Below are 60,948 nucleotides of genomic sequence, written 5' to 3' on the forward strand. Positions count from 1 at the left end.
GGGCCGTGTCGGGTTCCAGAAGAAGAGAGTAGTTCAACAGTAAACACAAAAGGAGGTGTATGCCAGGGCCTCGGCTTGGGGGCGGGGGTTATAAAACACATGCTGGCCAAACATGAGGACTTGAGTTTGGAACCGCCCCACCCCACCCCGATATCCCGGCCTTAAAAGTAAGCCAGAGCCAGGTGCGATGGTGTACACCTCTAATCCTTTGAACACTCAGGAGTCAGTGGTAGGAGCATCTCAAGTGGGTTCAAGTCCAGTCTGGTCCTCATAGAGGGTTCTAAACCAGCCAGGGGTATACAGGGAGAGTCTGTCTCAAAAACAAACACAGGTCATGGCAAGCTTAAAAGTAAGCCCATAGTTCCTGCACCAGAAGACTAAGACAGGACGTTCCTTGGAGCTCACTAGCCAGGTAGTTTAGACCTTGTCTCAAAAAATAATGTAGAGAGGTTGGTGAGATGACTCCTCAGGTAAGAGGACCTGCCACCAACCCCGATGGCTCAATTACATCCTTAGAATCTCTATGGTGAGCTGAGTGAGGTGGAACATGCCTTTAATCCCAGCACTTGGGAGGACGCAGAAGCAGGAGGTGGATTTGAATTCGAGGCCAGCCTGGTCTACAAAGTGAGTCTAGGACAGCCAAGGCTACACAGAGAAAGCCTGACTCGAAAAGGATCTTTATGGTGGGGTGAGAACTGATCCCTGGAGGCGGTCCCCTGATCTCCACTGCTGTACCTTTGCACCATTGCATCCCCCCAACACATGCAATAAATAAATTACTTGAATTCAAATGTCTTAAAATTTTGTGTGCGTGCATATGCATGGCTGCTTATTTATGTGTGTTGCAGAAGACGGCAAAAGCCAGAAGAAAGGGTTTGAATTCCTGGGACTGGAGCTGTGAGCCCTGTGTGGTGCTGGGAACTGAACCTTGGTCCTCAGCAAGAGCAGTCCTGTTCTTAACCTCTAAGCATCTCTCCAGCCTTAGTAAATGTAGTTCTAAGAAATAAGCCAGGTGTAGTGGTGCACACCTTTAATCCTAGCACTCTGGAGGCAGAGGCAGGTGGATTGCTGTGAGTTCGAGGCCAACCAGAACTACAAAGCGAGCCCAGGACAGCCAAGGATAACACAAAGAGACCCTGTCTCAAAAAACAAAAAACAACAACAACAACAAAAAAAGAAAAGAAAAGAAAGAAAAAGAGAAAAGACTATGGTGGATTGAATAACGCTCCTCATGGGCCCTTGCATTTGAATGCTTAGTCCCTAGTTGTTGGAACTGTTTGGGAAATACTCAGAAGTATGGGTCACTGGGGATGGGCTTGGAGATTTCAGAAGCCCATGTCTGACCCAGTTAGCACTCTCTGCTGCCTCATGCCTGTGGATCAGGATGTGAACTCCCAGCTACTGCTCCGGCTTCATGTCTCCTGCCTGCTGCCATGTTCCCCACCACGATGCCCATGGGCTCTAACCCTCTGGAACCGTGAGCCTCAGTAAATGCTCTCTTTTATTAGTTGCCTTGGTCATGGCATCTCCTTACAGCAGTAGAAAAGTAACTAAGACACTGGGCTTGGTGGCGCACACTTTTGACACTAGCACTTGGGAGGCAGAGGCAGGCAAGCAGGCAGACAGATCTTTGTGAGTTTTGAGGCCAGCCTGGTCTACAGAGAAAAGTTCCAGGACAGCCAGAGCTACACAGTGAGACTTTGTCTCAAGATAAATAAATAAATGGATAAAATAACTTTGGTGATATGACTCGGCTGGTACATGCACTTGCTGTCCAGGCTGATCATTGGAGTTCATTCCTAGGATAGTCGCTGTAGAAAAAAAGAGAACGGACTCCTGGAAGTTGCCCTCTGACCTCCACGTATGTATCTCAATGGCTGGGGAGGCATGGTAGCAAGTGGGCAGAGCAGGAAGCTGCCAGATCACAAAGGAAGGAAAGAGAGTGAATCTGAAATAAGGCAAGGCTATAAACTCCCAGAGCCCGACCCCATTGGCGCACTTCCTCTAGCCAAACTCCATATCCTAAAGGTTTCGTAATCCGGCCTGGAGAGATGGCTCAGCAGTTAAGAGCACTTGTTGCTCTTTCGGGGACCAACATTCAGTTGCCAACAACCACATGGTGCCTCAGAACCATCCATAACTTCAGTTTCAGATCATCTGGTGCCCTCTTCTGACCTCCTCGGGTACCAGGCCTGAAGACAGTACACACACTATGCAAAACCCTCAAGTTCATAAAATAAAATGAATTTTTAAAAAGTTTTTAAAATTCCATAACCTCCCCATTGAGGATCACCAGTAGGAGACATGAGCCTATGGGGGCATTTCTCACTCAAATCGCCAAGCACAGGCTCCAGGGTTGGATTCAGGCTGCCAGGCTTGCCCAGCAAGCACTTTTACCAGTTGAGCCATCCTGCGAGCCCCATGCTGTTGGGACTTATCAGGCCACACCCACTTGCAGCAGCCTCTTTCTTGTAGCTCCTGTAAAGGAAACAGTAAGGACCATACTGAGATCCTGTCTAGGAGTCTGTAAACAGACTCCTCTGCTTCCCAGATTCCAGGAGAATGACAGGTACCCTCTGCACTTCCTCAAGGAAGTGTACATTGCCGACCTCAGGTTGCCAGACTCCGAGGTATCAGGGCTACCGCACACCCGTGACCCGGCACATCACCATGTCTTTCCCCACATCCTCCAAGTAGCACTTTCCTTCCTTCCCTGGCTGCTTGGGAATCAGGGAGAGCCTGTGAAATCTGGCTGTAGGCATGAGGTTATTGTGTAACTCAAATGCTGCTGGTGGCACAGGCCTTTAATCCTAGTACTCTGGGAGGCAGATCGCTGTGAGTTCAAGGCCAGCCTGCTCTACAAAGTGAGTCGAGGACAAGACAAGGCTACACAGAGAAACCTTGTCTCAGAAAGAAAACAACAACAACAAAAAACAAAAAACAAAAACAAAAGCAAAAAAGCATGTGCCACCGACACCTGGCTGAAAGTCTAAATTGTGTAACACTTAGATAAAATTAATAGATTTTACTGCTGGACACACCTTTAATCCCAGCACTCAGGAGGCAGAGGCAGGCAGATCTCTGTGAGTTCCATTCCAGCTTGGTCTACAGAGTGAGTTCTAGGACAGCTAGGGCTACACAGAGAAACCCTATCTTGAGAAATGAAAGAAAGAAAGAGAAAGAAAATCCCAATTTTGTTTCTTAAAACAAGGCTGAGGTGGAAGGCTCAATGGTTCAGAGCATTTGTTATTCTTGCAGAAAACCTGGGTTCACTTCTCAGCACCCACATGGTGGTTCACAACCATCTGTAACTGCAGTTCCAGGGCATCTGGCACCCCCTTCTGGCCTCTTTGGGTGTGGGGCCAGGGAGGAACTGGTCTGGAGTGGGAGTGAGGACAAGTCTGTCCAGCCCCGGAAATCTCATCTGGAGAGCTGTAGGAAGTGGGACCACTCCCTCGCCTGCCTTGGGCCTGCATGCCCCAGCACTCGAGGTCCTGCGCCCATCCCCTCACCTTTACCCACATCAGAGGAGGTCCAGTAGTCATAGGCAGGTTAAATTTCCCCTCTTCTTATATGGTCATGTCCAGCAAGGGCCTGGAATTCCTCCCTATACAAACGAGACACCCCCAGCACCCTGGCACCCAACCAAAGCTGCACACCCATCCCGATAGCCCCTATTCACCCCCAAAGGTTTAAAAAGCCTTTGTCCCTCCTGTCCCCCTGCCCCCAGTTAAATGAGCTGTTCCCTGAAGCCTGCCACCCCTCCCCCCAGAAGTCTGTTTCTCATTGCACCCACTTGCTACCTGAGGGCTCCATCTCTCTCAGGTTCTCACCTCCCTTCCCTTCTCTGGATCCTCTGGTTGTGGTTGTGGGTGATTCACGCCACTAAGGGAGGGAGAAAAGAGTGGGAGCGACACTTGGGTACTGCTCGAGCATGGTGCACAGACAGACATGCAAGCGAAACATTCATATACATAAAAACAAATCTTTAAATTCTTTTTAAAAGCTTTCTAGAAATTCAAAAAGATGATGCACCTCATAGTTAGAAAATGCACACTTTTGTCCAACACTTGCAGGCTACCAGAGTCTCAGCAAGGTGCTCAAGAGGTAGGAAGCCCTGAATTGTAACCAGGGTTTCCCAGAGGAGTGAAGTACCAATCTTTGCCTGAATCAGTCTAAGGCTGTAAAAAATAGAAAAGAGAGCTGGAGAGATGGGTCAGGAGTTTAAAAAAAAAAAAAAAAAATTTACTGCTCTTGCACAGGTCCTGGGTTCCGTTCTAGGCCAGAGTAAGACAACTCATGACAGGTGGTAACTCCAGTTCCTTGAGTGCTATCGCCCTCTTGTGTCCTCCATGGGTACTGCACACATATGAGATACATGTATATGCCCACAGGCTAAACACTTGTACACATAAAATACAAATAAATAATAACAACAAGATTAGGAAAGAAAAAAATCCAATTTTTTCTCCACTGTCATTTACTGAGTAATTGCCCAAGGTGTTAGGAGATTGATATATCCCTCCCCAGGAATAGTCATGGTCCCGTGAAGGAAGGGCTATTTCGCCCTCCCAGTCACAAAACGTGATGGCCACATCGGTGTGACTGAGACAGAAGCAGAGAGATTAGGAGAAATGCAGAGTTCCCTGAACCTTGGTGGCTTGGGGACTTTGTAGCTGCTGTTCAGTCTCTTAGAGGAAGAGAGGTTGTGATAGGGGCAGGAAATCAAAAGCATAGTAGATGTCATAAAAATCCTTTTCTTAGCCAGGCACCATGCTGCAAACAAGTAATCCCAGCACTCAGAAGGTAAGGGCAGGAAGGGATCTATGTGAATTCGAGGCCAGCCTGGTTTATAAGGCGAGTCCAGGATAGCCAGGGCTACACTGAGAAACTCTGTCTCCAAAAACAAAACAAAATCCCAACAAGAAAGTCCTTTTCTTAGCTGGGCGTGGTGGTGCACACACTTGTAATCCCAGTGCTTAGGAGGCAGAGGTAGGTGGATCTCTGTGAGTTCAAGGCCAGCCTGGTCTACAAAGTCCAGCACCCTGTCTAAAAAAAATATATATATATATATTTTTTTTTCTTTTTCTTTTCTTTTTCTTTTTTTTTAAAGACAAAATCTATGTGGCCAAGCTTGAACTTTTGATCCCCCTGTCTTACTGACTTCACCTGTCAATTTCAGGAATTACAGGCATGAGGCATCCCAACACCTCCTCTTTTACCAAGCTGGGTGTGTGGCTCAGTGGTAGAGCAGTAACAGAAATTTTTTGTTTTTGTTTTTTTGTTTTTCGAGACATGGTTTCTCTGTGTAGCCCTGGCTGTCCTGGACTTACTCCAGCCTCCTGCGTGCTGGGATTAAAGGTATGTGCTACCACACCCAATTCCAAAACAAAAATCTTAATACATTTAATTTTAAAGTTTCTTTTCTTTCTTTCTTTTATTTATTTACTTGTTTGTTTGTTTTTTGTTTTTCAAGACAGGGTCTCTCTGTGTTAGACTTGGCTGTCCTGGACTCGCTGTGTAGACCAGGCTGGCCTCAGACTCACAGCAATCCACCTGCCTCTGCCTCCCAGGTGCTGGGATTAAAGGCATGCACCACCACACCCGCATTAATAAGTTAAAAGTTTCTTACCCAGGTGTGGTAGCACATGCCTTTAAACTTGGAGGCAGAGGCAGGCAAATCTCTGAGTTTGGGGGTCAACTTGGTCTGCAAAGTGAGTTTCAGGACAGCAAGTGCTATGCTGAGAATCCCTGTCTCAACAAAACAAAACAAAACAAAACAAAATAGATGGAAGTTTTTATCCGTTTGAGTAACTAAAAATAGCCAAAAGAGGTTGTGTGATTCTCCCAAGGCCAACAAGCCAGCGAGAGGCCAGCAGAGATTTGAAGTCAGGCTTCCTGTCCAGTTTAAAACATATGTACACACACACACACACACACACACACACACACACACACACACACACACACACACTCCTAACTGGGGAAAACTGTGATCAACTCCAGGGAAAGGCTATTGCCCAAGGCTATAGGAACCTGAAGTCAAACCTAACCCCATTGCTGGTTTGTTGGCCATGTGCCCCTGCCAAGTCCGTTTTGTCCCCAGGACACAATTGTAAAATGAAAACACTCATTCTAACTGTGCGCCCTCCACGCGTGTGTCTGGCTCTCCACAGGGTACCATGGGGACTCAGAGGTCCAGTGAGGGGACCTTAGACTTACTTGACTAGCTTTGCCTTACAGCTCCTGTTTCCTGTATGTTTGTAGAAAATTGAGGCTCGGAGAAGGGAAGCCTGGTAGAACCTGGAACTGCCATCTCATGTCCAAGCATGCTTGAGTGACAGGGAGCAAGGCCAAGGAGTCCACAGGGTAAAACCAGGAGAAGGTGTGCTCAGTGCTCCCTGTCTCTGGAGTGTGCTAGCCCACGCTGCACACACTTCTTTAGGAGAAGGGGACGCCGGGTCCTGTACTCCAACCATTCCCGGGACAGGAGGGGTGATGGAGACCGAGGGGGCGTGACCGAGAGGGAGGGGGCGTGGTTTAGGGGAGGGGGAGACTGCGCCGCCATATTCGCTCCCTCCCGCAGCCCGCGGAGCAGCCAGCATGAGTGCCGCCGCCTTCTACATCTCCAGCCTGCTGGAGAAGATGACGTCCAGCGACAAGGACTTCAGGTGTGCCCTGTGGCGGCCCGGGGTTCGTTTTCAGGGACCTCATCCTGTCCCGGCCGCCCCCCAGCTCCCCTGCCCCTCTCGGGCGCCCTTGGCCTCTTTGCCTGGGTCTGGCTGAGCCTGCTGCCCTGTTGCAACAGCCCCGCCCCCAGCCTCTTCCCGCCTTTGCTGTTCTAGACCCTTAAGTCCCCCTCACTGGGCGCCCCCACCCCCTCTTGCTCAGGCCCTCTTGTGGGAAGCCAGTGCAGTTCTCCTCAGACTCTCATTGAAACAGGCCCCGTAACGTACGCAACCTCCATCCTAGGGCTATCCCTTTCCGAGACCCACACTTCTGCCGGGTCTCTAACTGCCGGACTCTAACCCTAACTTTCCTTTCTTTCATCTCTTTCCCTTCATCTCCTTCCTCTTCTCCATCCCGTCTTCCTCATTCTCCCTCCTCTCCCAAGATGTTAGGTTAAATATGCTTTAGAGCAGGAAGCAAATGTTGAGGTGAGAGCCACCTGGTTCCCCCATTCTCTTTCTCCTGCCTTTCTCTCCAGGTATCCCAGAAACACAGAAACAGCTGCTAAGAAGGATAGGACTGTCTGGTGCAGCCCTACTGAGGCTTAGTGACCAAAGGGGTTTGGCGTATGGTTCTATAGCCAGTTCTGTACCCTCCAGTTGACAGGCCCCTGCACCCTCTCTGAGTCTTCTGTCGCATTTGTTATCCCTCCTTTTACAAACAGGGAAACTGAGGTTCAGGGACACAAAGGGCCTGGGTACGATGCCAAAGGAAGGGCCAAGCAAAGTGGAGGTGTTGGTGAGGTTCTCAATGTAGCCAGGCAGGAGGGGTCTGAAGCTGTTTGTGTGTAAGGCTTACGGTGTCCTATAAATCCACTCCTCAAAATCTCTTGCGGACCCAAGCCCCATGCGGGTAGTAGGGCTTTGTACCCTTTGCCCTGGCTTCAGATCTTGGCAGCCATCACTTACTGACTCTGTAGGTGATGGGCAAATTCCTCCACCCATCCTGAACCCTAGTTACTGTTTGCGGTTTAGGGACCAGGTAAGTGCTTTGTGAATGGCTTGCCCCTGACTCCGTGCAGGGAAACCAGGTAGGCCCTGGGAGAGTTCTTCTTCGAGCCCAGGCTCTTCCTGTTCTCCAGAGGCCTGGGGCGGAGGTGAGAGGGGTGGGGGCTTTGGCTTACTCAAAGTCACATGGCCTGCCAGAGCTGAGGGAATGTCTCCTGGGCCTATCAGGGAGTGAGCCCTATCAGCCAGGGCCTGAGAAGCCCTTTAAACCTGTCCCTGCCAGCTGCCTTGAGGACACTTAAAACCACCCTGAGCCTATGAGGATAGTGTCTATTTTTAAAAGTCTGAACACCAGGAGGCTGAGTCCCCGTCCCCACCCCCATTCCCCACCCGCAGCTGTCCAGGCGCCATGTGGCCCAGTGTCCCATGGTGCTGCCTCTCAGATGACAGGAGCCCATGGCTTATGGTTCCCAGAGGGGGATGACTGACTGGGGTTCCAGGCAAGGGACAGCAGGCCTTGATTCCCAGTTTTGCTTGGGGCTCAGGCTCTGACAGGGAAAACCAGAGTCTTGAGAGATCTGGCAGGAATTTCCAAATCCTTCCGTGGCCACACAGTGCTGTTTGAGGAAGCAGGAGGCACACCTCACGCTGGCCCTCTCTGGTGCTGTGTAACTTCTCTGAGCCTCCTTGGCTCAGATTGACCTATTAAAACCCCCAGGGATGCTGTGGGAAAGGGGCAAAGAAAATTTCCATTTTATTCATGGAAAAACTGAGACTCAGGGTTAAGGAGGCAGCTGGCCAAAACTTCCCCACTGGTAAGGCAGGTGTGTCACATTATAGTGCTACTCCCAGCACCATGGCGTTTCCTCTGAGAGTGGTGTCTGCAGAACTGAGGTGTTTGAAGTGCTGAGGTTTATTTGCCACTGTTGATTTCTGGGTCTGGGTTTCCACAAGGCCATTTGCCTCTAAGTCAGTAGCTTCTTAAGGCTGCGACCCTTTTGATACAGTTCCTTATGTTGTGGTGACCCCAGCCATAAAATTATTTCATTGCTACCTCATAGCTATAGTGTGGCTACTGTTACAAATCACGATGTAAATATCTGATATGCGGGCAGGAGAGATGGCTCAGAAGCTAAGAGCACTGGTTGCTCTTCCAAAGGTCCTGAGTTCAATTCCCAGCAACCACGTGGTGGCTCACAACCATCTATAATGTGATCGATGCCCTCTTCTGGCCTGCGGTGTTCATGCAGGTAGAACACTGTATACATAATGAATAAATCTTTTTAAAAAATATATCTGATATGCAGGATATCTGATATGTGACCCACCCCAAAGGGGTCAAGATCCACATCACTGCTCTTGGGTCTGTTGAGCGCTAACTCTCTGGCCCTCACTCCATTCCCTTATAAAACTTGTTCTTTGCTGAGCTTGGAGTGTCAGGTTAACACACAAGCTAAAGTGATCTGAGAAGAGGGAACCATAATAGAGAAAAAGCCTCCACAAGACTGGCCTATAGATAAGACTGTGGTACATTTTCTTTATTAGTGATTGGCTGGGGAGGGCGAAGCCCCTTGTGAGTGGTGCCAGCCCTGGATGGGTGGTCCTGGAGTGTATAGGAAAGCAGGCTGAAAGAGCCACAGGTCACAAGCCAGTAAGCAGCATTCCTCTGTAGCCTCTCTGGGCCTGGTGGCACTTGCCTTTAAACCTCCCATGGCCTCTGCTCCAGTTCCTGCCTCCAGCTTCCTGCCGTGAGTCCCTGCCCTGGCGTCCCTCCGTGATGGGCTGTGATGCAGAAGTATAAGCTGAAGTGAGCCCTTTTCTCCCTAAGTTGCTTTTGGTCATGGTCTTTATCACAGAAATAGAAACCCTACCTGAGGCGGTGAGTGAAAAGGAGTTTGATAGGCACATTCCCTGCTTGTCATCTGGGCCCTGTGCAGCAGACGGTCAGAAAGGCCCCCAAAGCAAACATCCTTTACCTTAAAGTACCTGGGTAGCAAATGGGACGGCAGCAACACCCTTCTCCCCCTCAGCTCAGCTTCCTGCCTTCTCTCAGCAGCTTCAAGCTGGTCCAGCTGCTAAAATAAAGGGTGGCATGGACAGGGTCCCTCCAGGCTCTGTGGGCTGCCATGACACCAACCAGCAGGTCTGGGCTGCCAATGTGAGGGTTGGGACCCCACTCTGATGGTGACAGCTTTTACCCCAGGGGGCTGGGACAGGAAGCAGGCTTTCTCTGGGCTCCTCTTTATAGCATGTCTCCCGCTCTTGCTCGTTTTCCATTCAAGTCTCTCTATTCAGGTGCCAGCAAGAGCTAGTGAGCATGGCAGCCTGTGGGAATAGGAGCACTGTCTTGCTGCACTAGGTAGAGACCCAGTTGTAGTTAGATCTTCTGTTTCCAGGGCTTAGAAGTCACTTTAATGGTGCTCATATGTTGATGAGTAATTCGCCCTGGGGAAAAACGTTTGCAAGCTGCACACAACTGAGGGCAGCCGGCTACGTCCTCTGTTCTCTTCCTTCAGCAGGAATGATGTCGCCGAGTCTCCTTTGGCCCCGTTCTCTGTTGCCTTCTGACTTGAACTCCCATTGCAAGCCAAGCGCTCAGGATAGAGCAGCAGACCTTTTTTAGAAGTCTTCAAGGACCCATTTGCCTTGGGGTGGGTGAAGGTCTTGGCTCTGGTCGGCTATTGGCTCTGGTCTTCAGAATATGCCAGTTGCCCATCATGATGAGCCAGGCAGAGTGGCCTGTGACTTTAATTTTAGCACTTGGGAGGCAGAGGCAGGGGGATGTCTATGAGTTTGAGTTTAGCCTGGCTTACAGAGTAAGTTCCAGCCCAGCCAGGGATATATAGTGAAACCTGTCTAAAACCAAAAACAAACAAACAAACAAAAAAACTAAGCAGAAACCCAAACAAGCAAATAAGCAGGTCTGTGACCCTGAACATCACCTAGGAACTTGGAAATACAATGCTCTTAGACCAGAGCCTCTACCTGTGCACTGAGAGTGGGTGTTGGGGAGGGGCGTTGCTGTGATGAGCAAGTCCCGTGAATGAGGGGCACAGACAGCGTACATCTATGCATCTAGAGATGCTTCTTTTCCACACCTGGCTCTGCCATGAAGTTGCCTATCTCACACTCAGGTGTTCAGTAGCCACCTGTTACCATGAAACGGGAGCAACATAGGACATTGACTGGGCGTGGACCGGACCGTGGACCCCGCAACTCTATCATCAGAACCCAAGTCTAATTCACAACTTTCCCCCCCTCAATTAAAAAGGATATTTAAAAAGATGTATTTATTTTTATTTTCTGTGTATGGGTGTTTATACTATGCATGCAGTGCTCGTGGAGGCCAGAAGAGAAGGTCGGGACTTAGAACTAGAGTTACAGATGGGTGTGAGCCATCGGGTGTGAGTGCTAGGAGCCAAACCCGGGTCCTCTGCAAGAGCAGCAAGTGTTTTATTGTTGGGTTTTTGTTGTTGTTTGTTTGTTTTTGTTTTTCGAGACAAGGTTTCTTTGTATAACAGCCCTGGCTGTCCTGTTCTCACTTTGTAGCCCTGGCTGTTCTGGAACTCACTATGTAGATCTGCCTGCCTCTCTGCCTCCCAAAGTAGTGGGATTAAAAGTGTGCACCACCACTGCCTGTCCAGCAAGTGCTCTTAAACACTGAGCCTCCACCAGCCTCCTCACCCCCATTTTCCAAACAGGTAAACTAAGGATTAGGGAGGGCGAGTGACTTGCACAAATTCCCGTTCTCACAGTGGCAGTGGCAGGACCCCCCACCCTTCCCAGGCCATGAGCATTCTCAGCCAGTGGGCCGTGACCCCTTTATCTGATGGCCTGCATATTAGATATTTACATGACAATTCATAACAGTAGCAGCATTACAGTATAAAGTAGCAGTGAAATAATTTTATGATTGGGGTCACCACAGCATGAGGAGCCATAGTAATAGTTTGTAGCACTAGGAAGGTTGAGAACCACTGCTCTAGAATCACCTAGGAGGTCTGCAGTACTAGAAGGGTAAGAGACACTGATTTAACCAGTCTTCTCATTTGTTTGTGTTTGTTTGTTTGTTCTTCGAGATAGGGTTTCTCTGTGTATCCTTGACTGTTCTGGACTCCCTTTGTAGACCAGGCTGGCCTCGAACTTACAGAGATTCACCTGCCTCTGCCTCCCAAGTGCTGGGATTAAAGGCGTGTGCCACCATCGCCTGGCTTAACAGTCCTCTTGTTTCAGTCTCCTGCCCTTTAGCAGTTGGTGTAGTGGAGGAGCCTCAGCTCTCCCCACAGCCCTGGTTACCTTTGAACCCTTGCACTGAAGTTTACTTCTGGGGAACGCTGAAATAGCACCCCAATCTATCAGGGCCTAGAAGCAGCTGACTGGACAGCGCTCTTTCTCACCCACGCCAACACCAGGTTCATGGCTACCAGTGACCTGATGTCAGACTTGCAGAATGATGCCATCCAGCTGGACGAGGACAGTGAGCGCAAGGTGGTGAGGACGCTATTACGCCTCCTGGAGGACAGGAGTGGAGAGGTGCAGAACCTGGCTGTCAAGTGGTGAGTCGGGTGGGGCTGACTAGGCGGAGGGTCGATGCCCCCAGGACGCAGCCTGTGAGAATCCTCAGGCAGTTCTTGGGCCCACAGTGGGGCCAGATGGTGGCTTAGCTTGCGTTTCTCGGAGGTAGACCATGCGCCAAGAGTTCAAATCTAAGTTTTGTAGGACACGGTCAGGGAAGAGGAGGTGGGAGGGAAAGGTAGCCTGCAAAGGGGGCTCTGTCGCCTTGACAAGTCCCCAGGTGACGGTCTGCTACCAGGCTTTGACAAATGAGGCTCCCGATCGCTGTTTAGTAATCCTCTGGGGGATGACACCAGCTCACATGTGGGAACCCTTGCTTTGGGGTACTGTGGGGCCTCAGGGTGATATGCAGATCACAGGTTTGGGGATATACCCCATTCCTAGCAAGAAAGGCTTCCCTGTTGAAGGGTCTTTTCCTCAGCATGTGTGTCCCCACAAGCTTGAGAGGACCAAAGCAGGCAGGCTGACTTAAGACGTGCCTGGGCCTTCCGGACCCTTCTCCCTTTCCTTCTCCCTTCTCCACCTCAGCCTGGGTCCCCTGGTGGGCAGGGTGAAGGAGTACCAAGTGGAGACCATTGTGGACACCCTCTGTGCCAACATGCGGTCGGACAAGGAGCAGCTCCGGGACATTGCTGGCATTGGCCTGAAGACCATCCTCTCAGAGCTGCCTCCCGCTTCCACAGGTACCCAGGCCCTGGGGTTGCTACTCAACCCAATTATGTCTCAGATACTGTGGCTAGGTGATTTCTCTCTAGGAATCCCACTGTTCACAGTATGCCTTCTGCCTGCTTCTATTTCACCTCATGCTGTGCTTACACAGTATCTTTATTAAGTAGTGGCACACACCTTTAACCCCTGCACTCTTGGAGGCAGAGGCAGTGTGGATCAGTGTGAGCTTGAGGCCAGCCTGGTCTGCATAGTTCCAGGACAGCCAGGGCTAAGTAGTGAGACCTTGTCTCAGAAATAAAAAAAGAGGACTCAGAGCAGTAAAAGGACCTACTTGGGGCCCCTCAGTGGTAGAGAATCCAGTCCCAGGTCAGTTGAAATTCTTGGCTGCCTGTTTGTTAGGAATGCTTCCAGCCACAAGAGTGGGAACTCAAGGCAGCTTAAAGACCTGTAGTGGTCTCTCTGTGGGGGTGATTGCTGTTGCTGCTGCTGTTACTCTCCTCCTCCCTCTCCCCCACTCCTCTTCCTCTTCTTCCTCCTCTTCCTCTTCCTGCTTTTTTTCTGGTGGTAGTACTGGAGATCAGGTGCAGGGGCTTATATGGGCTAGGCCCAGCCACCTCCATTCCTGTAGCAGTTCTATAACTCAGTCTGACAGGGTCACTTTTTTTTTATGTTTCTTTTTTTAACATATACATTTATATTATTACACGTGTCTCAGGGTCACATTCTTCGCCCATGTTCTCTCCCCTTTGTAAGAAAAGACACATTTTCCCCAATGGAGTCCATCTCACTGGCCACAGCTGAGTCACCTGGCCACTGCTAGCAGCGAGGGCCTGGGGAAAGAACTGTTTAACTCGTCCGTCTGCCTGGTGTAAGTGTGTGAGCCAGCCAGCAGCTCGGTGTCAGTTTGTCGGGTCCTCTAGCTGATACCTGTAGTTGTTCCTTAAGACTCAGGTCAACCTTGGACCACTGATGCCCAGGCTTTCCTGGCCCAAGGACTTCTGGAGGATGTAGGCTCAGAAACACAACCAACCCAAGCAGGCCGGAGTTGGGAGCTGCCTTCCAGCCCAGGGCCTTACCCTGCCCTCTTGTGCCCTGCACAGGCTCAGGGCTGGCTATCAATGTATGCCGAAAGATCACAGGCCAGCTCACCAGTGCCATCGCCCAGCAGGAGGATGTGGGTGTGCAGCTGGAAGCCCTGGACATCCTCTCTGACATGCTGAGCAGGTGAGCGAGGCCACTTTGGGCAAGAAAGTGGGGACAGGCAGGATTGAGAGGAGTGGCCTGCCTGCCACACCCTGTGCTTAGGACCCCTTAGTCACTCAGCAGCCTTGTCACACTATGGAACAGGCTCTAGGAGGTCATTAGCTCCAAGGTCACACAGTCAGTAAACCTCCCATGGCTTGTATGTTTGTTCTAGGGACAAGAAAAGTCAGGTGTTAGCCTACTGGTGGGCCTGCATTGCTTCCGAGGCAGACTTCACAGGCAGGTGGCCAGCTAAATATAATATTACAGTGATTAGATCAAGTGCAGGGCCCAAGCTCAGAGGACCCAGCTTAGCTGCCAGACAAGGGCCTCTCATGAGCTGCAGCTTCAGGGGGCCTGAGCTGATTGAAGGGCATCACAGAGGGCAGAGGCATAAGAGATGGTGAAAAGTTGTGGGTTTGGGGCTCAAGGGGGCACTGATGTAGATTGTCCTTTTGATTAAAAGATTAGGAGGGCCAGGTGTAGTGGCACACATCTTTAGTCCCAATTTCCTGGAGGCAGAGCAGGCAGATCTCTGTGATTTCGAGGCCAGCCTGGTCTACAAGTAGAGTTCCAGGACAGTCAGCACTACACAGAGAAACCCTGTCTCAAGAAACAAAACAAACGATTAGAAGAGTTTTCATGGTATATAAAGGCAGCATGGTGGGCCCTGAGCAGAATTCAGGCCCCTGTGGCAGTGAAACCCTTAAAGATTTCAGAGGAGCCTGGTCTATAAAGTGAGTCCAGGACAGCCAAGGCTACACTGAGAAAGTCTGTCTCGAAGAAACAAAAACAAAAACAAACAAACAAAAAGATTTCAGAGGAATCTAGAGGCTCCACACTGTGTAGGTGACAATAGTCCGGAGTTGATGCTTGTAATGATGCCATCCCCGATCCAGCACTTCAGGGGTAAGGGAGGGAGAGCCACCTTCAGGGAGTAGGGAAGATGGGCCCACTGACTAATGCGTGTGCATTGTACAGGGTTAGCCTGGGGCCTGCACAGCATCCGCTTCATATGACCTTAGCAGTCTCTGCTCTGGCGTCTAGCAGACTTGGGCCCAGGGCTTGTGCATGGTGAGCTGATTGTGAAGCTGGTGCACAGGGCTGAGGCTGGCGGTCTGGGCAGAAGTCCCAGGGACACATCTCTGGCTTCCCTCGCTCCTTTCTTTAGTCTGGACCAGCAGGGCTGGATAGGAGTGTCTTTGTTTTTATATTTGTGCTGGGATTGAATCCAGGGCTTCGCTCATGCTAGGGAAGAACTCACTGAGCTAGCCCCTGGTACTTTTTATTTTTGAGATTCCGTCTCTCAGTTGCTCAGGCGGGCCTTGAACTCACTCTGAAGCTAGACTGGCCTTAAACCTGTAGTCCTTCTGCCTCAGCCTTCCTACCAGGCGAGATTCTAGGCCTGGCTGTCTGAAGTGGTGGACTCCACAGGATCTAGAGCAGGCAGACTAGAGGACAGCCCTCCAATTCTGTATTAGAGGAGATAGAGGATTGGGGTGGGTGGGGGTGCTCTGGGAGTAGACGGGTGCAGTAGGAGGTAATGTTGAGTTTGTAGTACTTGGAAGGCACCCCTCGGTCATGAGCTTCAAGGGCCAGAGTCTGTGCCTGTGGCCTTCCAGCATAGACCCTGTCACAGTCGATGAATAACTAGGTAAAGGTTGCAGTAGAGTGACCTGGGCTGGACACAGGAGAGTGACCTGGGCTGGACACAGGAGAGTGAGGTCATGGAACGCAGCAGAGTAGGAAAGAAAGGCCTCCAGACACTGGGATCAAACTCACCCAGAGCTGATTGGCTGTGGGGAAGGAACTGGCCACAGAGAGCCAGGTTCTGTCTGTGGAGAAACTATCTGATGGCTGCCTCACTCAGCTTATCCAGAGGACACTAGGGAGCCGTGGCAGGATTAAGAGGCGAGTGATCAAGACCACTCCAGTCTCAGCAAGGAGGATAGACTCTTGGGGATGGGTGTTGAGGCAAGCCTCAGGCTCCCGAGAATTTGGAACATCCTCTCTGGAGCACCCATACGCATACCACGCCTCCTTGAGCTGAGAGACTGGACACTGGAGCTCAGGTATTGGACTTACACTGTTGACTGAGGAGACTTCAGAAGGTAGTCTCTTCCCACTTGCTGTCCTATAGTGAGCCTAAGTCACTCCTCATGGTTGGAGAGGGGGTACCTTGCCATTTTCCAGAGGTTTTTTGAATATTGTAAGTAGGAGGTAGAGAGAGGATGGGGCTGCAGATTCAAGCTGCCTCTTTGAGATGCGTGGCCTGACATTTCCTCTTACCCTGTCCTTAGGCTCGGTGCCCCACTGGGCACCTTCCATGCAAGTCTGCTGCACTGCCTACTGCCCCAGCTGAGCAGCCCACGCCTGGCTGTACGCAAGCGAGCTGTTGGGGCGCTCGGTCACCTGGCAGCTGCCTGCAGCACCGACCTCTTCATGGAGCTCGCTGACCACCTGGTGGACCGGCTGCCCGGCCCACGTGCTCCTGCCAGCCCCGCAGCCATTCGTACCCTGATCCAGTGTTTGGGCAGCGTGGGCCGCCAGGCAGGCCATCGACTGGGTGAGGGGATGGAGCTAAGGTCTGGGTAGGGCCTGGTGGATGAGGGCGGGGGTATACCCAGTAGGAGCATAAACTGGCTTTCCTTTTCCTGGTCTTAGGCCTCTTGTGTGGTCTTCTGGGAGTCACTTCTGTGGCCTGGAGGCTCAGGGATAGTCCTTGCAAGTTACGACATCAAACGCTTATATAGAATGTGTTCCCGACTTCTGCTTTGACAGGCACATCTTAACCTGTGAGCTAGGTTTGGACCCTTTCAACTTTTATTGAGAATAATAGGTCTACAGTTAGCCACACTGTTTAAAAGTGCACACCAGTACACACTTGTGAGCTCACATCACAGTCAGAACACTGAGTGTTCCCACCATCCCCTCATTTCCATCTCTGCCTCTGCCTTGCCTCAGATAGCCACCTCAGGTGGCATCAGATATGTTAGCTACAGACATCTTATTTTATGTATATGAGGGCTCTATCAGCTTGTATACCTGTACACCAGAAGAGGACATTAGAGAGTACAGATGGTTGTGAGCCACCATGTGGTTGGTAGAAATTAAAATCAGGACCTCTGGAAGAGGAGACAGTGAGTGCTCTTATCCACTGAGCCATCTCTCCTGTCCAGCCACAGACATCTTAGGCAGGTGTTGCAAATTCGAACAAGACAGTTGGGGATAAATAGCATAAATCAGCCCTCCTAACTCCTGGCTCCCACCACAGTGACTCCAGCAGCTGCTCCTTGGCTCCCCTCAGGAGCGTGGATCTGGGAAATGGGCTGACTGGTCTTAGACTTGGGCTCATATTTGGTTGGGCAGGAAACTGAGGTCCCAAGGACCCAAAAAAGTTTATATTAAGGACTGTCTAGGGAGCTGGAGAGGTGGCTCAGCAGTTAAGTGTTTGCTGCCCAGTCCTGAGGATTGTGAGTTCAGGTTCCAGCAACGGCATCAGGCTGCCAACAGATGCCTAGAAGTCCAGCTTCAACAGATCCAATGCCCTGTTTTGGCCTCTGCAGGCAACACATGTGTACATACACACATGGATAATAAAATACATTTAGAAGGGATATTTGGGAGTCTCCTGCTTAAGGTGTTCCTTCTTGCACAGTAGGAAGGGTGTAGCTGGAAGAGGGCTAAGCTAGTGGATCCTTTAAGGCAATGGTTCTCAGCCTGTTGTTGAGACCCCTTTGGGGGTAGAATGACCTTTTCACAGGGGTCTTCTAAGACCATTGGAAAACACATTTGTATCATGACTCATAACAGTAGCAAGATTACAGTTACGAAGTAGCAGTGAAACTACTTTTATGGCTGGGGTCACCACAAGGTCACACATTAGGAAGGTTGAGAACCATTGCTCTAAAGCCTGGGGACCAGGCAGAGACCCCCCGACCCCCGGCCCCCGCTGTCCCGTCTGCAGCTCACACCCTGGTAGGAATAAAGCACAGTTCTGACAGTGACTCAACCACACGTGCCCGCTCTGTCCAGGGACCAGAGCTAAGCTTTGCCTGCATCATTGTTCCTTGGTTTCTGTAAAATATAGTTTTCTATGCGCGCCCTAGCTCCCGAATAATGACACAGAGACCAATTATATTATTAAAAGCTTCAGGTGCTCTAGCTGGGCAGATACTGAGCTATTCTAACCTGACTATGTTGGCCTGGCTTCCCAGCCACATGGCCCGGTACCTGCCATGTTAGCCTCATCCTGGCTATTCCTTCTCCATCCTCCTGGTGACTCCTCAGGTCCCTCTCTCTCTCTTCCCCTTCTCCCCCCTCCTCCCCCACTTCCTCTCTCTTCTTATCCTCTCCTGCCCAGCTATTGGCTTTTTTTTTTTTTTTAAAAACCAATCAGAAGGTAATGGAGAACAGTGCTTACAATATACCAAGACAAGAGATGCTTCACAATAATGACAGTGCCAAAGTCTGGACTGTAACCAGATCTCTGGATACAGGCGTCAGCATTTGAATACACGGCGTACAAAAACATAACTCCAACAGGTTTCCATGCCTTGGCCATCAGTAGCCTGAGTCAGGAAGTCTTTACCAGCAGCCCACAGCCCCATGACACATAGGCTAGACCCCGGTCGGCTTGCCTTGAATCCTCTAAGTTGAATTTGCCCTGCTAAGGGCTGAGTCTGGCTGAGGTTGAGGGAAGGTCTGGCTACTTGGGTGACCTTTGGCTCTGCAGGGGCCCACGTGGACCGCCTGGTGCCCTTGGTGCAGGAGTTCTGCAACCTGGATGATGATGAGCTGAGGGAGTCCTGCCTCCAGGCCTTCGACGCCTTCCTGAGGAAGTAAGTGCACAGCTGCACTAGGAGACAGGTGTGTGTTGGGTGGGGTGGTGATGTGGGGAACTGGCAGGGATGGGGAGACAGGATGCCAGCCTCAAAACAGTCAGCTCTTGGAACCTGTCTTTGGGCCCCACCCTTGCTCTGCCTTGCTGAGTTCCAGTGAGGCCTCCCCTCCTTGTCCCTCAGGTGTCCCAAGGAGATGGACCCTCATGTCCCCAATGTTACCAACCTCTGCCTCCAGTACATGAAGCATGACCCCAACTACAACTATGACAGTGACGAGGACGAAGAGCAGATGGAGACTGATGACAGTGAATTCAGTGAGCAAGGTAGGTGGACAGCCTGTTGATAGGGAAAGCGGGCCACAGTGGCCAAAGCAGGACCTTTATCAGGCCTGTCTGGCTGGATGCTGCTCTTCTCTAGCTATAAGGAAAGCAGTGTAGTCATCTTCCTCCTGCCTGCCCAGTTAAACAGCTGGGACCAAAAATATCTGGGGGGAAAATGGTCTGTACCCAACACACAGGCAGTGATGTGATGCTTATGTTGTCTCAGGTGTTATAAGTATTAAGGTGACTTAAGGCTGGGATTGGGATGTGTAGGGTATGTGTGACTACCTTGAGATGCTGGTGTCCAGGCTCCCATAGGTCCCAAAGGACAACTCTTAATTGTTGCTTCCTGAGCATCCACTGGTATTCTAAGCTTTTCCTTCATAGTCCTCATAGCAACCGTAAAACCTAAGGGGAAGTCGTACTCACACTTGAGACAGGGAAACGGGGGAAACACCCAGTTAGTGACCACCACAGGACTTGGGCCTGCTCGGACAGACCTTCTGCCTTCAAGCTACCATTTGTATAAATGGTTTTAGGATAATGCTTTTAGCCCAGCACCAAAGCTGGACAAGTCCAGATGGGGGCTCCGTGGCTTCTTCCCTTGTGGCCGAGGTCCTCTCCATAACTGAGATTTTTCTAAAGGCAGGGTGCACATGTTGACCAGGGACTTAGGGCCTCATGGGGACTAGAAACAAAATCCGATAGGAGCCTTGAATGATTAGCCAGGACTTGGGCATTTTCTTGCCAGTAATAGAGGGCTAGGGGTATTTCTTGCTGTAAGGAGCTGCCCAGTGGGTACTGCCCATGGTAGCTCATTCGGATTTCTTTGCTATTTGAATCTTAGTTGTCACAGTAGGAACACAGAATGGCACAGTAGGAACACCTGGTCTCAAATTCAGGATAAAGAGGTGTTCCTGTCACCTCTGATTCTTACATCCTCCCCTAGTGAGATGGATGGGATTGAATCTTTGCTCCGCAGTTTCCTAACTATGTTCCCTGAGGAGGTCTCTCACCCTCTCTGAGCCTTGGTCTTGACATCTTTAAAATGGGGCCAGTAGCCCCTTTGTTCTAGTCGAGTTGTGATCTGCTAACTCTCAGACCTTACATACTCATTCTTTCTTTGGTGTTTGTCTCTCTGAACACCTTTGAGATCAGGGTCTTTGACCTGAACTGGGTTAGCACCAAGGCCACAGGAAGGCTCCCCTTTCTCTTTGGAAATTCCAGTAAGTGAAAGGATGGACCTGAGCCCCCAAAAGCTTCTCTGTGTCTCCACTGCAAACTTGGGGGCCATGTCATTCTTTTTTGCAAGAGGCCAGTGTCTCACTAGCCTTGAGCTTAAGCTCCTCCCACCCCACCTTTCCAGTGCTAGATTACAGGCCTGCGTCAGCAGACCAGTCCATTTTCTTCTTGCTAGTCAGACAAGGATCTGGAGGCAGGAAGGCCTGAGGCTGAAGTGCAGATGTTTATCCAGTGGGTCAAGCCACCTCTAGTCTCTTGGTCCCAGTTCTGTTCTCTGCGCCACAGCGCCATCCTGAGCACACCACAGGTGTTCACTCAGGCTGGTGGTGGTCCCAGGAGGCTGGGAATACGGATCAGAAGAAGCAGCCCAGGGCAGGCTGAGTCACGGCTCCGTGTGTCTTACTGCTGCCCTAGAGAGTGAGGACGAGTACAGTGACGATGACGACATGAGCTGGAAGGTGCGCCGAGCAGCGGCCAAGTGCATGGCAGCCCTGATCAGCTCGCGGCCCGACCTCTTGCCTGACTTCCACTGTACTCTGGCACCAGCGCTCATCCGCCGCTTCAAGGAGCGGGAAGAGAATGTCAAGGCAGACATCTTTGGGGCTTACATCATGTTGCTGCAACATACGCGGCCCCCTAAGGGATGGCTGGAGGCTGTGGAGGAGCCCACCCAGACCGGCAACAACCTCAATATGCTTCAGGAGCAGGTGGGCTGTGTCCTCGCTCTCGCCCACCCTCCCTCCTTCTGTTCTTCCTCCCCACCCCCATCTCGTCACGTGCTGAGGGATGTGGCGTGAGCATCTCTCTGCCCAGCCTGGGTGTTAAGATGGAGCCCTGCCTCATCCCTGGGACACATGGGCAGCAACACAGGTGGGACTTGCAGGAGCGAGAAGGGCTTCATCCCAAGAGTAAGCAGATAAAGGAAGTGGGCAAACTTAGCTTCACTTGAAAAACGTCCTTCTGGGTGGGGAATGGATTTTGGCAGGACAAGAGTCATGGCTGGGGACCAACAGGAGGACATCGCCACGGTGTCCAGTGATACAAAATGGTGGCTTCGGCTTAATGGAAGCCTGAGAAGTGGGCTGGACTGAAGCCCTGGATCTTGCTGGTGATAGGTTGCTTGTGTCTGGGATAGGCAGGTATCAGTTGGCTTCTCGGCCTCCTGGGATAGGGGACACTGAGGAAGAGGGGACATCTACATCACTGTACATTTATGGTTGAAGTCCTCATTGGCTTTAAGTGGTTAATCTAATAAAAATGCCAGAGGCTGAGTCCCAACTAAGAAAAGAGGCTCATTTAGCTCAGGTTTTAAACAGTCCACAAAGCATGGTCCCTGCCCTGGTGTGGATTGCCCTAGCTGCGTGACCTCTTTGCAGGTAGTAGCATGAATAGACAACAGAAAGAGATCCCATGGTAAGTCAGGAAGCCAGCACGATGAGGACTAAGCCCTTATTTTATAATAACCCTGTCCAGTAGAACCATTTCATCCTTTTGGGTGACTTCCTCATAATGCCAGCTTTTAAAGGCCCCTCCTTTTCCTAGGACCACCACCACACTGAGGACCAAGCTTCCGACATGTGAGTCCTTGTAGGACACAAACTTTATCTAACTGTAGCAGAAGCTTAGGTTGAGCCACCAGGTAGGCAGGAAATGTGCAAGCTGGTTCACAGGTCCATCAGGGTGGCACTAGTAGCCCTGGGTTCAGGAATATACGGGGAAAGAAAGTATCTAGGTAAAGAAGAGAAGGGGCCGTGTGCTGAAGACAGTTAGGCCTCTGCTTCCCCTTCATAGAGGTAGAGGTGACAGCCAGGCTGCTGAGTCGCCTTGAGCCAGTTCCCATCTGCATTTACAAGATGGAGGAAGTTGGCAAGTGGGGACTGATGGCCACTGAGGTGTCCCATCTATGTTGACTTCTCCCTCGGGAGGCTTCCTGGCCAGCTCCTGACCGCCCCACCTGCTCACAGGTGCCCATCGTGATGAAGGCCCTGCAGCGGCAACTGAAGGACCGGAATGTTCGGACCCGCCAGGGCTGCTTCAGCCTCCTCACCGAGCTGGCAGGAGTCCTCCCCGGCAGCCTGGCAGAGCACATGCCTGTGTTGGTGTCAGGTAGGCTGGGCTACAGCTGGCTGTCTGATCTTTGGGCCCCTTCCAGAATACAGGCCCCTACCCTATACTGAACCCTCAACCCCTGAGAGCCCAGGTAATATCCCTGGGCTCGCCCTGTGTCATGATGGCCCACGGTGGTTCCCTTCCAACCACAGCAGAGCCAGGCTGCTTCTAAGCTCCAGGTGAATTCTGGCCTTGTTTCCCTCAGCTTTGGTAGCATCTAGAAACTTCTGTCTGGGTGCCTTGGATGCTTGGGTTCAGTTCAGATGCTTCCCCAGGCTGAGGCAGGCTGAAGAGCCCCTAACCTTGGTTCCCACTTGCAGGCATTGTCTTTTCGCTGGCTGACTACTCTAGCTCCTCCACCATTCGGATGGATGCCCTGGCCTTCCTGCAGGGCCTTCTGGGTACGGAGCCAGCTGAGGCCTTCCACCCACACCTGGCCACCCTCCTACCACCTGTGATGGCCTGTGTGGCTGACCCTTTCTACAAGGTGGCAGCTGAGGCCTTACTGGTGCTCCAGGAGCTGGTGCGGACCCTGTGGCCACTGGATAGGCCTCGGCTACTGGACCCTGAGCCATATGTTGGAGAGATGTCCACAGCTACCCTGGCGCGACTTCGAGCCACCGACCTGGACCAGGAGGTGAAGGAGCGGGCCATCTCTTGTGTGGGCCACCTTGTGGGTCACCTTGGTGACCGACTTGGGGATGACCTAGAGCCCACGCTTATGCTTCTCCTGGATCGCCTACGGAATGAGATCACCCGGTTGCCTGCTGTCAAGGCGCTGACACTGGTGGCTGTGTCCCCCTTGCGGCTTGACCTACAGCCCATCCTGGCCGAGGCGCTGCCCATCCTGGCTTCGTTTCTGCGCAAGAATCAGCGGGCCCTGCGGCTGGCCACGCTAGCTGCCCTGGATGCTCTGGCTCAGAGTCAGGGCCTCGGCCTGCCTCCACCTGCCGTGCGGACTGTGCTGGCTGAGCTGCCTGCCCTGGTCAGTGAGAACGACATGCATGTGGCCCAGCTGGCCGTTGACTTCCTCGCCACAATGACCCAGGCCCAGCCCACCTCTATGGTCGAAGTTAGTGGGTCTGTTCTGAGAGAGCTGCTGCAGCTGCTGCACTCACCTTTGCTGCCTGCTGGGGTGCTGACAGCCACGGAAGGCTTCCTGCAGGCACTGGTGGGAACCCGCCCTCCATGTGTGGAGTACTCTGAGCTCATCAAGCTGCTCACTGCACCTGTTTATAACCAGGCTGGGGATGGTGGACCCGGCCTGCACAAGCAGGTTTTCCATTCACTGGCCCGGTGTGTGGCTGCCCTCTCAGCTGCCTGTCCCCAGGAGGCAGCGGGCACTGCCAGCCGCCTAGTCAGTGATGCTAAGTCACCCCACTCAAGCACAGGGGTCAAAGTCTTGGCGTTCCTATCACTGGCTGAGGTGGGCCAGGTGGCTGGGCCAGGCCCCCAGAGGGAGCTGAAGACTGTACTTCTGGAAGCCTTGGGGTCTCCTAATGAGGATGTGAGGGCTGCAGCCGCATACGCCCTGGGCCGTGTGGGTGCTGGCAACCTGCCTGACTTCCTGCCCTTCCTGCTGGCACAGATCGAGGCCCAGCCCCGGCGACAGTACCTGCTGCTACACGCACTCAGGGAGGCCCTGGGGGCTGCCCAGCCTGACAGCCTGAAGCCCTATGTCGAGGATGTGTGGGCACTGCTCTTTCAGCGCTGTGAGAGCCCTGAGGAGGGCACTCGGTGTGTGGTGGCTGAGTGCATCGGGAAGCTAGTGTTTGTGAACCCTCCCTTTCTCCTGCCTCGATTCCGGAAGCAGCTTGCTGCAGGTAAGGCCCAGTGGCCCCAAATTGACCCAGCATGAGGCGGGTATTTGGTCCCCAAGCATCCACACAACACATGCAGATCACTGGAAACGAGAATCACATGTCTGTCAAGCAAGGAAAAGAGGCCAGATAGAAACACGTGGTGATTCCTAGAAGTACAGGCTTCCTTTTACATGGTTTCTGGGGTAGAGGACAAGGGGTTTGGGGGTTTTATGTGTATGGTTATTTTGTCTGCATATATGTATGTGCACTGTGTACCTGCAGTGCCCTTACAGGCCAGAAAAAGGCATCAGATGCCCTCGAACTGGAGTTACAGACAGCTGTGATCTGCCCGGTGGGTGCTCACAAACCAACCCAGGTTGTCTGCAAGAGTGGCCAAGGCCATCTGTCCAGCCCAAGGGGACAGGGCTTTTTATGTGCCCCTACCTCAGACAGAGGGGTCTGCATCACAGATTCAACTCATCCAAGGGGACTGCATCAAAAATTCAACTCACGGCTCAAAAATAGCCTGTGAAAATGTTGTGTCTGTTCTGAACACGCGAAGACCTTTCTTGTCTTTGTGTGTGTGTGTGTGTGTGTGTGTGTGTGTGTTGCTGTGGCATGCATATAGGGGTCACAGAACAACTTACGGAATCAGTTCTCTCCTATCATTTGGATCCCAGGGATTAAACTCAGGACCTTGGCCTTGGTAATAAGTGCTTTTACAGCAAGAGCCATCTTGCAAGTGTTTTGTTTTGTTTTTTCCTAAACAGTATACATTTAACTACTGTTGACATCTTTTATGTAAACAACATAGAGAAGATTGGAAGTACATGGGACAGTGTAAACACCATGCTGTTTTGTAGAAGAGGCTTGGTGTCCTTGGGCTTACTATCCAGGAGATTCTGGGTCCTGTCCTCTGAAGACCCTAAGGGGTAAAAACACAACTTAAAGTTTTATGCTGGCATTAGGCATACGGGGTTATAAATATAACTCTTTAACTAGGAATATATCTTAGCTACATTTGGGAGGCTGAGGCAGAAGGATTACCTCAAGGCCTACCTACTGACAGAAGTTGAAGGCCTTTCTGTGCAATTTAGTGAAACTCAGACTCACAGAACCAAGGCGCTGGGGCTGTAGCTGCTGCTTGGGGGACAGTCTTTGTCTGTGATGCCTGGGGCCCTGGGCTCCATTCCTAGCGTCTCACACAAATACTGGGTGACACAGAGCCAGGTGAGGGAGTGTACACCTTAACCCCAGCACTTACTTTTCTCACTGCGGTGACAAAATACCTGAAAGGACCCTGCATGGAGGGAGCAGTCAGCTGTGGGTGGGAAGGCATGGTGTGAGCCGTCATGGCATCGGGAGCATGGAGGGAGCAGTCAGCTGTGGGTGGGAAAGCATGGTGTGAGCCATCATGGCATCGGGAGCTTGCAGAGTAGCTGCTTCATGTCTTGGTGGATCAGGACACAGTTCAAGCTGGAATCAAAGGCTAATATAACCAGCGAGGCCCACTCCCAGCAGCCTACTTCTGCCTACTGGGCCCCAGCCCCAAAGACTGCACAACTAGTGCCCGGCTGGGGGCCAAGCTGGAGGTATATGAGCCATGTCCTGGCATCGCTCCTCCATCCTTAGGGATCTGTGTGAGCTAAAGACATCGACAAAGTGAAGTGAGTCCCTCATGACATCGTGACTTGAGTTCTGTGGGAATCCCATTGTCCTGCAGCCTGCCAAGAGCTCCGTGGCCTCTGCTGTGTGGCCTAAAGTGCCAGCTTGGCCTCTCTGAGTCCCTCTTTCTGGTGTAAAACAGACCGGTGGTCCTTCTTCATAATTCTGTTTGTTTTGAGGCTACAAAGGGACTCATTTTAGCCCAGGTTGACCTTGAACTCCTGAAGACACTCCTGGGTCCTTGGCATGACGGGTCTGTACTTCCACACCAGCATCATTATTTTAGTTACATTTTGTGAGTTTGAATGGAATGAATGTCTGGAAAATGTAGTGTAGTCTCAGCCCAGGGGCAGGACGTTTCTCAGAGGTCCTAGTGTTTGCACCTGTAGGGTGTGCCAAGCCCCAACCACTTACTCTGCTAGCTGCAGGAGGGAGAACTGGGCAGATTCATGGCTGGTACAGGGAGTGATCACATGACCTTCCTGCGAGGTGGTGTACTGTGTTTTGATGACCATAGCCTGCAGGTTGTCCCCTGCCCCATATTGTTACCTCTTGCCTTGCAGGTCAGCCGTACACCCGGAGCACGGTCATCACCGCAGTCAAGTTCCTCATCTCGGACCAGCCACACCCAATTGATCCCCTCCTGAAGAGTTACATTGGTAGGTGTCCCCCATTCCCTCCCTGTCTTGGCTACAGCTAGTACCCCTCACCTTGAGTCCAGAGCGTGGCTAGGACATCTTGGAAATTAGGCCAAGGGAGTCTGACTCAAAAGGAACCCTCTGTGATGGGCAGGCAGCAGGGTCAGACTCTTAAGTGAGGAGCTATGCCTTCAAATCCCTGTGGTAGACCTCACATGCCCCTTCTTATTGATGCCTCGTGCTTCCTCATCTGTCAAATGGGTATGAAAAGTTCCTGGAAAAGGTTCTCTTGGAAATAGCTTGCTGGGGTGGGAAGTGCCCTCTAAATGCAACAGGCACTGAGGATGAAAAGCAAGCCGGAGCTGGTGAGCCCCCCCATGATCAAGTCTGAGGGAGCCTTTGCTGGAGGAGCCTTATACACCATGGGGTAGGCCACGCCCTCCCTTGGAGTCTCCCTCAGGACCAGACTTCTTGTCTTCAAAGCCCAGGGCCTGCATCTTCTCAGAGCCCACACCAGACTCTCAGCCCTCCTCTCCCAGTAGGCAGCCCCAGGGAGTGCAGAGGGAGGCTGGAGTTCACCTGCCTTTGGCTTTGGATACTGTATGTGAGGGCTCAGCTATAAAACAGGGTCCTAATACACATGCAAGGGTGCTGTGGCAGACCGAAGAGCCAGAGCCATGGCCACTCTTGAGTTGGAAACTGTATCCTTATTGCAGTCCTCTCGTGGCCTGACCTGGAGGACTGAAGTCAGATTCCAGCCTTGATGAGGAGCTGTGGTTGCATGGCCAGGGCCACCAGTGGGGGTCTCCGTTTTGCATTATTATGGTTTGATTTGGTTTTTGATTTTTATTAGATGGGGTGTGTGTGCGTGTTTAAGATGTGTTTATGAGCGTTGGTGTTTCACTTGTACATGTTTGTGCGTCACGTGTGTGCCTGGTGCCTGCGGAGATCAGAAGAGGACATTGGGTCCCCTAGAACTGGAGTCTGGGTGATTGTGAGCCACCATGTGGGTGCTGGGAATCAAACCCAGGTCTTCTGCAAGAGTAGCCAGTGGTCTTAGCTGCTGACCCATCTTCAGCCCCCAAGTCTGGTTTGTTTTTTAAAGGAAGAACCCACATAGCCCAGGATGGACTCAAATTCACTATATATAGCTGAGGAGGACCTTGAGCTCCTGATCCTGCCTTTATCGCCCAAGTGCTGGGATTACAGGCATGTGCCACCACCCTTAGCATGTTTGACCCTCAGCTTTGATCTCCCTGTGTTGGTACTATGAGATGCCCTTGGATAAAACTCATCAGTTAATTCTCACAGCCCCAGCCTGGTAAAGAACACTAGTCCTGTTTTACAAATGAGGAAACTGAGTCCCAAGAGAGAGGTCAGACATGCCCGATTCCTAGGTTGTGTTCTCACAGAAGCAGTACCCCAGGAGCCAGCACAACACCATGGGAAGGGCCCCAGGTCCCAGCGTTGTTGAGCTCTGCTCTGCTGGAAGACTGCAGTTCCTCCCAGTGGTGTACATCAGGGGTCATGTGACAGCAGCAGCTGGTGATGGGCACTCTGGTCACATGGTTGCAGTGGAGACTCAGGTTTCTGGATGAGGATGCAGCTCAGTGGTAGCACGTGTGCTCAGCATGTGCAAGGCCTTGGGTTCCATCCTCAGCATTATCCCACATAAGTAAAACACGGTCCAAATTCCCAAACTAAACCACTCCAAAAGGCCTACTCTGAGGAGCCATGTCAGGATAGCTCTTCAGACGCTGTCCCCTAGGTGGCGCTTGCTTGCCCTCCCACACTGGAGACTAAGGCAGGAAGATCTCAGAGCTGGTGCTGTCCGGTGAGGGCCTGTCTCAGAACAAGTCTTTCTTTGCTGCGGCCATCATGTCTTACTCCTAAAAGCCCTGCTATGAGGTCTGGGCAGCCCAAGCCCACAATTAGTGGGAAGCCAGGCATCCTTACATGGACTGTGAGGGTATTGTGTCTGCCCTTGAGCCTGCATAACTCACAGTGCCCAGGTCCCTGGGTACAGCATGAAGGTGGCTTTGTGCCTTGCTTCTATGACCTTCTTTGTCTTGTCACTCTGCAGCAGAGTTCATGGAGAGCCTAGAGGACCCCGACCTGAATGTGCGCAGGGCTACACTCACCTTCTTCAACTCAGCTGTGCACAACAAACCATCCCTGGTCCGGGACCTGTTGGATGACATTTTACCTCTTCTCTACCAGGAGACCAAGATCCGCCGGGACCTCATCCGAGAGGTACGGGGCAGCATGGACACCTGGTGTGGCTGAGGCTCTTGTTAGCTGCCCCCATGAGCTTCCTGTTCCGTGCTGCCAAGGCTCACTGAAGACTATGAGTAAAACCCACAGGCACCAGGGCTGCATGGCCCCAGTGACGTCATGGCCTTCCATTCCCCACCTGTGGCCCAGACTGGGCAACCCAGTGCTCCCTGAGCTTCGGTAGCCCCCGAACTAAGTGAGGAGAACCACCATGCCTGTACCACAGGGATGTGCCCTAAGCACCTGCGGCAGCTCTGGTGCTTGTGGCACATGTTCAGTCCCCAAATGTGATGCTGCCTCTAACGGGTTCTATTTAAAATGCAAGCATCTTATATATACTATCTGAAACTGCTCCCAGGTATATGAGGAAGGGGCTTATTGGACATAAATGGACTCTGTATTTAGAATTGAGTCCTTTTCCCGAGATGTCTCTTTGAATGTGTACACATGCCAAAATCCACAATTCAGACAAACTCAACCCCCTGAACCTCCGGTCTGAGACACGTGGGATTTCTGGGCTGCAGTGTCAGTGACTGCTGATTCTTGGCCAGAGTCTCAAGTCCTGGGGCTCAGACAGCCACGCCATACTTGGCTTATGTAGTCTAGGCCGAGAATGACTCTGAACTTCTGCTTCCACCTCCTGGGTGCTGGGGTTACAGACGTGTGCCTCAGCGTGCAGGAGGTCCTCCACACGCGCGTGCGCATCCCGCAGTGCCTGACACTGCCTGCTCAGTGGGCATGACAGTCTGGAGGAAGGATGCTGCAGGCTGAGGTGAGACTTTAGGCTTGAGCATGTGAGGTGTGTCTTGGGGCCAGGATACAGTGCTGAGCAGGTGGGATGAGTTGCAGAAACTAGGGGAGGGGCTTTGTACCCCAAAAACCTCTCCATCCTTCCTTCCTGCAGGTGGAGATGGGGCCCTTCAAGCATACTGTAGATGATGGGCTGGACGTGAGGAAGGCTGCCTTCGAGTGCATGTACTCACTCCTGGAGAGCTGCCTGGGCCAGCTGGACATCTGCGAGTTTCTGAACCACGTGGAGGATGGGCTGAAGGACCACTATGACATCCGGGTAGGTAGTGCCCTGCCAGGTACAGGCCAGCTCAGAGCATGAGGCCTGTTCTTCCCTCTTCCATGCACCCCGTGAAGATAGCTGTGCTACTTTCTGTCAAGAACAGGAACCAACTGGGCACACACCTTTAATCCCAACACTCAGGAAGCAGAGGCAGGTAGATCTTTGAGTCTGAGGTCAGCCTGGTCTGCAGGGTGAGTTCTAGCACAGGCAGGACGGCTACACAGAGGAACCCTGTAGGAGGCAGTATGGTACCCTGCGGGCAGCCTGGTTTCAGCTCAGAGGCAGATACTGAGGTTTTAGAACTATATCTGATGCCAGGTATGGTGGTGCGCACACCTTTGATCCCAGCACTCGAGAGGCAGAGGCAAGAGGATGGATCCCTGTGAGGCCGGCCTAGTATATAGTGAGTTCCAGGACAGAGAAACCTTGTCTCAGAAAAAAAAAAAGAAAGGCTCTTTTTTTTGTTTGTTGTTGTTGTTGTTTTTTTTTTTTTTTTTTTATACAGGGTTTCTCTGTGTAGTCTCGGCTGTCCTAGGCTCACTTTGTAGACGAGGCTGGCCTGGAACTCACAGAGATCCGCCTGCCTCTGCCTCCCAAGTGCTAGGATTAAAGGCATGTGACACCACACCACGCCCAGCCAAAAAAGTCCTCTTTTGGAGAATTTGTCCAACCCTTCTCAAGAGCACTGCTTCCACCTCAGACTTCCACAAGGTGCTGTGGATGACCTGGCCGCCGTTCCCCTTAACCCTCCAACCCTTTTGCCCTCACCACTAACCTGCCCCACTTAACCACCTCTCTCCTGGAGGCCAGGCCAAGTGCCTTGGCAGCAGAAGCCAAAACAAACAAACAATAACAACAAAACAAAAGAAAACAAAACAAAACCAAGGAACTGAGTCTTAGAGGTTTCCCAGGGCATGCACTCTGGGCACACTAGAGCCAGGGCTAGTGTAGTGTTGGAACAGCTTATGCCATTTTTGCTTTGTATTAATTTGTTTTAAATGTTACTAACATTTAAAGGTCAAGAGATTTGACATGAGAAGTAGTTGTTTCTTTGGAAAACAACCCATATTGCCTTTGTATTAATTTTATTTCTGGTTGTTATTATTATTATATTTATTTATTTATTTTTGGCTTTTCGAGACAGAGTTTCTCTGTGTAGCGTTGACTGTCCTGGACTCACTTTGTAGACCAGGCTGGCCTCGAACTCACAGAGGCCTCTGCCTCCTGAGTGCTGGGATTAAAGGTGTGCGCCACCACCGCCCCCCAGCATGATGTACATCTTTTATAATAGGAATCTGAGACCCAGAAATAGGGCCCTGGAAAGACTTGATTGTGGGCTTATGGGGTGCAAGCCTGCACTTCCTTTGGGTCTGCTGCTCTTTCTGGGTGCTGTTTCACCAGGAGTTCCATTTGCTTCCTTGCATAGATGCTGACCTTCATCATGCTGGCCCGGTTGGCCACCCTTTGTCCTGCACCTGTCCTGCAGAGGGTGGACCGGCTCATCGAGCCACTCAGAGCTACCTGTACTGCCAAGGTAAGCCTTGCCCAGCCCTCCCGGGCTCCAGAGTGCCTGTTGGGTGCACACTCACTGTACCGTGTGCACGTTTTCCTGTTGCCCTGGTCTACACACAGCTTCCCAGGCTGTGAGAGTCCTTCATTAAATACTTCCTGGTTGTTGGGCTGGGAGAGGGACCCAGGGTAGTGCTGCACAGGCTAGCTTCCCCACTCAATCTGTGCAGATCCCAGCTGCAAGCTGGGCCTGACTCCTGGGATTGATTGATTGGCTGGCTGCTTCAGGGCAGAAACACTGTTTACACAGAGTGTCTCAAGGTCTTTTTTTTTTTTTTTTTTAAAGATTTATTTATTTATTATGTATACAATGCACATCAGATCACATTATAGATGGTTGTGAGCCACCATGTGGTTGCTGGGAATTGAACTCATGACCTCTGGAAGAGCAGTCAGTGCTCTTAACCTCTGAGCCATCTCTCCAGCCCTGTGTCTCAAGGTCTTGACGGGGGATTTGGGGTAAAGGCATCATGCACTGTTGGGAACAGCTCAGCACACTCAGGACACAATGAAGACCTGTTGAGTGAAAGAACACGTGTGTATGCATGTGCACATGTGTGTTGTAAATGTGTTGTGTCTGAGGAGGCCAAAGGTTGACTTTCTTTTTTGAGACAGGCTTATACTTTGCAACCCTGGCTGTCCTGAACTCAATCTGTAGACCAGGCAGGCCTGAGATCTGCCTGCCTTGTGCACGCCTTTAATCCTTTTAATCACCATATCCAGCATTTTGGTTTTTTTTTTTTCCAAGTCCTTTGCCAACTGACCCATCTCCCAAGTCCTATATCGAGAGTTTTGAAAGAATAAAATTTAGGGATAGAGATATGGCTCAGCGGTTAAGGGCACTGACTGCTCTTCCAGAGGTCATGAGTTCAATTCCCAGCATCCACATGGGGCTCAAATGATAAATAAATAAATCTTTAAAAAAAAAAAAAAAAAAGAATTTAGCCAGAAAGAGGACCAAGAATTTCAGTCTTTAGGAGAGACACTCTGTCCCTGAAAAATAAATAGAAGCTGGGTGTGATGGTGCACACCTGTAGTCCCAGCTCTTGGGGAGGCAGAGGCAGGAGGATCTCTGGGAGTTCAAGGCCAGCCTTGTCTACAAAGTGAGTCCAGGACAGCCAGGGCTACACAGAGAAACCCTGTCTCGAAAAACAAAACAAACAAACAAAAATCTATGTGCCAGGAGCTGGAGAGATGGCTCACTGGTTAAGAGCACTGCCTGCTCTATCAAAGGAGCCAGGTTCAATTCCCAGCACTGACATGGCAGCTCACAACTGTCTGTAACTCCGAGATCTGACACCCTCACACCAATGCACATAAATTTAAAAAAAACTTTTTTTAAAATCTATGTTCCCAGGTTGACCTCAAATTACTGATCTCAAATGATTCCTTCCTCCTGTCTTGTCTTCCATGTAGCTGGGACTATAGACTTGTGCCACCAGGCCCATCATTATTTTTTCTTTCATTCATTCATTCATTCATTCTCTCTTCTCTGTGTGTGTGTGTTAGAGACAGCAGACAACACAGACACTCCTGTAGTCCAGGCTGACCTTGAACTCAATATATAGGCAAAGATGACTTGAGTTTCTGGGATTGCCCACTGTGGTACGGGGGGTGGAGGGGTTTGGTGTCCCCTTTTCCTCATTCTGGTGTGAGGACATTGAACCCAGGCCTTTGTACATGCCAGGGCATACCCACTGAGTTACCCACCCAGCCCCACAGTTGTGATTTTTTTGTTTGTTTTTATTTTTCAAGATAGGGTTTCTCTGTGTGCTGCCCTGCAATCACTTGTAGACCAGGTTGGCCTTGAACTCACAGAGATCCGCCTGCCTCTGCCTCCGGAGTGCTGGGACTAAAGGCGTGCACCACCATGCTGGGCTCACAGTTGTGATTCTCAAGTAGCAACACATTAGCAGAAAACATGACATCTGATGTGGATCAGATCGAAATGACACCTTCATTAACCTGAAAGCTGTCTGTTGAAGATGGTGACGCAGCGGCTTAGTAAGGACACTCTCTCCCTTTGCAGGTGAAGGCTGGCTCTGTGAAACAGGAGCTGGAGAAGCAGGACGAGTTAAAGCGCTCCGCGATGCGGGCAGTGGCTGCCCTGATGACCAACCCTGAGGTTCGGAAGAGCCCCAGTATGGTTGACTTCTCGAACCAGATCCGATCCAACCCAGAACTCGCCCTCCTCTTCGAGAGCATCCAAAAAGACTCAACTTCCAGCCCCAGCGTGGATTCTATGGAACTCAGCTAGCTGTCCCCAACAAAAGCCTCCCCTACCACCCCTGTACGCCTTGGCTCTCCTGCTCTTCCAGTCAGCCTCAGTGCCTTTGCTAGGGCCCTACTCATCGCCTAGTGCGGAGGTGGGCCCACGAACTCAGGACATTTAGTCAGGGTACTGTTTCACACCTTTACACTGCACCCGTCGTCATTTAGAAGCCAGCACTGGACTCCACGAGACCAGAACCCAAGCAGGGGATGGACTTTCTACTTCACTTGCTCTGGACTCCCAAATGTCAGATATTAGCACCCCAGCCATGGGCAGGGCTCTGTTGGGCCTGGGCCCAGAGAGCCAATTTCTACTTCCTATATCTCAGAATGCCTCACTTCTAATTAGCAGAGTAGGAATTGTTTACAGGGAAGATGGCATGGATCAGGCTTGCGCCTGCTATTTGAAATCTCTCTAACCTCACCACCCAGGCATGCAACAGTTGGTTTGTGTTCTTCCCAAGGTGTATAGTTGTTAGAACTGAAAACGCCAAGTCAGGTTTGTTTTTCAGACATTTCCCTTTGTAGCCATGGTTGGCCTCAAACTCAAGAGATCTGCCTACCTCTGCCTCCCAGGTGCTGAGACCAACTTTGTGATCTGAACTAATAAAGAACAGTGCAAAGTTCTGCTCAGGATTCATAGCCCAGGTTGATTCAGTCCTGAAGGCTCATGGGTTTGACCTGTCACCCCATATGTTTATGAAGTTGAGGCAGGATAAATAGGGAGAGCCAGGCAATGGTGGCACACATCTTTAATTCCAGAACTTGCAAGGCAGACGGGTGTATCTCTGTGAGTTCAAAGCCAGCCAGGCAAGCCAAGGCTCTGTTAGAAACCCTCAAAAAAAATAAATAAAAAAGCAACAGGGCAGAAGATGGCTCAGTGACACAGGCTGCTCTTCTCAGGACTCAGTTTCAATGCCCAGCTCTCCTAACACCATCTCCCCTATCCCAAGGGATCCAACACCCTCTTAGGGCATGCAGGTAAAACAGATGAGCTCAGTTGTAGAGCACTAGCCTACCCTGCATACCACCTTAGGCTCCACCCCCAGCATTACAGGACAGAAAGTCCTTAAAATAATCAGTTCATGCCACAAATGTTTGTGGAGATGGACCACACAGGCTGCATGCATCTAGGCATTCGTGTTATGTCTCTAGCTCGAACACTAGGTTTTGACCAAAGCAGGCAACCTGTAAGACTTAATCTACAGGGTCTAAGACTAGCCTCATTTCTACATTAAGGTGGCAACAGAAAAAAGGCTGGGATGCACTTCTGAACTTTACTGGAGACCCGCCTGTGCTTAACTGGTGACTCTAGCTTTTTTTTGGATGTGTAGCACTGCCCTTGTGTCTCATGTGGCAGAAATGCACCTTCCAGTTCCATAAAGTTCAACCCCACAGAGACCATCCCAAAACTAAGCAAGGGTCTCAGGACAAACCTAAGAGCTGAGACAGGATGAGAGCAGAGGCTTGCCTGTGCCCCAGGTTCTCAATGTGGACCTACACCTTAGAGGGCCAAGCCTTTCCCTCTTCAAACCACCTGCAGGCAACCAAGGCTGCAGTGAGATTCTGAGTCCTGCTGCTGTGCAGCCTCCCGGCTGAAGGTCCACTGGGGACTAAGAAGCAAAGAGCAATCTCCAGTGACAAAAAGGCAGGAGGAAAAAAAAAAAACAAAAAAAAAAACCCAAGAAGGCAGTTTTTGTGGTTTTATTTAAACACAAATAAAACAGGCACTCCAGCCATCTACTCATTTTCTTCACTGCGCAGCCTGGCGTTGGGATTGGTGACTCGGATGGCCAGCTGTGCCGCTCTTTCTACGATGGCTTTTCGGTTCTTGGAGGAAACATTGTGAGCAATCTCAGCACAGTAAGATCTGAAAGAGAAGCCAGCAAGGAAAGGTCACCAGGGAGGCAGTGACTCCTGTCCCTTGCGTCCCTTGCCACCCCACCCCCAACTCCACTGCCAGGCAGAGGGGCCAAGCTCAAATCTGCAGACCCAGGCACCAAGGCTCTAACTAATCTACAGGGGGAAGCGGGGCCCACACCAGAATTCTGACTAACCCAGGAGCCCGAAGGCTTTCTGGGGCAAACACTGTGAGCTACATAGTTCAAGTAGGGTGGACAACACTGCCTGACACTGCGCCCAGAGTGCCGACTAACTGCCCTAATGGACACATTCCCAGTATGGCGACGTCCAGGAAGAAGCCGCAGGCAGGCAGCTGCGAGAAGCAGGACTGCGCAGTGATGTGAAAGCAGTCACTCTTGGGTATCTGGGGACAAATGGCATTACACTTTCAATCCTGAAGCCCATGCCCCTGACTATGTACATCTTTGGCCATAACCAACACGCCTACCTACTATCCACAGGTCATGTGTAGCCATTTCCCCCCAGGTCGCTGCCACCCAGGAACTACCTTTTCAGTGCTTTTTCTGTAATTGCTTTTTGAACTTCACCTGCTTCTCAGTTACACTGGGGAAATGCCCAGACACAACTCAGTGAGCAGATGCACCTGCGGGCTTTGACAAACAACACCAAGCTGCTTTCCTGAGGCAGATTTATCCATTTAAAAGAGTGCAGATTTGGCGGGGCGTGGCGGCACACACCTTTAATCCCAGCACTCGGGAGGCAGGTGGATCACTGAGTTCAAGGCCAACCTGGTCTACAAAGTGAGTCCAGGACAGTCAACACTACAGAGAAACCCTGTCTCGAAAAATCCAAAACAAGGGGCTAGAGAGATGGCTCAGTAGTTAAGAGCGCTGGATGCTCTTCCAGAGGTCTTGAGTTCAATTCCCAGCACCCACATGGTGGCTCACAACCACGTATACTATGATCAGATACTCTCTTCTGGCGTACATGAAGACAGCATACTCAGATACATAATAAATATCTTTTTTAAAAAAAGAAAAAGAAAAATCCAAAACAAAACAAAAAAACAAAACAAAACAAAAAGCCGGGCGTGGTGGTGCACGCCTTTAATCCCAGCACTCGGGAGGCAGAGGCAGGCGGATCGAGGTGAGTTCAAGGCCAGCCTGGTCTACAAAGCGAGTCCAGGACAGCCAAGGCTACATAGAGAAACCCTGTCTCAAAAAACCAAAACCAAACCAAACCAAAAAAAAAAAAAAATGCAGATTCGGGCCACGCATGGTGGTGCATGCCTTTAATCCCAGCACTCAGGAGGGGAGGCAGGCCCAGTACTGTGAGTTGGCGGCCACCCTGGCCTACAGACTCCAGGACAGCCAAGGCTAACACAGAGACCAGCACCATACCATTAATAAAGACAACACTGCCACTTGGGGTGCAGTGCTCCTGAAAATTCAAATACCAACCTGCATTCACCCTTCCAAAAGAAACTTCCAGAACTTCAATCAATGCTTGGCTAAATGCAGAAAATAATCAACTTCCCCCATCTGTATTACAACCACCTGAGAAAACAAATCCTTATAAACCAACATACACAGCCTTCCATCACTCTGCAGTCCTTCTAATGTATTTGTGTGTGCGCGCGTGTGCCCGCAGCTTTCCCAAACATTTACCAGGAAGGAAAAATAAACTCTTTCTGCCACATCCTCATGCTCAGTGTGAACTATTTCCCAGGAGGCCTTGGCTTTGATGGAAGTCAACCATGCACCTTAATTAAGAGTTCATCAAGGGCTGTAACTTGCTCAAAGTGCCCTGAGCAACCTACAATCTCTCTACAGCAGCGCCTACAGGCCGCATCCTCGCTACCTCAGCTCCTACACACTGCACTGCTCTGCAAATCCACCTGTCACCTCAGAGCCAGGCACTGCTTGGTCCAGGGTTAGACCCCTCCCAGTCTCATGCTACAGCAGTGTTCCAGAGAGGACCATAAAGGACACAGAACACCCACCGCGTCAAATAAAGGCCCCTCCCCTCTCTTCTCTAGTCTCAGGTCTCATACCTTCTGAGCACAAATGCCCCCTCCCAACCAAGCCTTCCCCACAGTCAGCATGACTACCCCAGAGCCCCCAGGAGACCGCACACTCCTAAGCAGGCCAGAGCCAGGGCCCAACTCACTTGTTGCACATCAGCAGCACTTCCAGCTCCTTGACATTGTGGACCAGAAACTTCCGGAAGCCGCTAGGCAGCATGTGCTTGGTCTTCTTGTTGCTCCCATAACCAATGTTGGGCATCAGGATCTGGCCCTTGAATCTTCTCCGCACCCTGTTGTCGATACCTCTGGGTTTCCGCCAGTTTCGCTACAGACACAGGCAAGTTAGTTTCTGTGCAAACTGCCAGCTCTCCCCTGGCAGGAAGGGGGTGAAATTCAAATGGGACATGGCATATGGGCAACCTTGGGTAATGTAACCTCCTACTTTATACACTTTTTTTTTTTTTGGTTTTTCGAGACAGGGTTTCTCTGTGTAGCCCTTACTGTCCCGGAGCTCACTCTGTAGATCAGGCTGGCCTCGAATTCAGAGATCTGCTCACCTCTAGCTGCAGAATTTCCCAAGAAAACAAAATCTTCCTACCTCTCCACACAAAAATCAGACCTGCATGGGTCAGGATTGGAGGGGACTGCACACTGTTCTCAGGACTCAAGCTTTCTGGCCCATGAAACACACAGAAGGCTGAGGGTGTAGCTCAGCTTGGCAGTATTTGCCTGGCAAGCACCAGGCCCTGGGTTCCATCCCTAGCACTTGGATCAGAACTTTTTTTAAAAATATTTTTTATTTAGTTTTAATCTATGTGCATTGGTGTGAAAGTGTCAGATCTTGGAGTTATAGACAGTTGTGAGCTGCCATGTGCGTGCTGGGAATTGAACCCGGGTCCTTTGGAAGAGCAGGCAGTGCTCTTAACCACTGAGCCATCTCTCCAGCCCTTGGATCAGAAATCTAACATCACCCTTCATTAAATTTCAAAAAAAGGGCAGGGAGGAGGAATCAGTTAAATACTGGCTGTGCTTGCCCTTTCAGACAACTGGTGATATCTGGGCCAAGTGAGAAGTCTCGCCTCAAAAATTAATGTACTCAGCACTCAGGAAGCAGGCTCTGAGTTCGAGGCCAGCCTGGTCTACAGAGCCAGCTTCAGGACAACCAAGACGACACAGAGAAACCCTGTGGTGGGGGAACCAATGGGGCTGGATAGATGGCTCAACAGGTAAGTGCACTGGCTTCTCTTCCCAGAGGTTCTGAGTCTAATTCCCTGCACTCACAGCTGATGCCAACGCCGCCCTCCTGGTGTGCAGACAGACACTCATATACATAATATGCCTAAAGGCTCAGAGAAGCGCCTGCTGCCAGACACCCTAAGTCTGACGACCTGAGCCCACACGATGGGTCCCCTGCCCTTCACACATCGTAATATAAAAGAGGCGAAGTGCCGTGTAATCAACAGACTGCCCAGAATAGGTGTTATCAGAAAAGTGCGCTCAGATCGCTATACCCGGCACCCACTCCCACCCCAGGACCACACACACACACACACCTTAATTTTGACATATCGGTCTGACTGGTGCCTGATGAACTTCTTGGTCCTCTTTTTAACTATCTTGGGCTTCACCAGAGGCCGGAGGGCAGCCATGATGCCTATTAAAAAAAAAAAAAAAAAAAAAAAAGTCAGATCCACGGTTAGCCAAGACCCTGGGGGTGGGAGTGGGGGAGCGCTCCTTGTCTACGGCCTGAGTGATGTCGCAGAGTGTCTTCCAGTCACCAGCTACTGAGCAAACTGGGAATGGAATGGGTACCTCTGCTAGGCTTGCTCTCCCTCCTGCTTCCGAAGCTGGCAGAACACTAGACACTCTGCAGACGCGATCTCAAGAGGTCAGGGGTCCCCTCACGCCCAGAGCCGCAGCCACTGGCCCATACGCGGGCGGAACCAGACCCCACTCCACTGAGCTTCCCAACCACCAAGCGACCGTTACGTTTTTAAGTGTCGCGCCCTCAGATACTCAAGAATCACCCCGTATTTCTAACACGTCGCGGGACAGCGCGTCCCTCCCGGCATGGGTGGCCTCAGCACCAACCCGAGAGGCGGCTCGGCAACACGCCTTGCCCGGCTTCGCACTGAGTACCGACGAGCACATGATCGGCAGGCGTTCCTGCTCCCTGGCAGCTCGAAGGGCAGGACAGCGGGGACCCAGGACGCCCAGCGCGCTACCAAGGCTGCTAACTAGAGAACACGGAATAGGCGGGCGCCATCCCGAGCCCGCGGGCCGCATGGCAGCTGACCGGCCCTGGCCGACGCCTGAGCCCCGGCGGACTCCGTCCTCAGCGGCAGCAGCCCGCAGGCCCGGCCCGTGCGCGGAGGCCGGCGCCGAGGCCTCTCCTCCGGGCGGCGCTAAGGCCTCCCTACCCGATGACCGGGCCGCGCCGAACCCGCAGGCGGAAGGATGGCCGGCGATGCAGACTCACCGCAAAGGAGATGGCAGCCACCTCGCAGGCAGCGCCGAGGAAGAAGGAAGAGGCGGCGGCGCGCAAGGGATGATGGGACGGAGTCTCGGATCCTGGTAGGGAAAGGGAAACACTTCCGGCTCTGGGTCCTCAAAAAAAAAAAAAAGAAACCTAAGACATGCCTGAGAAATAATGCTGGAAAAAAAAGCCCAGCGTACTAATGTTCTATAGTAGACGTTAACATCCTGGAACGAACTAAAAAAATGTATATTTCTCTTAGGACTACTTAGGAAATTTGAAATTCTTCCCCAGCTAAGACCTGCTGGGTGGGCAGCTACTTCCGCCCGAAGTGGAAGCCCAGTTGTTTTTAAAAATATGTTCAGTCCTGAGTGCGCCCCCTTGTGTCTGGGAGGTAGCAAAATAGAGACGTCTTTGAAGGGTTCTCAGGGTGTTGGTTGAGCAAATGTCCTGAAACATCAGAATACCCAGATGCTCACACTCCTGAAATATGAACTGCTACGGAGCCTGCCCGCATCTTCCGTATTGTTTAAGTCATCTCTATTTATGGTTCGTACTTAGAGCAATGTGTTAATAAGTGCTAGGTTGATAATACTGCTTAGAAAATAATGACAAGAAAAAGTCTGTGGGCTGGGCGTGTTGGTGCACACCTTTTAATCCCAGCACTCGGGAGGCAAAGGCAGGCCGATCTCTGTGAAGTGAAGGCCACAGAGTTTTCCAGGCCCGCCAGAGCTACATAGTGAGACCCTGTCTCCCTCTCTGTTACACACATAAAATGTATGTAACAGATGCCGGTTTATTTAAAATATTCTCATATTTGCGTTTGTTTGAATCTGTGAATCTCTTATATAGCATTCTGCCTGCATGAGTCAGCAGGCCAGAAGAGGGCACCAGCTCTCATTATAGATGGTTGTGAGCCACCATGTGGTTTCTGGGAATTGAACTCAGGACCTCTGGAAGAGCAGTCAGCGCTCTTAACCCCCTGAGCCATCTCTCTAGCCTGGAACCTGTCTTTTAACACGTTCACACTTTCAAGTTTTCCATCCCTTAAACAGGAAATCAGAGCAGCAAGGTTACAGATCAGCTCTAATCTGGTTTATTTCAAAAGAGCAGAGGTCATGACAGGGTAGAAAACACAGCATGTGTGTGTCTGGGCACATCCATAGTTCCAGGCACTGGACACTGTGGTATCAAGGGACACTACCCCAGACCTTCCTCGGGAATGTTTCTTGTGTATGACTCTTTGATATCTCATGTCTGCAACTGTGGGCCTCTAGCTGCACTGTCGTCTTCTGGCCCAGCAGCCCCCAGGCCCCTCTAGTTGATGGAGTAAACCTTGTTTGCGTCATAATAGGCGTGGGTCATGTAAGCCCAGTCTTTCATGGGCCACCAGTCCTTAGAGTGGTAGGAGGCAGGGTAAGCGTGGCGTGTCTGTTCTATACGGCTGAAGATTGCCAGGCTCTTGTCCTTGGCCACAGTGGGCAGGTAGAGCCGCAGCTTTTCCAGAAGGTGACCGGGCCAGAAATGATTGGGGTGGGTGCATGTGGGACCCCTGGGTCTCTTCGCCTTCAGCTTCCTGGAAAAGGAAAAGGAAAAGACACAGGGAAGGTTGTCATGGCAGAGAGACCAGGCCCAGGTTCTCGGCAGAGAACTTGAGCCACCACCACACTCTACACTTCATGTCTCCTCACCAGAGAGGACTCAGAGGTCTAGAGATCAAGATCACACAGTGCATGAGTGACTACACTGCTTCTTAAGCCCAAGTGTAGACACGTGCTGTCCTTGCTCTAGAGCCCTGGTTCTCACCCTTCCTAACACTGCAGCCCTTTAATATGGTTCCTCGTGTTGTGGTGCTCTCACCCATAAAATTATTTTTGTTGCTACTTCATAACTACAATTTTGCTACTGTTATGGGTTATAATGTGAATAACTGTGGGGTTTCTTTTTTTTTTTTTTTGATGGTCTTAGGTAACCTCTGTGAAAGGGTCAATTGGCCCCCACCCCAAAAGGGTCACGACTCACAGGTTGAGAACTATTGCTCTAGAGGGCTTGGTTCTCCCCCAACCCCCGCCCCGACTTCAGCCAGTCTTTTTGGTGCTGGGGGTAGAACCCGGGGCCTCACATGTTCTAGGCTGGTACCTAGCTGCTGGGCAACACCCAGCCACATCTGGAAGCATTTGGACACCATGTCTGGAATCCAGCTTCCAGAGCCAGCTTCACTGGGTGCAGGTGCAGATGCGGGACCATGTGTCAGTGTCCTCCCCTATAAGCAGCATGTCTAGAGCCACTCAGGCTTCCAGTGACAATGCAGATGAGTTCACTCATGGGAGGCCCCAGGGCAGCTATGCCTGGCACTCTCTGAGCACTCTTCTGCTGCCCCTTAGACACTGAGCATGGAGCCCCACAACAGTGCTAAGATCCTGTCCAATGTACACAGGTCCCAGAGCTGCTTCTTGGTGGAGGAGAGGCCAGCCCTCCTATCCTCATCCCTGCCCTCCTAGCAGACACACAGGACCAATACAAACCCAGTAAATTCCTCGAACTCCTCAAAGTGCATTGCCTCGAGTTTCATTGTTTTCCTAGCAGGGAATAGAGAGAGAGGCTGTGTTGGGAGAGAGAAACTCCAGGAGCAGGGTGCTGGTGGCCCACACCTTTAATCCTAGCACTTGGGAGACAGAAGCAGGCAGATCTCTAAATATGAGGCCAGCCTGGTTTACAGAGTGATTTCCAAGACAGCCAGAGCTACACAGAAAAACCCTGTCTCAAAACAAAACAACCTCCCCCAAAGAAACTTCAGGAACGTGGGTTTAGGGGAGCAGGTGGGGCCATTAAGGGATTTGTTTCTGAGTGTTAGAGCAGAGCTCTGAACGTTTTTTGTGGTGAGGCCCTAGCTGTGTCTCCATACACCAAGGCACACCCGATGCACTGGGCTTAGCCAGACTTGGCCTTATACCCTGGCTGGTGGAGTGAAGAAAACAGGTAGGCCCTGAGCCTGAATCCCACTCCTGCCAGAGGCCACTCTCTGTGGGACAAGCATGACAAAAACTCACCATCCATACCTTGGCCCAGCAGACATCCCTAGCTGACCACTGAATTTCTTCCCAAGTCCACATCTGGCCTCAGAATTTCTTTTTTTCTTTTCTTTTTTTTTCCTTCTGATACAAAAGTTTGAACTCTGGGCCTTGTGAACTCACTACCCTAATGCTGGCTTTGGGATCTTTTACAATTTAGTTCTACAGGTAAGAGAGGTCCAACGGCTCTCCTTTAGCTAGGGGACCTTTCTTTCTCTTTTATAGTTGTAACTGGTCAAACACAAGGGGAAAAAAATTTCTTTCCTGGGCACCTGGAATGTTGAGGTCCAGTCCCATTCTCTCTGGGCTGGTTTTCAGCAGTGGACCCCAGAGCTACAGTAGTTAGTGGGTGACCCTGCCTGCTCATTCACCTGTGTGCACCTTCTGTTATATGTACCCCACAGGCTAATGTGTTTGAAAACTTGGTCCTCAAACCCACTTCCTGAATTCACAGCTTAGGGACTGGTGCCAGCCACAGGTTAGAAGATATATTTCACAGGTCCACTGAGCTACTACTAGCCTGGGTCATGCTCAGCACTGCTGCGGGCCTAGACTGCCCCTATACTCAAAAACATCAGGACAGGTGCAGGGTAAAGCAGCAGCCACACTGGCAGTGCTGAGGACGCCCTGAGGCCCTTGTCTAACCCTCTCTGTGTGTAGTTGGAGCACTGTGGCATCCACGTCATACATGCAGATACTTGCCTGATGTTTACTGTGCTGCACTGCAGCCTGCTCAGGCATTCTGCCCTGCCACACCATCCCTCTGCATGGATGCCATCTCATCTCCCCCCCCTCCCCCGACAGTCACTCCTGATGTTATTCATAGTAGTTGGGTACTTGCTCCACATGGTGGGAGTGGAGGGGGCGTTAACTTTGGATCACTTCAAAGGAGGTTAGTCTGAGGGCCGGGTCAATGTCTTGTTTTCCCAGGGGCTTACTAGCCTTCCTCTTATTGGAAAATGAGTGTGCCTGCCACAGGGTGGCAGCGCAGGGAAGGAATTGGTTCCTGTCCTTTGAAGAGTCCCTCAACTTCTGACACAGAGTAAAATCTCACTTTGGATCTTTCCCACTGGCCTTACGATTATAGAAGCCTGCGTTCAGGAGGGTAGCTAGCTATGTGACCCTAAGACGTGCACTAAGAGTGATGAGTCGGGGAGTGACTGGGTAGGGACACAGGTACTGGCATCCATGCCAATGTCCCTGCCCCCTCAGCTGAAGGGACAGCCTGAAACTCAGCTTGTCTGCCTTCTTTTCCCCAAGCTTTTGGTGGCCTTGGGTCTTGAATCCAGGCAGGCGGTAGAAAATCCTCTCATCTATATAATAGCCTCCAGGCTGCCGGATTGGGCGGACTTCTTCTTTCAGAGTAATTATCTTGTCTCCTGGATACAGTAGTGCTGTGGGCAGCAAGGAAGACAGCAGAGTCTATTAGCCTTTTCGGGTCACATGGGAACTACTGAAAGGCGTGGTGGCACACACCTTTAATCCCAGCACTCGGGAGGCAGAGGCAGGTGGATCTCTGTGAGTTTGAGGCCAGCCTAGTCTACAAAGCAAGTCTAGGACAGAGAAACCCTGTCTCAAAAAAAAAAAAAAAAATATTGTTTCTGAGTTATCAAGATGACTTGGCAGGTAGAGTAGCCAAGGGCACCAGTGGGGGCTAGAATACAACTCTGTGAAGTCTGTTCTCTCTACATTTATGTCCCAGCCCAACTTCTTATTTTTAGATGATTGTAGGCTCATCGGAAATTGGAAAACACAATGGGGGTATACAGTTCCCCTGAACTCTTCCACAACTCCTCACAATGCAGCATGACACATGCAGTTCAGTATCAGAAGGGACCTTGGATGACTTGGATGACCCTGCTGACCAGGAGACAGAGGAAGGAGACCAATTTGTAACAGAAAATTAGGATGGAGAGTCTTAGCAAGTTTAGGTTGGAGGCAGGAAGATTCAACCAGATTTCACTGGGTTAATTAGTGTGTACATTGTGCGCTTGCATGAATGTGTGTGTGTGTGCATGCCACGTAGTCAAGACATTATATTTGATAAGCAAGCAGCCTACCACTGAGCTCCACTCCCAGCTTTTAGAACTACTTTGATAACTATTTGGTTTGGTTTGGTTTTTTAGGTAAGGTTACTCTGTGTAGCCCTGGCTGTCCTTGACTCACTCTGTAGTTTAGGTTGGCCTCGAACTCACAGATATCTGTCTACCTCTGCCTCTCAAGTGCTGGAATTAAAGGCTTGTGCCACCATGCCCAGCTTTGTTAACTATTTGATGGTAGTTTTCTCATTGTTTTGAATTTGCCTCATAGAGGTATGTATGTGTTTGTGTGTGTGTACATATTCATGTGGGTACATATATGGATAGGTGGGTAAAGGTGTAGAGGTGAGAGACCAAAGAGAATTTAAAATCATGTTTCAGGAACACTGGGGCAAAGTTTAAGAGATAGCCCTGAACACAGCTGTGGGGAGGGACCAACTTTACATTCCCTGAACACAGCTGTGGGGAGGGAACAACCTTGTATTCCCTGAACACAGCTGTGGAGAGGGACCAGACTTGCTGCACTCCTTTTAGCCCACCAGAGATATGGTTGCTAGGAAACTGGACTAGATATCCCCCACCCCGCAGCATGTAACCTTACTGTGCTATCGTCCCACTCCTGCAACAGTTAATCAGCATATGACAGTACACTCCAACTGAAACCCGAGACCAGATACTCCCCGCTTGCTCGAGAGAGCAAAGAAAGCCAGAAACCCCCTTCTGTATCTTAACTGACAGGAGTTTGCCAAGTTGAGATCCCCCAGCTTTGGGGGCACTGGGAGGGAAAGGGACTTAGAAATTTCCCTCAACCCGGAGTTCGAGGCTCTCCTCCTGAGATCACTGTGTTGGTGACAGTTAGAAGCCCAGCTCGAGCTGAGAATAAAGATCCTCTTGCGCTTGCATTGGTTTAGTTCCCTGGTGGTCTTTTGGGGGTCCTGAGAAACAAGCATAACAGAGGCAGAGCCCCAGAACCCAGATCCCCCAGATCTCACCTAAGGAACCTAGATGTTGCAGAGCCTGGGTCGCAGGAATCCCACCTGACGGTCAGGCCGTCCACTTTCCCTCCTCCTTCTCAGAGTTCCCACCAAAGGCCTCAGTGGCTTGGCTGGGTATGTGTATAGGGAAGCCAGTGTCTGGGCCAACTCTACACCAGCCCCTACCTCTCCTGAGAAGGTCCTCAGTCAGTGGGAGCCCATTGACCTCACAGAGTTCCCAGCACTGCAGGTAGACGAGGAAGACATCCCTGCGGGTCTTGTTAATCAACTCTTCCATCTCCCCAGAAAGAGTGGATGGCAGGCAGTGATCATCAAACTGTTTGATGCCAGATCGAACTAGTCGGCAGTTCTCCATGTATTGGATAGAGGGAATACAGAGCTGTGGAGAGAACAGAGGATGCTCTATCTTGTGTCTGTGTGACATTCGTCCTGACTGGAAGGCAGCATAGCACCTCCTCCACCTCCCACCTCCCTGAGAGAGCCCTCATGAAGAATATGTGTGCACAGTGGGGCTGCAATTCAAGCCTCCAAGCCAGCAGCTTAGGGGAACAAGCACCGAGGTCAAAGTTACCCCTCAGGGTCTCTGAGTACCTGGTACATGAGTCCTGGGAACACAGCCTCAAACTGGATGTGCCCATGAGCTGTGTGATAGCTGTAAGAAGGCACAAGCCAGCTGTGGTGGCACACGCCTTTAATCCTAGCGCTCGGGGAGGCAGAGGCCAGCAGATCTCTGTGAGTTCAAGGCCAGCCTGGTTGACAAAGCAAGTCCAGGACATCCAGGGATACACAGAAAAAGAAAAAGGGAGGGGGGATTTCAAAAAGAAAAAAGGGGGTGGCATTAGAAGCAGTAAGTGCCCCAGAGGTATCCAGTTGAGTCTTTGGCTGCAGGGGACTCTAAATCAGGTATAGCCATTTGCATATAATCTGAGAAGAAGCCACATTGCTAGTGCTGAGAAGTGTCACCCACTGTCACCGACTGTTCGTTTTTTGTTTTGTTTTGAGACAGACTCTCGCTATGTAGCTCCAATGGCCTGGAACTGACTATGTGGACCAGGCTGGCTTCAAACTCACAAAGATCTACCTGCCTCTGCTTCCCAAGTGATGGGACTAAAGGGGTGTGTCTTGTTTGTTTAAAGATTTATTATTATACAATATTCTGCCTGCATATGTGCCTGCCCACCAGAAGAGGGCACAAGATCTCATTATAGATGGTTGTGAGCCACAATGTGGTTGCTGGTTGAACTCAGGACCTCTGGAAGAACAGCCAGTGCTCTTAACCTCTGAGTCATCTCTCCAGCCCCTCAGTTTTTTGTTGTTGTTTTTGTTTTTTTGAGACATGGTCTTTCTATGTAGCCTAGGCTGGTCTCAAACTCATAATCCTTTTGGCTGGACCTCCTGAGAACTGGGGTTATGGGGTGTTTCACCACACCCAGCTGCTTACTGTAGAGATGACAGACAAGGGCTGAGGGAAGTGAGCCCTCCCATGGCTCCCCAGCCAGCAGACATCAATACCTGAGTCCTGAGCCTTGGCCTGCCCAGCCCCCAAGCCTGTGCTAGGCAGGTACCTTGGCCTGCCTCCGCCTCTCGCGATACCGCTTGCCCACATCCTCCATGTCTTCCTCTGTCATAGGCCGCCTCTCCGTCTTTGTATCAACCTCGGGGACCTTCAGCAGATCCATCGTGGGAGGCACTGGAGATGAGACAGCCTGCTGCTTTTGAGGGGCACGCTTCTGGGGCGTTCTCTTTATAGACAGATTGTAATCTAGAGTTGGAGGGAAAGATGAAGGAGCTGACTAAGAGGGTACCCAACTGTGGAACTCAACCTGATGTCACTGAGCAGATGCTAACATGCTCTTCAGCTCCTGTGTTCTAGCCAGTGTCCGTCTGAGGGGCGCTGTGAATTTGTCCCCTCTGTTGTTGTGAAACCCCACATCTGTACACCCCACACCCCTTTCCTACACCTTTCCCGTTCTCTGTCACCCTGTTCCCACCAAGTGGCAAACAGAATCCTTATAAATTGGCAGCCAGGCATGGTGGTTCACACCTTTAATCCCAGCACTGAGAAGGCAGAGGCAGGTGGATCTCTGTGAGTTCAAGGCCACCTTGGTCTATAGAGTAAATTTCAGGACAGCCAGGACTGTTACATATAGAAACCCTGTCTCGAAAAAAGAAACAAAAAAATTCAATTAAGATCAACTCAACTGGCTTCCCAGGGAACACACACTAAACACAGAATCTTTTTGCTGGACCACAAGGATCTGTGGGAATCCACTTCAGCTGCCATCCCACATCCTATGAGACACCCCTCACCCATGCCATCCTCACCTCCTATACCCCCAAAGTCTTTCCTGTCTGAGGCCCTTGACCTTGGCAGTTCTACCTGCCTTGGATGCTCTGTCCAAACACTGGCTATGCACCAGCCACGCAGGGCCAGCCCAACACCAACAGCTCAGGAGCTTTGTCTGGCTACCATCCCGGCACTCCCACTACTTGACTGACTCCAAGGCCGCCATCTCTGTGGACAGCACCTTATCCTGTGGAAGCTGATGGAAGCAGGGCTTGCACTAGTCCACTGCAGTCTCCCAGTTCCTACAAGCAGGCCTAGCATTTGGAAGATACTGCCAAAATGTGGACCAATGAAAGGATTCTGGCACCTTGCCATGGTCCTAGTGGCAGCCTCATGGGGAGGTGAAATCTTGGCCTCTCCTCCGCCTCCTGAGACTCCAGACAAGCAGCCCCACCTCTCTGGACACTTGCTTCCTCTATGGAAAACATGGATAGCAACCCTAACCTCCAGACAGGCAGGGTAAGTCTGACTTGTGCAAATTCTGCCAGCCCAGATGGGGCCCAGGAAATGCAGTTACCTCCTCTCCTGGTCCAGGGGACCAGAGCTTGTTCCTTTAGACAAATTGAGGGATTCCCTATGTCCACCTGTCTTACCCACTGCCACCCTCCAGGTAGCATCTGACGGTGCCAACATAGCACCAGTTAATAAATAACTGCTGCTTGCCTTCAAGGCAAGATAAAGGGGATTTTTTTTTTTTTTTTTTTTTTTAGATCCCCTGGGTGTGGGTGTTAAAGTCCTTGACTATAGCTGTTACTGCTGAGCACTGTGCTCCAGTGCTCCAGCCAGCTATGAGATCACAGCAGCTCTGGGCATTCTTTGTTTTGTTTTGTTTATTCTTTTCTTTTTCTTCTTGACAGGGTCTCTCTGTATAGCCTTGGCTGTCCTGGACCAAGCTGGCCTCGAACTCACAGCGATCCACCTGCCTCTGCCCCCCAAGTGCTGGGATTAAAGGCGTGCACCGCCACGCCTGGCTGAGCGAGCTATTTTAGTGAACCTTTTCCTTTTTAAATTTTATTTTAGACAAAGTCTCCTATATCTCACACTGACCTCAAATACTCTGCGTAGCTAAGGATGTCCCGCCTCCAGCCAGAATATTAGAATTGTAGATGTACAATACCTTGCCTGGGTTATGCAGGGCTGGGGATGGAGTCCAGGGTTTCCAACGTGCTGGGCAAGCACTGTGCCACCTGCTCTACATCCCCAGCCCTCGATTTTGTCTAAATAAATAGTTTCTGTCCCTCTAAGGACAGGCGCTGGACTTCATCTTTGAATAGACAGAAGGGCAGATGGGCCTTTGAGAAAATATCTGCTTTCTCATTGACCTCTGGGCCTGGAGACTCCAGAGCTTGGCAACCCTATAGCAAACCAGAGAAGGATGCAGGTGCTGGGGAGAGCCAGGCTGGCTCCCGGGGCAGGGAGGGCACGCACACTCCCTGGCAGTGGGCACGGTGCTTCTCTGCTGGGCCAGTGACCACTGCTTGTAGGTGGTGACCAGGGCATCCGTGGTGATGGCGTTCTGCTTCCCAAGAGAGCCGAGGTAGATGATTACGTCCTCCAGCTCCTGGTTCGTCAGAGGAACTCCGATCTGAGGAGGCACAGGACGTTACTGAGGCCCACCTCACCACCCTTACCATCAGGCTTGGCCAACCTGCTTGACTCCCCAAATTCCCTACTGTCACAGGACTGCAGAGCCCTTGCCAGGCCCCTGAATGTACTCTGCAATTCATCATGCCTTGCTTTTGCCCAAACAGTTCCCTCTTTCTGCCTGAAAAACTCCTATCCTTTCTTCAAAACCCAGGCCACATGAGCCTCTATCTTTATGCAGTGCGGCCTGTCTCAGTTGATTAAGATACTGGATAGGAAGACAGTTATACAGCCACTGTTGTCCACAAGAAACAGTATGCCCACCTCTGCTGAGGTATCAAAAATCTATACACCTCTTTCTTTTAAGGGTGTGATGGCTGTTGTTGTCTACTTGACTACATCTGGAATTCCCTGAAACCCAAGTGGCTGGCTACACCTGTGAGGGACTTTTCCTAATTATTTGAAGTGGGAAGGTCCACCTTTAATCCGGGCCACACCTTCCGCTGGCAGCCTATATAAAGGACACGGAAGAAAGAAGCTTGCTCTCTCTGCCTGCCTGTCCTCGCTCTCACTGGCCAGGCCGTTCCTTCACTGGCATTAAAGTGAACTTCTTTTGGGATTCCAGCATATAGTGAAGACCAGGTGAGACATCCAGACTGAATGACTATTGGATTCTTGGACCTTTCAGCGGGAGACAGCCACTGTTGCACTAGTCGGACCATAACCAGTACGCTGCTCTAGTAAACACCATACATTGTACATACATACACACATATGTACACACACATACAGACACATACATATATACATACATACATACATTTTCCTATCAGTTCTGTTTCTCTAGAGAACCCTGAACTGGCACAAAGGACAATAGACAGCTTTGGAAGTCTGCAGTGCTTACCAGAGACACCGAGCATTCAGAAAGGTTTGAAAGGAAACAGAACTGTGAATATAACTGTCTCGTCCGTCTCTTTAGATAACACTAACTGCTGAGCTGTGCTTGGAGCAGCTCAGAACTGTCCTGGCGCTAAATAACTTCATGTGTAAACATTTTTTTTAAAAAAGATTTATTTATTTGTCATGTATACAGTGTTCTGCCTGCATGTACACTTGCATTACAGCAGAGGGCAGCAGATCTCATTATATATGGTTGTGAGCCACCATGTGGTTGCTGGGAATTGAACTCAGGACCTCAGCCAGTGCTCTTAACCTCTGAGCCATCTCTCCAGCCCTCTTCATGTGTAAACATTTTTAAAGATTTATTTGTATTTTATGTGTATGAGTGTTTTGCTTGCATGTATATGTGTACCATGTGCATGCCTGGTATCCACAGAGCTTCAGAGAAGGTGACAAATACCCTAGAATGGAGTTACAGGGGATTTTGAGCTGTCATGTGGGTGCTGGGAATCGAACTTCGGTCCTCCGCAAAAATAGTAAACGCTCTTAACTGCTAAGCTATCTCTCCTGGCCCAAGATTTAAATTTGAACTTTTGTTGTTGTTGTTTGTTTTTGTTTTCTGAGACAGGGTTTCTCTGTGAAATTCTGGCTGTCCTGGACTTACTTTGTAGACCAGGCTGGCCTTGAATTTACACTGAATTTTCTCTGCCTCCAGAGTGCTGGGGATCACAGCCATGAGCCACCATGACCAGCTGCATAATGTATTTCATAAAAATGTTTGGAAATTGATTGAAAGTGTAGTCTGGGTTTATAGTTCACTAGTAGAGAGCTTGCTAGTATATGCAAGGTTGTGAGTTCAAACCATAGCTAGAGAGACCGCTGTGGGGCCAGTGAGATGGCTCAGCAGTTAAGAACATGCGCTGTTCTTATAGAGGTCCTGGGTTTGGTTCCTAGTAGCCACATCTGGTTCCTCAAAACCACATTTAGCTCCAGATCCAAGGGATCTGATGCCTTCTTTTGGCTTCTGCTTGCACCTGCATATGTGCACATTTTCTCACATAGACACACACACATAATAATAATAATAATAATAATGCTGGACAATGGTGCTGCACACCTTTAATCCCAGCACTTGGGAGACAGAGCAGGCAAATTTCTGTGAGTTGGAGGCTGGCATGACCCACAAAAAGAGTTCCAGGGTGGCAAGAGCTACACAGAAAAAGCCTGTCTTGAAAAATCAAAATAAGCCGGTGTGGTGACGCAGCATCCCTTTAATCCCAGCACTCGGGAGGCAGAGGCAGGTGTGTTTCTATGAGTTTGAGGCCACCCTGGTCTACAAAGTGAGTCCAGGGCATCCAGGACTACAAACAACAAAACAAAACAAAACAAAACAAAAAACTCAAAATAAATACATAAATAAAAAACTTTAAAAACAGGCTGGAGAGATCTTGCAGAGGACCCCAGTTCAGTTCCCAGCTTCTATGTGGTGGCTCACAACTATCTGTGACTCCAGTTCTAGAGGATGTGATGCCCTCTTCTGGCCTCTGAGGTCACTATATATGTGTTACAGTCAGGCACACAAATATTCATACACATAAAATACATGTAAATAAATCTTTTAAAGAAGATATAGGTAACAATTTCTGTTTTTTAAGGGTGTTTTGTACTGAAGATACACAATTAATTCATCTAAGCCAGCAAGAATTTAGACAGCAAATATTTTAGGTTTGGTGAGTCACAGGTCCTCTGCCACGGCATCATGATAGCACCCAGAGATGTGCAAATGAGCAAATGTGGCTGTGTTCGATGAAAGTGTATTTTGTTTTTTAAAGAGGCAGGATGGAGTTAATACATGGGCCCAGGTCCTGTGCTACATCAACAGAACTGTCTATGATGATGGAAAAGTTTATCCTATCCAGTCCACCAGAGGAGCCACTTACCACATGTGGCTTTAAAAAGATATGGCTGGTGTGATGGATAATATTGAATGCAAATTGACAGGATCTAGAATTATCCACAGGCTCACATGGGAGACCTTGTTTAGATTAAGCTAGCCTCCGGGCATACCTGTGAGCTATTGTCTTGGTTAGGTCAATTAAAGCAGAAGGCAGCAGCAGAAGCGGATCCTAGAGTTACAGGTGGTTGTAACTCCCGGGCTCAGTGGGAAAGTGGCAAAGCGTGTACTTACTGCCTTCATAGCCATGATAAATTCCTCCCTGGTGATGCGCTGCTTCTCACCCAGATCCACCTTGTTAAATACTTCCAGGACCTTGATTTTTTGACTACGCAGGTAGGCAAACAAGTGAGACAGGATAGAGGGCTTGGGCAGTCGCAGCTGGGGGATGGGTTGTCGGATGGTCCTGCGAGGTTCCACCTAGAAGGGGCAGGAGTGGGCAGATGACAGGGACTGCCCTCTGGTTAAACCTCAATCTCACTTCAGAATGCAAAGATGGACTGGAAGGCAGGGTGCACCGTAGGCCTTTGCCCCTGTTCCCAATGTGGCCACACCGAATTAGTCTCCTTTATCTGTTCTTTGTTATTAATTAGGCTGCTCAAATCAGCTTATTGAGGATGGGTGGCTGAACTTCAGTTCTCAGGGTGCAAACCATGGTTCCAAGTTAGGTAATGCCATCACAAAATAGCCCTCCTCCTCACCCTAACCTCATAGGCGTGATCCCCAAATTAGCCCACAGACTCTGGTTTAACATTTGTCCCTTCTATTGGACAGGTAACCATCATCAAGGCAGGCTGCTAGTGTGTCCGAGTTGGGGCACTTGTAAGACATGTCCATATGTTCTCTGACCTTCCCCTTGCCAAGATGGAACCTCCTTCCCATCCCCATGGTCTGAGCAGCGCTCAGCGGCTCATTCTGACAAGGTGCAATATCAAGACCAGTGCCTAGGGCATAACAGCACCATGGCTTCCTCCCTCTCTGTTCTGGCAGGCTCACTTTGGGGGCAGCTAGCCTCCTTATTGTGAGCATTCACATGCAGCCTCTGGGAGGTCCCTGAGGGAGGCATTGAAGCTTCTGATCAACATTTGAACAAGTTGGGAAGCAGTGTGCTTTCCTGCCCTGGTCAAGTCAGAGACTGTTCTCAGTACCTCAGTCTCACGACAAGGAGGTAAAGCCTCCCAGCTAGCTGGCGCCTAGAGTCCAGAGTCACAGACAGAGCTGTACTCATCAGTAAGCACTTGTTTCTTTAAAGTCACTTGGGGGTATTTGTTATGCAGCAGCAGATAACTCATACACCTCCCTTTGGGGACTTGGTTTTGCTCTTCTGTAAAATGAGGCAAACCACCTTGTCCTCTCGAACCCAGGGAAACACAATGACAGCAACACTCCCAAAGCCTTCAGCATCTTCTGGCCATTCAGGCTTCTCACCTTGGGTGTCCTGACTGAAATCAAGGTGTCCTTAGGGGCATTTTGTTCCTGTTGAACCCTGAGCAGAACCTTGGCCTCTGACGGTGTAATGGCGGCCTTGTTCTCCAGCCATGTCCTGACATCACCAAATGTCTCCAGCTGCCTCCGGAGCTGTGCCTTCTGGCTCAGCCAGGCCATCCTGTCCAACGGTGGCTCTTGGGCAGCTCCAAGATCCAGAGCTTTGAAGCTAGGCACGGGTGGAGGGGGAGGTTGAAGAGGGAGCGTGGGGTGGGCTAGCACCTGGTCCTTTATGCCAGACACAATGATGACCCGCCAGCGGCTCTGTGGCAGGCGGAAGTCTTTCTGCTTCAACTGCCTGAAGCAGTGGGCAGTGACCCGCTCAGGATTGAAGACAGGACCCTGGCTGGTTTCATCGGTGTCATCATCTATAGAGGCTAAAGATGAGAAGGGCCCTTGGGAGAAGAGGGTTACAAGGTGAGTTCCTTCTGGAAGAGAGTGAAAAAGAGCCAGGGAAGGGGGAGACTGCTGCAGGAGCTGGTTGTGTATCAGGGTGCCTGGCCCCTGGCCTGGCTGTATCATTGCATCACAACGGTGAGGAAAACGATGTTCGCACACCAACAGAAGGCACAAAGCGAAGGGCTTTCTACAGTCTCTGATGCCTATTATACTCCGCATGTGCTCCTAAGAATGACCTGACCCTGTCTGACCATCCCAGGCATCACAGCACCCTCTGGTGGGATCAAACGTTTCATCTAAGAGTTTGAATCTGGCCGGGCGTGGTGGCGCATGCCTGTAATCCCAGCACTTGGGAGGCAGAGGCAGGTGGATCGCTAAGAGTTCGAGCCCAGCCTGGTCTACAAAGCGACTCCAGGACAGCCAAGGCTAACACAGAAAGACCCTGTCTCAATAAACAAAAAAAAAACCAAAAAGTTTGGATCTGAGTGTTGGCCTGTTTCCTGCTCAGTCTGTCTTAGTTTCTTCTGTAAGATGGGGATAATGGGGGTTGGAGAGGTGTCTCAGAGGTTAAGAGCACTGCCTGCTCTTCTAAAGGTCCTGAGTTCAATTCCCAGCAACCACATGGTGACTCACAACCATCTGTAACGAAATCTGGTGCCCTCTTCTGGCCTGCAGGCACACATGCAGGCAGAACACTAAACATAATAAATAAATCTTAAAAAAAAAAAAAAAAGATGGGGATAACAAATACCTAATTTATCAGGTGATGGAGGTGTTTTGCATGTAAGTGTGCTGTTATATATGGATCCATATCTCTTATTTGTAGTGCTAAAACTTGAACCCAGGGCCTTGTGCTTGTGGGAGAAGTACTGTGCCACTGAGCTATGTTCCTCAGCCCCCAACTTGTAATGACATAGCGGGTGGGCAGGTGAGATGGCTCCGTGGTTAAAAGGCGCCTGCTGTCAAGTTAGACAACCTGTGTTCAATCCCTGTAGCCCACATGATGGGAGGAGAGAACAGGCTCCCACAAATTGTCCCTTGACCACATCTGCCCCATGGCACAGGGCCCCTTCTACATGCTGAAATAAATCAATGTTTTAACAAAATATGAGGGGGTTGGAGAGATGGCTTGGTGGTTAAAAGCACTGGACATGTCAGTTCCCAGCAACCACACAGGCGTGCACAACCATCTGTAACCTCAATTCCAGAGACTCTGACACCTTCTTCTGTCCTCTGTGAGTGTTGCACACACATTGTTCACAGACATACGTGCAGGCAAAACTCCCACACATATAAGAGCTATAGCAGGCCCTCTGTGCTGTTAATGGAGACAAGTCAGGGATCCCTCAACTGTCTCACAGCTAACCTGCCTTTTGTCTCAGGCTTTTCCAGAACTTGTAAGGCTGCACACACATACACACAGAGAATTGCATACTTCCTCTTTCCAGTTTGGTTAACTTGTAAATAAACCCATTTTTTAAAAAACTGGGCTCCGTTTCTTAACTTCCTTTGGAGTATAGGGATGTTCAGACAGCAGATTACAGATCAGAATACCTGGTGACAAAATCTTCTTATCACGAAGAGTGGTCTTGACAGAGGTCTGTTATCTTTCCCTGCCAACCCACAGACCGACTAACAATCTGTTTCTCCTTCCAGTGGCACAGGCTCATTTTGGCCCCCTCTGTCCCCTTAGTGATCGAAGGAAGCCCTATCCTGAGGCTTTGTCACCTGCTGCTCCCTTTGCTCTGTACCTCCCCCCACCCTCCTCCTCAGCCTCAGACCATGCCCCGGCTCAGAGCTGGAGCCCCATGGCAACTCCGCATACCTTGGCCCATGTGCTCCTCCATGCCACCATCACCACCTGAGCTGGCTGGTTTTTATGTCAACCTGACACAAACTAGAGCCCTTTTAGGAGACCCTCAACTGAGAAAACGTCCCCACCAGACTGGCCTGTGGGGAAGTCTGTGGTGTGCTTTCTTGATGACCGATATGGGAGGGGGCCCTGTGGGCGGTGCCACTTCTGGGATGGCGGTCCTGGGTGCTATAGTAAAGCAGGCTGAGCAAGCTACACGGAGCGAGCTGTAAGTAGCATCCTTCCCTGGGATTTGGACCCTGCCGTCCCTGGATGATGGGATATAAGCTGTTAAGATGAAGTAAACCCTTCTATCGCAGCAATAGAAAAGTAACCAGGACACCATCATGTGCAGTCAGAGCTGCACACGGGTGGCCCTCACACTGTTGGACACTTACATGGTCTCCAGTTGAGTTACTGTAGCCCGAGCCATGGTCTCTCCAGCTTGCATTACCTCCCCACACTCCCTGTCAGCTAAACTCGGTTCATTTAATAACTGCCTAAGGGGGCATTCCTGTTTGCTACTCCTGGCACAACACCTTGGTTAGGTTTGGTTTTCTAGCAAACAACTCCATGAAGAACGTGCCCTTGTCTCTGTCTGTCTCATTCTCTGCTGGAGTCTCAGCTCCGCCACAGCGCTTACCTATGACAGGACCTCAGTGAGCAGCTCACGGATGGCAAATGCAGACTTGGGGTTGGTGCTGTAACTGGGCGCATTTTTCACACAGAAAAGGCCCAAAGTCACTGGGTTGATTACTAGCGGCTTAATTAGCCCCACAGACAAATTCTTTGTCTCAGGGTTTCTTTTTGTGTGTACGAACATTTTGCCCGCCTGTGTGCAGCCCCACCACAGCATGGAAGGCCAGGATGCTTCACTCTCCCAAATGATGGGGACAGACAGGCTTTTCTCAGCAAGGCTGGTAGAGTTAACACCCCTCCTGCCGGGGCCTGAAGCTCTTTGCTCCTCTTCTCGCTCATGTTTTCTCACTCACCTTGTCCTTTTGTCTACATTGCTTCTTTCTTTTCTTTCTTTCTTTCTTTCTTTTTTTTTTTTTTTTTTTGTTTCCCAGACAGGGTTTCTCTGTGTAGCCTTGGCTGTCCTGGACTCACTTTGTAGACCAGGCTGGCCTTGAACTCATAGTGATCCGCCTGCCTCTGCCTCCCGAGTGCTGGGATTAAAGGCGTGCGCCACCACGCCCGGCTCTACATTGCTTCTTTCTGCTCAGTCATGTCTTCTTGCTCCTTGCCTGACCTTTGGCTTCCATTTCCCCAGTTGCTGTGCACTCCAAAGGGCATGGTGTTCCTTGCAGCTTCGGTCCCAGCCCTTCCCATCCTGTGCTTCACAGAAAGGGTGCGGCGGTTTGAATAAAGACGGTTCCCTAGGCTCATACGTTTGAATACTTAGTCACCAGGAAGTGGAACTGTTTGAAAGGAACAGGAGGTGTGGCCTTGTTGAAGTAGATATGGGCTTGTTGGGAGGAAATGTATCACTGGGGATAGGCTTTGAGTTGTTTCTCAAAACAGGCTTTTTGTGTGTGGCTCTGGTTGTCTTGGAACTAACACTGTAGACCAGGCTGGCCTGGAACTTAAAAAGATCTGCCTGCCTGCCTCTGACTTTGAGTGCTGGGATTGACGGCGTGCACTAGTGGCTTTGAGATTTTAAAAGCCCACACCAGGTCCAGTCTCTCCCTCTCTCTTGTGGATCATACCTGCCTGCCACCACGCTCCCTGTCACTGCCTGCCACCACGCTCCCTGTCACCATAAGCTGTAAGCAAATCTCCAATTAAATGCTTTCTTTCATAACGGCTGCCTTGAAGAGTCATGTCTCTTCACAGCAGAAGAACGGTGACCGAGCCAGCAGGTGTCATCCCAGCCACTCTCTTTCATGCAGGCGGCCTTCTCTTGCCACCCACTCTTGATGGCACTTCTCTCTAGTGCTCTTCAGGGCTGTGACTGTGCACAGGAGGTGATCTCCTGCAGTGGCAGGCTGAGGACGCCATCTTTTCTTTAGAAGAGGTGGTGGAATTGGAAGGGAAAGCTGAATTTCAGCTCCTGCCCAGGTCAGGTGACTCTGATGTCATTGGCTGACTTTGCCTCTGCTTACATATTCCCAAGAACACAAAGAACCTCAAGTGGACCCTGAGCACTGAAAAAGACTCCATTCACTGACCCACATGTGTGTCCCAGGAGGCCTGCCTGAGGGCCCTAACTCGGCACAGAAAACACACTTGTTCTTCTTTAAGATTCAGGTCTCGGGGCTGGAGAGATGGCTCAGTGGTTAGGAGTGCCACTTGCTCTTCCAAAGGTCCTGAGTTCAATTCCTACCAACCACACCTCGGTTCACGACCATCTGGAATGTGATGTGATTCCCTCTTCTGGTCTGTGGGTGTGCATGCAGCAGGCAGAACACTGTATACATAATAATAAATAAATCTTTAAAAACAACAGGTGTATGATCTACTAAAAAACAAACAAACAAACAAACAAAAAAACAAAAAAACTCAGGTCTCAGCTGCTGCCTCCCTTTTTGGCCATCATCCCGGACTCCTGTTGTCCTGCTTGCTCCTAAGCAGCGACACTTTACACCTGATGGCCTCTTTCCTACTCACCTCTCCATGAAAAGCACTTTCACTTACCAAGGTCTGCGGTTGTGAAGTTGAATGTCACCCGACTGACATTCTTCCCTTCAGTTTTCTGGGACTCCCCTAGCTTGGCGCCTCTCCTCCCGGTGTATTTGGCCAGGCTTTCTGCTAGACTCTGGTGGTCAGGGGGATGAGCATTCCTCTGTGAAGCATCACGTGGGGCGGGAGACTTTCTGAGAACTCTGGTCTTCCGGCCCGCAGCTTTTGTCCGTCTCCGCCCTCTACCTCTCAAGTTGCGACCCTTTGCCGAGAACTTGACTGGGGGCTGACAGCCGACTTCTCCAGATTTCTTCAATTTAGGATGCATTGTTGCCCGATTGAGAACTATGCAAGGTCCCAGGCACCAGAGCCCCGGCTCTGATTACAAGTCAGGTGACTTGGCCTGCTCCTCCAGCTAGGTCCAGGCACGGGAATCCTGGAAGAGTTCTGACCTTCTGGAATTCCTGGCAACCCCTCCCGCAGAGCGGAGACGGCACAATAGGCTTCCAGCCTAGGCTGGCGCTCTCCAAAGGCTCTGACTCGGGGAGCCGGCCGGTTCCTACAGATGGCGCTGTGGAGTACGCCCCGGGCTTAGCCACTTCGGGCAAATCACCGGCAAGGTTTGCAAAAGGCAACTCAAGTTGTGGGGAAGGGGAGCGAGTCTCTGTTGCTATAACGAGAGAGGCCCTGCACCGATTGGCTGAGCGCCTCCACGTGTTGGAAGGAGGCGGGAGAAGCCTCCTCTGCCAAGAAACCGGAAGCCAGGAGCGTCAAAGCTTTGCTTAGCCCCAGGCTGGTAACACCTGTGAGGGTCATGCCTCTGCCTCATTCTCCTCATGGTTCCTGATTCTGAAGTGAAAAATTCCCCTTCCTTGTAAGTTGCAGTCTCTTGACAGGTCACCTCATCTTCAGACTTCACTTTTCTCATTCAAAAAGAGTACCACGCTCCAGTTGGGTTGTGAGAACCCCATTCAGTCAGGGTCAAATGAAAGACAGATATTTGGTGCTATGACTGAGTGCTGTGGTCTGGGATCAGCATAACTGATGCCAGGCGGCACACACCTGTATCTTAGCGCTCAGAGACGGGCCAGAGGATAGATATAAGTTTGAGGCCAGCTTGTGTTACATAATGAGTCCCAGGCCTACCAGAGCTATAAAGTGAGAGCCTACCTTTTTTATTTTAAAAAAATATTTATGTATATGAGCGTACTGTCTTACTCTACATCTGTATAACAAGAGGGCATCAGATCCTATTAGAGATGGTTGTGAGCCACCATGTAGTTGCTGGGAATTGAACTCAGGACCTCTGGAACAGCATCCAGTGTTCTTTCTTTTTTTCCCCCCTTGAGACAGGATCTCTCTGTGTA

General features: G+C 50.7%; 3 protein-coding genes and 1 non-coding gene across 4 annotated transcripts; 1 reads left to right on the top strand and 3 right to left on the bottom strand.

The window, feature by feature from the left end:
- Positions 1 to 6,573: 6,573 nt before the first annotated feature.
- Positions 6,574 to 33,988, top strand: Cand2 (cullin associated and neddylation dissociated 2 (putative)). Its single transcript, XM_051155137.1, has 15 exons — positions 6,574 to 6,671; positions 12,089 to 12,232; positions 12,780 to 12,934; positions 14,021 to 14,144; positions 16,463 to 16,728; positions 18,898 to 19,003; positions 19,187 to 19,333; positions 20,987 to 21,275; positions 22,533 to 22,674; positions 22,998 to 24,500; positions 26,708 to 26,803; positions 28,866 to 29,035; positions 29,961 to 30,125; positions 31,555 to 31,662; positions 33,727 to 33,988. Exons 1-15 carry the CDS (start codon positions 6,604 to 6,606, stop codon positions 33,952 to 33,954), a joined length of 3,711 nt encoding a protein of 1,236 aa, XP_051011094.1. The 5' UTR covers positions 6,574 to 6,603; the 3' UTR covers positions 33,955 to 33,988.
- Positions 33,989 to 35,656: 1,668 nt separating this feature from the next.
- Rpl32 (ribosomal protein L32) lies at positions 35,657 to 40,435 on the bottom strand. Its single transcript, XM_051155136.1, has 4 exons — positions 40,337 to 40,435; positions 39,411 to 39,511; positions 38,001 to 38,182; positions 35,657 to 35,838 (listed from the first exon to the last, which is right to left on the bottom strand). The coding sequence occupies exons 2-4, from the start codon at positions 39,504 to 39,506 to the stop codon at positions 35,709 to 35,711; spliced, it is 408 nt and encodes a 135-aa protein (XP_051011093.1). The 5' UTR covers positions 39,507 to 39,511; positions 40,337 to 40,435; the 3' UTR covers positions 35,657 to 35,708.
- LOC127197842 (small nucleolar RNA SNORA7) lies at positions 39,609 to 39,748 on the bottom strand. Its single transcript, XR_007831794.1, has one exon. It is a non-coding gene; the product is annotated as a small nucleolar RNA SNORA7 (small nucleolar RNA).
- A 1,063-nt stretch (positions 40,436 to 41,498) lies between the features above and the next one.
- Efcab12 (EF-hand calcium binding domain 12) lies at positions 41,499 to 59,909 on the bottom strand. The gene is made up of 9 exons (XM_051155643.1): positions 59,597 to 59,909; positions 54,652 to 55,103; positions 53,458 to 53,643; positions 50,214 to 50,370; positions 48,004 to 48,200; positions 46,604 to 46,817; positions 44,642 to 44,798; positions 42,859 to 42,912; positions 41,499 to 41,909 (listed from the first exon to the last, which is right to left on the bottom strand). Exons 1-9 carry the CDS (start codon positions 59,907 to 59,909, stop codon positions 41,651 to 41,653), a joined length of 1,989 nt encoding a protein of 662 aa, XP_051011600.1. The 3' UTR covers positions 41,499 to 41,650.
- Between the last annotated feature and the right edge of the window lie 1,039 nt (positions 59,910 to 60,948).

This window comes from Acomys russatus, chromosome 13 (assembly GCF_903995435.1).
Source record: "Acomys russatus chromosome 13, mAcoRus1.1, whole genome shotgun sequence".
Lineage (NCBI taxonomy): Eukaryota > Metazoa > Chordata > Mammalia > Rodentia > Muridae > Acomys > Acomys russatus.

Coding starts and splice junctions, on each gene's coding strand:
- Cand2 (XM_051155137.1), top strand. CDS start 6,604: ATGAGTGCCGCCGCCTTCTACATCTCCAGCCTGCTGGAGAAGATGACG. Junction 14,145..16,462: donor CTCTCTGACATGCTGAGCAG/GTGAGCGAGGCC, acceptor CCCTGTCCTTAG/GCTCGGTGCCCCACTGGGCA. Junction 19,004..19,186: donor TTCGACGCCTTCCTGAGGAA/GTAAGTGCACAG, acceptor CTTGTCCCTCAG/GTGTCCCAAGGAGATGGACC.
- Rpl32 (XM_051155136.1), bottom strand. CDS start 39,506: ATGGCTGCCCTCCGGCCTCTGGTGAAGCCCAAGATAGTTAAAAAGAGG. Junction 38,183..39,410: donor ACCGATATGTCAAAATTAAG/GTGTGTGTGTGT, acceptor CTGTGTCTGTAG/CGAAACTGGCGGAAACCCAG. Junction 35,839..38,000: donor GTGCTGCTGATGTGCAACAA/GTGAGTTGGGCC, acceptor CTTCTCTTTCAG/ATCTTACTGTGCTGAGATTG.
- Efcab12 (XM_051155643.1), bottom strand. CDS start 59,909: ATGCATCCTAAATTGAAGAAATCTGGAGAAGTCGGCTGTCAGCCCCCA. Junction 48,201..50,213: donor CGTGCCCACTGCCAGGGAGT/GTGCGTGCCCTC, acceptor CTCCAACTCTAG/ATTACAATCTGTCTATAAAG. Junction 44,799..46,603: donor TGAGGACCTTCTCAGGAGAG/GTAGGGGCTGGT, acceptor TGCTGCCCACAG/CACTACTGTATCCAGGAGAC.